This window comes from Vidua macroura, chromosome 4, assembly GCF_024509145.1.
Source record: "Vidua macroura isolate BioBank_ID:100142 chromosome 4, ASM2450914v1, whole genome shotgun sequence".
Classification (NCBI taxonomy): Eukaryota; Metazoa; Chordata; class Aves; order Passeriformes; family Viduidae; genus Vidua; species Vidua macroura.
Window position 1 is genome coordinate 66,829,011 of NC_071574.1, and position 72,089 is coordinate 66,901,099.

The following is a 72,089-nucleotide window of genomic DNA, read 5'->3' on the forward strand; positions in this document are numbered from 1 at the left end:
AAAGCTCTGTTACAGAAAGGTATTTTTATTTGCTGAACTTAATGTTTCTAAGTCCTTAAGCCACTTTGCATTTCAAAAATCTATTTATTCACCTTGTATCTTTTAAACTTCAGCTGTTTCCAAGACTTGGAGAACACCTTGTTTTGTTAGATTAGGATCCTTTCAGCTGATTCACCAAGGTGCTGTAATGCACCAGATATCAAATGAGGGACCTGTCTTTTAGCTAGATTGAATCCATTTAGATGGATTGTGATGCAGTAGAGAAGGCTATGGCTTTTTGGCCAAAGCATCAGTTTGATCCTTTCAGAGTGAGGGGAAGTTTGCCAGAAATTCAAAAAAAATCTGCCATAGGGCCTCTTTTATTCTCATTAATTAACCACTAAGAGATAATAATAGCCTTACAATGTGATAGTGAATTAACTCCTAGAAATATTATTTCAAGTCATCACTTTTCAGCAACTCAGAGCTGTCTAGGAACCACAGATACATTGTTTAAAAACTAATTCTTTAAATATGAAATCAAATTTTTTGCCATACACACTGCTCAGAGGCAGCATTAACAAACACCACAGGTAATTACTAAGCAGTTACATTCCATCAAGACAACGCAGAAAGGCAATGCAAGGAATTTAATAGCAAGCACTATTAAAATTTAATTAAACTTATCCTTGTTTACACTCTTGGTATTTTTACAACAGCCTGTAACCCCTATGCTGAGGTTTCTGAAATTTGTGACTGTCTCAGATTCCATGCTGTAAACAGGGCTAAGTAGCCCTCATGTCACACCTCCAGTATGGCACCTTAACCCCACCCAGATACCATAAGGAGCTGGGGCACAGCATAAACTCTGAATGGGGGATTTTGTATTCTCTACCAGCCCCTTGCAATGGTATTTTTTACCTGGAAAAGGAGGGGATTTGCCATCCCAACACACCAGGAAAAGGAAGTGCTTCAGTTGCAATGGAAGCTGCATTCTCTGATGGTTGCCAGGACCTGGGCTCGTAAGTCAGGAGCTGGGCAAGCACCAAGGCATTTTGGGTTATAAGATCATTCATGCTGAATTAACTGCATGCTTCCAGAACCTCAAAGGTATATGAACATCAGCCTCTCATATCTAGAACAAAAATATTCAAGGTTTTGATATTTATGTGCTTTTGAAGAGTATGTCCTTTACCTGGTATAAAAATGACCTTCCCACTGTGAAACAAAAGCAGAGCTTAAGTGTTTAAGCTCATCTTACCAGCTGTTGTAAAACTAAACTCACATGTGTGTACTAGAATGGTGAATATCTGCAAGATGAGAATTTTTTTTTTTTTTTGCAAACAATATTTGAAAGCAGATTGTTCAAAGGCACACCTAAGACAATGTGCAAAGGCAACTATCACTTCTGCTGCCAACCCTGGAGATAACAGAAAGCATTAAGCACATAATGCCTCAAGAGTGCTGCACTAGGAGTGTTTAGCCCATCTCACACGTCTCCTTGCAGCCTTTTTCATACTCTTGGCTCTGTGGTTCAGCTCAGTTGTATCCAGTGATGAGTGATAATCAGAAGCCCTCCTCCTGCCATTCTCCAGGACGATACGGAAATTAATTCTTGTACACTGTGCATTGCATACACCAAAGGAAGTTGACCCTATCAATTTACATACACTATAGGGGCCTGCTATCACACTGCAGCCAGCAAACAGCTTCTCTTATCTAGGAAAGACCCTCATTTGTTATTTCTTGCTGAATACACCCACTCCCATTATTTCTGTAATTCTTTGCAATAATAGACCTTACCCTAATGAAACCTGCATTATGAGAAGGTTATAGTCCTGACCCAAAGACGATTAGCTCTGTGCTCCATTATTGCTACATATGTAATTGTATAATTGATTTTAAAATTTACTTTTGTGTCCCCAAACCATAAAGGGAGCAGCCCATTAAGGGGGAGAAATATAATTAATATATCTATTAAAGAGGGGAAGGATATTATTGCAATTTTAGGATTATGCAGTAAATGTCCACATAAAACTAAGGAAGAAACACAAAAGTTGAGATTCTCATCATACTTCACTTGAGGTAACATGTGCAAAGGATGTGAGTTTTCAGTGCACAACAAACTCAGGCTCAGACACAGCTCTGAAAGATGGGCCTGGTAAGCTGAGACCTAATTTTATACACAACTCCATGAAGCCAAGGGTAGAGTATTATGCAGGCCTGGGCCTTTATTAGTCTAATGTCATGCTAATGAAACCATGAAAATCTTTGTTTCCACATTATTTACTTCTATGCATATGCTTTACAATGCATCAAATACATGAAGGTTATTCCTCTCAGTCAATAAGACACATGCTAGATAATTGACAACTTGTGTTTAAATAACAAAATCTAAATAAATAAAAACATACACAATGAGCACCATATATTTTTAACTCAAGATTATTTTTCCCTCGTTTGCACCTAGCCTTTAATGTCTAATTAACTGACAGTTTCCTGTCATCTAAAGGATTTGAGGCACACAGATCCCTGCATTGTCTCAGCTGTTAAGGTGGGGACATTCTCTTTTCAGACCAAGCTTTGTGCTGCCCTAAGAACTCTGCATGTGTGAGCCCACCATGAAATGTGGGCTTTCACCACTCAGCAGTCCTGTTGTCACTTGCACCAGAGTGGCACCCAAGACTAGACTGGAACCACTCAAGCCAGGGCAGTTTTTGCCCTCAGAGCTCACACTGCAGCAGAAAAGAGGAACTTCTCAGTGGGGAGGTGGGAGACAAGAGACCTGGTGGTGAAGCTGGCCAGGGCTGCTTCTCTATTACTCCCCAAGGAGCTACACAGGGGAAATTCAGCTGGCTTGGACACAGCTGGCCTAGACACATTCCTTGTGGACTCACCTGGTGCCACAAATGTCATTTTGATGGCCTTCATCGTAGTTTCTTGCACTCATCCTGTAGCAACAGCCTAGCACCTCACGCCTGAACTGCTGCAGCAGAACCAAGCCCTCAGTAAAGGCTCATTTTCTTCAGTCAAAATGCAGCCATAAGTCCCACATGCTCTCCTGATGCTGCTCCAGATGGCTGCAGGTGCCTCTTGGGTCTGGTACCAGAGCTGACAGCCACCAGCAGCTTCTCCAAGGATGCCTGAAACAGCCCGAATCTTTGGGGATGGCTGGGTTGTGTGCCAAGCAACTTCCTGAAGAAACCAGTGACCTTCTGCCAAGAAGGCTGATGACTCTGAGGGTGATACCTATCACACCATGGCTTGGTGTCGAAGGCAGGCACTGTGTCTACACTACAAAGTATGCCCTGGAGTCTAGGACCATCCCAAAAATGCTCTGTGCTCTACACCTACAAAAGAAAACTTACAGCTCCTAAATCAGTGGAATCATTGCCAGTAACTTCTGCCTCACCTGGGTCTGGCTGAAAGATATGTTCAGAAGTCAGAGCTTTTCTCCATTGTTAGACAAGTTCATATTCCCACTCAGAAATACTCATCAGAGAACCATTTTACATGGAAATGCCACTATTGGATTTGTGAGATACGTTAAGAAGAAGGCAGTTGTGCAATTTGCACACAAAGTGGTTGGAATTGATCTAAAACAAACCTTTAACTTTCAAACTGGTTTAAGTGGGGAAAGGACCATTGGATAATTACATCATTTAACACATTGATTGTCTACAAGTCAATTCTAATGATTTCAGAAATAGAGGGTATTGTGCTTTCCTCATTTTTAAGGAAAGATTTTTGCTCTGTGCAGAGGAGTAAATGGTGAATTTTTTAGAAGAGACAATGTAGAAGAGCTGCAGAAAACAAAAGTTTCATTATGCCAAACAAGGCTTATTTCACAAAAGGTAAAAAAAAATCAATGGGACACAATTAAACTAGGTGCATCTCCCCTTACAGTACAACAAAGTATAAGAAATCTAAATGATTTGTGTGTATTCAGAATACAGAATTAAAGAGGTAGTTTATATCATTAGTCTGACCACATCTATTTTACTTTGAAGTTTTGCATCCTCTCTGTTATGTTTGGTCATTGTCACTTGATCATTAATTAAGTGTTGCCACAGTCAAAACCCTAATATTAAATTTTCTTTTTTTTTTTCTCCTAGTTACTTGTACAATACTCTATCAATCAGAACACAAAATACACAATCATGTAAAAGGACACTGATGTTTAGTATTGATGTAAGACTTCAGACCATTGGAGGGCAAAGTCTTCCTTTTATTCAGAAGACAGGCCAAGTGGGATTCTTTGAACACACAGTGGAAAACTGAATTTTAGCCTCAGATCTCAAGACACTTAGAACCTACTGTAAGAAAAGTTGCATTCATTTAACTGAAGGAAGGCTCTTAAATCAATTTAGTCACACCACTGCAAGTCCACGTGGACAATATTAAATCAATTTGAACCCGGCTTATTTCAATTGGGCTTAATTCAGAAAGGAATCTATTTAAACTGAAGCAGTATATGCAGGGTTTAAGAGTTTGTGTAAGAGTTTGCACAAAGGCATTTGCAATAGTTTAAGTAAATCAGCTTAGGAAGTAACTTCGGGTTCTGTCACATTTAGAACACTTCAACAACACAGAAACACTGTAGCTCTGAACTTCCACTTTAAGGATACTAGAGAAATTTTCCTTCTTAATGGTACAGTAGTTTGGCAGAATGGTAGTTTCATTCCTGGTAAAAAATTGTTGTTAAGCCTTAATTCAGGTTTTTGTCACAAAATTGGGGATGGGGGGGTTATCTCTACATCATTACATCATACATCAAGAATAAGATTATGTAAAGTGGTTATTGAGTCATGCAGCCTCCTCATTCTGCCAAAGCACAGCTGCGAGTGGTTAACAGAGGTTAGTTGGGATTCTCACAGTATTTCTTGGATAAAATAGCATCTTACTGTGGGATGTGCCCATGGGGAGGACAGTGTGGGAATGCCATGGGAAACTACAATCGTTTAGCATAAGGCATTTCCCCAGAGTCCTCTGCCCCTCAATGCAAATGAGCACATGCCCATCACCTGTCCATTTGTGGTTGTCATCTCCCCAAGTTCTGGAAAGTTCCCCATTCTCGTTGTTTCTAATGGTTCCCTCTGTAAACCACTCCTTCCCTTTCCCCTCATTGGCCCAGTTTATGTTACCCCATCCCTTACACCCACTTCCCATTGGATCATTTGTACCCTAGTTACTCCTTCCCTCTCCAGTTATATCCTCTGGCCCCTCCTTCCCTGGGGCTCTCGGAGTCTGCCTCCCCTGAGTGTGGTTGTCTCCCTGCTCCTATTTCTGCCTCCCTACTCCTTCGATCAATCCTGAATAAACCCGCTCGGATTCCAGCAGCTCAAGGGTCCTTCCATCTTCCTGGTGGGGACTTTAATGACGCTATCCAGGCACCCATTGACAGCCAACTGAGGGTCACCCTGTGGCACTCGGTCCAGGGTAGCCTATATCTTACTGTAAGAAGAGCAGCAATGACATCAGTGAAATTCTTAGCATAGAAGGTACTTCTAGGAATCAATAGGAATGTGAGATGCTGGGTTGTTTTTCTATTAAAATGGTATAAGTTTTTGCAGCACAAATATGTCCCAGTTCATTAGGGGGAACAATTACTCTCCAGCACCTGTCTCCTGTGGAGCTGTACATATTCAGACAAGCAGTCAGCTACCACCACCGAGACAGCAGAGCTTCTTTGAACCAAGGCAGGTTTTGTCAGAGTATAGTTAGATGTTCCTTTAGGTACTGGAAGAAAAAAAGTCACCATTTACTTTCAGAACTTGTGCCTGGCATGTTTAAATCTTTCTTTCAAAAATAATTATGCTTCTATCAAAAATCCAGCTTTCTTGGTAGGAAATGAATTGAGACTACCTGTTTCTAATTTGGCAGTAGGATCTGACCTTGTTGAAACAATCAAAAAAATTTCAGATAAACAGAAAATAGGAGTTGTTGCTTCACATCATAAGACCTTATCTCTCTCTTTGTCCATCTTTTTGCTCTATGTATATAACTCAGAGGTTTGAATTGCTCTAACAGAGGAGGTCTTTGTGCTGTTGGCATAAAGATGAACTTCTCTGTTGCTCACATTGCCAATCCATTTGCTTCAAGCAAAAATAAGACTGAGTTCACTTTCCTAAAAAAATCTGTGGTAAGGCCATGATGTGGCAGAGTAGAAAACAGAGAATGTGTGACAGACAGCAAGAATCCTAAGTTAAGGATCTTCTGCTTAAAGAGTATATAAATCCTCCTTTTGTGATATTCTTTGCCATGGACAACAGTGTTTCTGTCTCATGTAGCTGGAAAAGCTTTACTTTATTTGTAGGTTCAGTGCTGTTTTCAAAGGAGCGCTTTCAGAGGAGCACATCAGATGCTGAGGGAGCATCCTCACCCATGAAGAGGCTTGAATAGGGGGAATGACACTCTGCACTCAGCAGTTGCTTGCAACAAGGGTCAAAGGCTTCACTCAGAGGCACCAACTAATTCCTATGCTTCAAAAACCATCCCTCAAACTGTACAGAAAATATGACAGTGGAGCATTTTTTCAGCTGGAGCTCAGGATCTCAGACAAGGTTATTGAGAGACGCTTAGCAGAAAGTTTCCTATCCCAATATGTGGAAGTTCTTGGCAAAAAACCCACCATGACACCATAAATTTAAGACCCGCAAGACATTCCAACAAAAGGATTTTGGTACTGCTGCCTGTTGTTTTTGCTGACTGACTGTAAAGCCTTTTCCAGGGCCTCAGCAGCAGCAAACTTGAGTGTCGTTAGGACTGTGCAACTGCTAATAAATTGCCTGGCACCAACCTTCAGTATTTTCTTGCCTCAACCATCTGCAAACCCTTGCAAGTCTGGCTTTGCTCTGCCAGTACTGGAAATGCATCCACCTGCAATTTAGCCCATTTTTTAAAACGAGGAGAAGACCCCTACCCACATCATCTCCATCCAATTTTCATTCCAACCTGGACAACCTGACAGCAATGTGGTAGGAATTTGTGCACTGATGCTACAGCCATTCTCTCTATCAATACTGAAATGTCAGTAGGAAACATGTTTGCAGAGGTGACAACATTATCTGGGTACTGACAGATTCTGCCTTGTGGATGTGGCCAATGAAACAAACCAACAGCAGGGAGAAGGAGTAAGCTGTAAGCAGCACAAGAAAGTGGCAAATACTACAGAAAAAGGTATTATCCCTTTTGTCCCAAATAACAAATGGAGACAGCAGAAATTCTACATTCTTCATCTTATCAATGTGGAAAAACACAGACAGTCACAGCTATTACACATAGTATTATAGGAAGGCAAGAAGACATATATTTCTTCTGAAACTCATCAGATAACTTCAGTAAATCACTTGTCAAAATATTTTTGAAAAGTGAAGTTTTGTGGAACTGGTTTTTTTTGCTTATGTTAAAGCAAAAGAATAGAAAAATACATTAAATAAACTGAGATGCTTAATCATGGAGACAAAACTGAAGAAGATTATTCTGCCTTAAAAATAGAGCTGCAACTTGGAAGTGCATTTTTAGAAGTGATTTTATTACAAATTGTTCTATCAAGAAATATAATGAAAATTATGATGAAGCATATACATTAGTCAGTGATCAAAATGGTTATAGAGAGTCTGTAAAGGTGAGCAATTTAGCAAGAGTTGAATTGTCTTACAGAGAAAAGTTGTGATGAAACCATTCTCCTACCATTGCTTGGCCATCAATCACTTAGAGCAGCCACTGTGTGGTGGGAGAACCTTCTGCTTCAGGCCATCTGAGAGCCCAGACCCTTAAAGTGGATAGTTTAGAATGTTCTAACTGTACTGGTTTGGTGGTCCCAGAGATTTCTCTTTGCCCATGGAAGAGCATGGATAACTGTACCAGGCCTGCCATGGATCATTGGTCTCTGTTCTCAGGGTGCAGGGAATGTTTCAAACTTTTTGTTCTCTTTTGCTTTGTGAAACCCATTCAGGTGAGCAGGTCCTAATAGCCAGATCCTACAAAATGTGCTAAGCACCCATGATCCAAAATACAGATCTCCAGAAACTCTGGAAAGGCATCCAACATGGGGCTTTTGGGGGAATCCCAAAATCTTGCAAAATCTGCAAAATCAGAAACTAGGGCAGGCAAAATTCAAACCCATGAGGATGCAGAGAAAACAATACAATTTAATGAAAGTGAAATAGGTAAAATTTAGAGGAAGGCCAGATAAACAGGGTGCTGAAAAATGTCTTAAGAACAATTAGATACTACATCCTTTTTATCATCTGACAACTAGCACCTCTTTGGTCTACAATTGTATCCACTCTTTGGTCAAAAAATCTCCAACAACAAATGCAGTTACTGAAAAGCAAAAAAACCCCACCCAAACCCAGAAGTCTCCCCTTTCTTCAGCCCAACCCTCTGCAGGCTACATGTCACATCTGGCTCCTCTGGTCTGAACTGGCATTGGGCTTTTCTTCTCCCCAAATATTTGCATGAAATGTAGGATACCTGTACCTGGAACATCGCTGTGCAGCATGTGAAACTACCTTGAAATAAAATGGCATCTGTGTTTCACCTTGCAAGAGAAAGAGCTTTATTCTAAGCCAAGTCCATCTATTTGTGCAGCCACTCGGACATCTCTAACAGCACCAGTACTTGAAATACATGGAGACAAACCCTATTTTGTTTTGTTGTTGCATGGACTAAAAAAACCCCAAATTCCTAAAAGGCATTACTACTATCAGGAAAATTTACATTAAGAGCCATTGATAACATTTAACAAACACCTTTTAGACAAACTCTCTAAGTAATGTATCTCTCCAGTTTGTATTTGCAGGCAACCTGAATGCCTTTTCCTACCTGAGCAAGTTCTGGGGGTGCACTTGCAAAATTAAACTGTTGTAGATGTTTGTACTTGCTACATTAAACAGGTTTGGATAAGGAAGAGCAGCAAAGACTGCTTGAATTTCAGCTCTACTAGTTCAGCTGGGTAGGCTGAAGAATTATCACTTTATGCCCAGAACACTTCTCCAATAAATGCAGTTCAGATTAGATGCTTTCATGCACTTGAATTATTTAGTCCTATTTTTGCAAATCAAGTCCTAAAATCTTAGAAATGCAAAATTTATTAGATAGGTTAAAAACAAACCAAAACAAAGAAACACCACACAAGGATCTATTTCTTACATCAAGCTTAGAAACACATTTGCTACTTCTCTCTGGTGAGCACCCTAGGCACAGCAAACCTATGCATTGACACCATCAATTATTGACACCAATGAGCACTTGCTCACCTGAGCAGTCACAACAGGGGGAAGGAAGGCCATCATATTGTTCCTCCAGGCACTGTCCCTTGGTGCTCAAAGGTGTCACATCTCCCAGCCCCTCATGTTGCTTGCTTCAGTTTGACATGCACTGGTGTAGGATAATGTATTTCTCACAAAAGGATTTGGTGAGAGCCTGATTGAATCAAACACATTCCACTCAAAGCTCAGAGTCACTGTAAAAAAAGAACCAATGGCAAGGATCTATAATTATTTAGTTTTACATTTGCAATCTGTATTCCTGCTATTTTTGCTCTCCAGCTCTTGGAAAGCAGTGGTGCCATTCAGGGGTGATTCCCCACACCCTCTCCTTCCCCCCCCCCCCCCCAGGGCTTGCATATGCTTGACACTACTTGGAAAACTGACTAACAGGGTGTTCACTTTTACCAGGCCATTAATTGATAACACTTAATTAATCTGCCGTGTGAGAGATCAAATGCAGATTGTGTCCCACAACCAGCAACATATATTGACTTTGTTATTCCAATTATGTGTCTGACCAGAACAGCCCTTTGGTATAAGACTTAACCTTTGAATCACCCTCAGCACAGAACTAGATCAGCTGCTGGGGATCTGACCTGAAAAAGACCTTGACACTGCCAGAGCTCTCTATGTGCTTGAAAATGTTCCACCTTGTGCTTGTCATAGCCGTGTTCCTGTTGTCATTTGCAATTACATTTACATGTTGGACACAATTCTCCGATAAGCAGCTGATAATTAGCAGGAAGCTCTGATTACAATTTGCTGCTTCACATTGGCACACATTTTTGTTTATTTTGCTGTGTGGCATTGGATTTTTTTTTTCTTTAAAGAATGCCCAGAAAAGAGCAATTAGTTTCAGCAGCAATTGGGTAAATGCAGCAGACAAAGAGAGCAAATTGCCTTTAGCAGACAATTTATAAATCAGCTGTAGATTTCCAACTCAGTTAGATTTCCAACTCAGTTTTTATTTTTGTTTCTGTGGGTTATCTTCCACTAAATTAATGGGCAACATCATCAGAGGCAGTTTTGGTGTCATTTACTATAACAAAACATAATTAAAAATATATTAATCAGATTTCCTGTGGCTTTCTACAAGAACAGTGAATAGCAGCAGCATGTCGAGGAGTAGCAATTGACCTTCTCTATCCACTAATTTTGTGACTTAAAATCCATGTTTCTTCTCCCATAGAAGTCAGTATAAAATCTAGAGCAGACATTTCCAAAACTGCGTAGCAAATCTTAGTTAACATCCACCTGCCATGAACATTACATACCATTTTGTCAGACATGGATCTGACCAGGATACGGATGGCTATTTTATGGTGCAATTTTCTGTAATGTAGTTTTTCTCCAGTAACACCCTTTCCAACCAGAGGTAGAAGTTAGCGTGCAAATGTGACAATGAATTGCACAAAGATGAATTCTTCAGAAAAGAACCCAAAGGACAGTAATACTTTTTTTAAGAAAAAAGATCATAATATTATTATCATCATTAGAGCATAGAACTTAGCAATATTACTTGCTGGCATAGGAGGGGGAAAGAAAGGGGGAAAGGTAGGTCAGAGGCAGCTATAAATAACAAAAACCACAGAGAATGAGACCATCTCAGGTCCTCCATCTTGTCTATTATTACAAACTAGTGTGAAATAAAACTGCTCATGGTTCTGACTGCACTGATGCAAAACCACTGAGGTAGCTCTAAACTCAGATAAGTCTGAAAATTTTAACAGAAAGACTTATGAATTTGAAGTTGCTTTAAGAAGGCAGAGTATCAATCTGTTGTATTAGCAAATAAAAATATGGTGAGTCCAATACCTACACTGTAATTTGAATCGAGGTTTATTTTTAATAAACACCAGGAGGGGTAGCTGGTCCAAAAGATTAATGAATGGGGCTCTTATCTAGGTTGGTGCATTTTAAACAGGGTTCAATAAATTACTAATTTCTCTGCAATGCCCCTACATAAGAAACAACTATCAAACTGTTTAATTGTCCTGATTAAATGTCACAGGGTTCTAATAATGAAAATCACCAAAGGTAGAAGCTAACAATAACTCACATGTACAGTGATGGCCTTGGAAACATTTTGTTTACAAAGTACTAACCAAGACAACTACTTTTCTCACTCTTTCCATAAAATTCAGTGGAATCTTGAACTTTTACCTGACTGGGTAACTTGGCAAGCAGCAGAGCTGTGCAGAAGAAATGCCTACAGAAGGTACTGCCTGAAATTACCAGTATGGTATCCAAAAGCCTTATAAATCCACTGCAGGATGAACCCCCTGAGAAACACTCCTAATATTGGGGTGAATCTTGAACCCTCAGCCTTCTAGTTGAGGTACAGAACTGCTACCAAATGAACCAAAGGCAAATGAGAAACGTTCAAAGATAAATGAATATACGCCAAGGCTTATGTGTGCTATCAAGCAATAAATACACTAGGAGTAGGAAGTGCAAAAAGTAATTAAGGTTAAGAAAGAGGCATATGCAAGCTATAAAACATTAGATAGAGAGGAGGACTAGAAAGATTGCAGAAGGAAGTTAAGAGAGTGTAAAGAGAAAAATTAATACAAGAGGCATAGACAGAAGGGGAGATTGCATGAGAGGTTAAAACAAATAAGAAGATAATTTTCAACTCTGTAAGGCTCAGAAGTAAGAAGTTGGGAAAGTGTCTCTAGGAGATGGTAGAGAAATTTTATTCTGAAAAGCAGACACTGTGCTAAAGCAGATCAAATTAAAGTATATCTAGCTTCACATTTGGACTTTCCATGTGGATTCTTGTGGTATTAACACACAAATCTTAGATAAAATTGTGCAGCTTCCACAAATAGCTGCAAATTGACCAACCTACATATACCTTATGCTATATTATGATATTATTGGTTGTCCTTTGTAAGGACAAATGACAAACTCCATTTGGTGTGAAACCACATTTAGTGGGGTAGCTTAAAGTGTTTGGAAGGATGTCAAGAGACAAGGTTCAAGAGAAAAAGTCCTGCGCGGAATGGCAAAAGCAAAAGTATCTTTTCTTTCTGGCAGTAATGGGAAAGGGGTGGTGGTGTGAAAGTTAATTCCCCTGTAAATTGCATTTCCCTCCCCACCATGTGGGATTTTAATTCTTAGTATTTCCTATGTAAATATTTTTTTTGAGTATTTACATTGAACAGTGTTAAAGCACATCACTTACCAAAGTTTGAAAAATACAGCTAACAGGGCACATACTTGTACCTGCACAGTGGTGGAGATGGCAGCACTACCTGTTCAGCTGGGGCCTGGTTGATGAATCCAAGGGAAAGGTTGGAAAAGGCTGCAAATGGCTTCCTCCTGCTTCTCATTACATCTGACCACTTAAAAAAGAAAGTGACTGTAAATTCTAATACAGCCTAGTCACCTTTGGCACTAGGCTGAGGAAATGAGACTTCACTGAGACAGAAGACCCCCACAAAAAAGTGTGAAAAATTGAAATGACAAGGTTGTGTTGATAGCTTGTTGAATAAATGAAGGGAATGAATTGAAATTTACATTTATATAGCACCATTCATCTACACTGTATCACTCAGGACTGAGGAGTTGGTGGAAGGCTTACTTTGCCAGCACAGCTGCACTGGGGAATGAAGTAGAAATGGCCCAAACATAATTTTCCCAGAACTAGACCTACAAAAGCAGTGGAGAAGGGTGAAGAACCTGTGTAAAACTTAAAAGGGGTGGCAGCCAGGGAACAAAAGGTAGAGAACTTCGTGCATGGAAGGTTAGGAGGTGAGAAAGGTACTGTATATTATTTTTAAGTTTAGATCATGATTGCAGGAATGAAACAAAGAAAAAAAAATCTAACCCGTTCATCTGTTCCAATCCAGGAACACCACCATTTCTCACACTAAGAAAGTGAAACCCTGCAGATATGGGGATTCAATAACTCAGCTGTTGCATTGTTACCAGTCCTTACAGTTAGAAAGTTCTTTCTAAAGTAAATCTTAAATTTTCTTCAGTTCATTTAAGTCTATTACTTCCAAATCAATTCTTGCTGAGCATGAGGTTCAACAGAAGAAATCGATCATGGTGCTCTTGATAACAGCTTTTTATATACTGAATAGTGGAATCATGTTCCTGTTGATCCATGGTACAGCTAAAGTGTGGCTCAGCACTTATCTCTGACCCTCATTTTTCCTACATATAATGTTACTATTAAAATACCAGAATACAGCACTCTTTCAGACTCTAAACTTAAACATTTTCCACATATGTTTGATTCATGTAGGTAATTGTCTGTTGGATGTTTGGGAGACAGGCTAGCAATTACTACTGTACACTCCTGATCTCTTGTGCACAAGGAGAATTTGCCAAAATGACATTTATATACCTGTGGACCTCACAAGTTATTTACCTAGTTCATCCTCCGGGGTCCTAGAGGGGAGCTCACCTCCAAGCTATTCTTTCATCCATCTTTGATGGCAAATCCCAGGTCATCTCATGCTGATGCTGCCACAAATCTCCTTTCTTTGAGCATTTGCCTACTAAAAATTAAATGCCTTAAAAGCAGCAAAAGAACATCTACAAGGCAAGAAAAGGTGACTGTTGCACTGCTACCACTTGCTGGTGCAATAGAGTTGGTTGAATTCCTGCATCATTCAGTGGTCAATAAAGTCATTCTTCCAAATGCAGCAGAACACAGAGAACATAGAGCTTGTTGCATTTTTCAAATAGGAAATTCTGAATTTTAGGGCTAATTGGGAAATAGCTTGACCAGTATGTCTGATATGTACATGCAGCAAAACGTTCTCCTTTCCTTGCACCAAAAGTCATACAAGTCAGCCCCAAAATAATAAGATTTTAAAACGGTCCACAATGCTGCAAAAATAAGTTGTGGGGTTTTTTGTGGTGACATTTTTAACTGACCAAATACAGGTTAAAAAAGCAAGTTGCATAACTTACACAAGATATATCATCCCATATCTGCTACATGCTGAAGGCCCAATCCCACATGAACTGGACATGCAGACATGCACATTTTCAAAGCACTTTCTCCCACATTTCCTTCTCCCATACTCTCCTCTCACCTACCACAGTGATTTCCTGACACCTATTCCCTGACCATCCTTATCCTTCAGCTCCTACCCTTTGGCTTTCAGGGTTGATATGCAGGCCCCCTTTCAGCCTCCAACCTACAAAACAGCTCAGGCTACTGTCCCACTTCCCCACTGAGCACTCATGTCCAGAGGGTTTTGTGAGTTGGAACATTTCTGACATATCTGTTTTCTTGGTGGTGGTGATGGGCATCCTGTGCCTCCTGATTTCAGCTCTGCCCCTGCATCAGAGCAAGCAAAGGCAGCCAGGGCTGCTCCTGAGAGCATTCCAGGCTGCAGCCCACGAACAGCCTGGTGAGGAACTGTGCAATGCAAAAAAGCACCAGTGCTGGTACCATTAAACCCCTTTCTTGTGGTTCCTTTTACCCAGATGAAAACACTACTAATTCACAGGTACTAGTTAATTCACCATTCTTAACAGTCTTAGAATACATAAAGATTCATTTTACCATTATAATGTTCTTAATAGAGATATTTTGCACAAGAATGGCAGGTCCTTGTTCCTCAGCATTAACTTCTATGTGTAATAATGTAGAGAAGACAGTTTTGCTTAAGTGATTAATACTTTGCTTCAGGTGATAAATTTCCACTTTTAAAGAATTAAATTCCTAAAGATAAAGATTTTAAGACTTAAATTACTAAAAGTTCACATTTTATTTTATTGTAAAAATAAACTCAGAAAAGACCTGTGACTTCCCACCTGGCCTCAGACCTGACGTGCCTTACAGGTGGGTTCTGCTGAGGCCTCTGGCAAAGATACTTCTATGTGATACCAAGGAATACACTCAGTTTTGCTGAAAAGAAAAGGAGACAGCAAACCTTCCTTTCTCCTGAACTTTCCTTAACTTTGCAAGTGCTTTCAATTACCTCACAGTGAAATGGGGCCAGGTTTGCAGGCAGAGATAAATATTGAAGATTACAATAGCTCAGAAAGTAATAATACAAATAAGGATCTTTGCTGAAGCAGGATTTAAATAAGTAACAATGTTACTGTTGCTCTGGACGTGAAACCAGAGATGGGAGAAAAATGTTAAATTGAACTTCAAGAGTAGGTCAAATGTTTTCCATCTTGAGAGCAGACTCATGGCCTGAGATACAAACTGTTGGGGTAACATACTCATATTGAGAAAACATATCCAGAAGAGGAAAATCCGTGTGTATAGAAATCAAATTTTGGAAACTATAGTGCAACATTAAGCAGAAAGAGTCAACAGACAAAGAGCAGAGGGTTAAAGGACTAAAGAATATGAAGAATTGTGTTGAGCATACATAGTCCATACTCACAGAATAATTAAGGTTGGAAAAGATATTTAAGATCCTCAGGTTCAACCATTAACCCACTGCCAAGGACACCACTAAACCATGTCCCTAAACACAACAGATATATATCTTTTAAATACTTCCAGGAATAGTGACTCCACTACTTCCCTGGATGCATATTACTTCAGGACATACTGGAAAGAAGAGGCAAAAGAAGAAACTTGAGTGGATGTCAAGGGAGGGAGGTTTGAAAAGTGAGCAAGCTGTCTTAAACTCACCATTAGAAATTTAAAAGGATGCCACCTTGGAATGAGGACAGAATCAAGAGGAATATAGCACTTATTAGTGATGCCAGAACCTCTCCAGAGGTACAACTGGCTGGAAAAGAAGATTTATTTCCTCACATCAGAAATGGGGAAGTTATTTGCTGCTTTGAGGAGGAGCAGTGAATAGAAACCAAGTAGAAAGCTGGCAAGACATTTGAGTGGGAGTAAAACTGAGACTTGGAGATAGAATACTGGTTATTCAGGGACAGACAGACTTTCCTCTTGGCCTAGTTCCCTGGGATAATGTCATTCTGAGCAAATGTAAGCAAGGTAGCTTTGGGAAATTTGAGGTGGCTGATGAGAAAGGAATATTTTGTACCAACCACCAGTACCAAGAATCCCCGCAGATAAGTGGGTGAGATCTTATAAAAAGCCTTAGATAGCCAGGTACTGAGAAAGAGGCAGAAATAAAAAGTCTGAGGATTAATAGTGTCAAGGAAAAAACAGACACAAATCCAAAAGTAGATCGTTGGAGTAGGAAGAAAGAGGGCTACAGTGCTAGGCTGGGGGAAAGTTCTAGGCCTAGGCATGGACAGCTTGTTAGACAAAGCTCTCAGGCATCTCATGAAAATTATAACATCTGTATGTTCATCTGGCATTAAACTGAGCTTCCAGTTGTTCTTCTACCATCATTTCTTCTGGGGACATCTGAAAGTGTCCTGGACCTACCTGGTTTGTGCTCAGAAGTGAGAGCACAGATGCTGCACCAGATGTAGAAGACTGAAATTTATTCATTAAGAGCAAAGGAGAGTTTGAGCTGTAGACAAGGAACTAAATGGTGTTGAAGGTTCAGCAGGGGAGATAGAAAAGTCATTAAATACAGAAAATGTAAATTAGGAATGTGGGGATGTTTTATAGAGAGAACGGAGCAAGGAAATTGGAGGCCTGGGGGAAGCACAGATAAGCTGAATAAACAAAATATAAGGAGCTATTGTGGTAGTCATGCGCCTGCACAAAAGAAAAATGCTCTTCCAAAAAATAGATTCCCTATTAAGTGATTTTGCTTGATTTTTTCATGCCACTCATGAGTTATCAATCTCCCCACCCATAAAGACAAATGTTGTATCGGCCCTAACCCATCAGCTATTCTCAATTTATCACCATTTAATATATATTAAAATGCTCTTACCTCTGATTGCAAAAACAAGCAAAATAAGGCAACATAAATCAAAAAGAAAGGGAAAGAGAGACGAGGAGGCTGAAGAGGGAGAAGGGAGATCTGCTGCTCAAAAGAATGGATTTTTTTTGCTCTTGATCTTTGCATCCAAGCTCTCAAGGCCTCTCCACCACAAAAATACTCCAATGGTCTCACACTGTAAATCACATCAGTAGTTTATTAATCCCCTCACAACACAGAAACAAATGCTCAGTCCTGGAAGGAGAGTGGGGAAGCTGCAGAGTAGTAAGAAACTCAGCAACCCTACGACTCTCTCTCTCTCTGATCCCATTATAAACTAACACAATATTTTTCTCCAATTTTCAGTCGGTATTGCAGCTCGCAGCAGAAAAGATACTGAAAGCAGCAGGAGCCAGGCAGAGGTGTCAGACTTCAGAGCGGACACTGCCTTGGGACCTGGGGGGGCCAGTAAATCAGTGCACGCTTGTCAACAGCTCCAAGCTGCAGGAATTACTCGAGCGAAAATAACAAATGGCTGTCATTGTGGAGCCAAAAACCTGTGATTATAATTATCACATCCCCAGTGACCTTGCATAAACTTTAATCCCTCTCCAATGGAGCATTTAAATAGCCTGCATCTACTGGCAGGGGACCGTGTCCCCTTAGTTGAAAATACAGAGAGTAGGAAAGAAACGAGCCACAAAGAAAGCACCAAGCCCCTCTGTGTCTTACAGCTTGTATTAAAGAGTTGTACAAGAAAAGCCCTGTCACTGTCATTTTAATTGATATTACATAGTCATCCTGAATTCAAAATGCCACGGTGGTGTCCAAACTCAGCTAATCCCAGCACCAAGCATTTTAATCAGATGAAAAGGTCAAATAACACCAAGTTTTCATCACTGCATTCAGTGGGCTGAGAAAGTGGGTATACAAGGTGTGTGGATGGTTTGTTGAGCTAAGGAATCTTCAGGGAGGAAACCTCCTTCCACCTTGGAGAGGTTAGTTCACCCTTGAAGGTCCCACCATGATCAGGACTTGAATTAATTTTTCAGGTTTAATAAAGATCTTTTTCCACTGCTAAAATCAGGCATTTTAGCTGTTTGGGTATTTTCATAGTACCCTTACAGCCAGGACTGGATGTCCTTAATTAGAGAATTGAGGACAGTTATCTACTAGTGCCTTGTTCTACTTCTCTAGGTTGTAAATGTACTTCCATCCAATACAGACAGGTGTTGCAGAAAACACTAAAAGCTCTAAATCTGGGGGAAAGGAAAATTTTGATTGAAAAGGATTTCCTTGTCCTCATGTTTCTGATCCTGAAAGGATCCTTTTAGGAAAAAAATATCTTTTCATGCTGTTCTATGAGTCTTCCAAAGCACATTGAAAGCATAGTAGGTACAGGAATTTGATGAGATTGCTTTGAAATGGTAAGAACCAAGTTGTTCCATGACAGTCCGATAACTATTTCACCAGTATTGTTACACTTGCAAGCCAGGTGATCTTCCACAGAAAAAAGGACCTCCTGGAGTCAGCAGATGCTCCTACATACAGGCAAAGAGCAAATGTGGGTTTAAAATATGAGACTTTTATACCTTCTATACAGGTGTTAACAATGTTTGCACCACGGTATCGCATAAGAGCGATTTTTTCTTCAATATTGCTGCACGAAGACAAAATGAACTTATTACTGGAAAAGAGCTTTGCTAATTGCACAGTATTTCATTAGGTTTCAGAGAGAGTACAACAGTACATTCAAATTAGCAGTAATTCTAACAAATTCAAAACTTTTAAAACAGAGAAATCAGAGGAACATTAAGTCTTAAGGGAAAGCTATTTACTGAGATAAGGCAAAATTTAAGCATTTCTATATTAGTGTGTAGACTGGTGTATGTAATCCCCACCTGCACTTCTCCATGTTAAATAAATTAAGTAAAAGTCATCTACAACAAGAGGTATAGTTCCTAAAACCAGGAAACTGTACTGTCTAGAAAAGCAGAAATACTTGAAATAGATTAGTTCAGGCCCACACTAAGTTTTAACTATAAATGTTGGAATTAGACATAAAAATAACTCAGAAGTAGCCTTTATACAGTTAAAGGGCTACAGTGGTTCACAAAGGTGCTTAGTTATTTAAGGTGGTTTTCCAAGTCAATAAAACCCCAGTATATATTTCAAAGGGAGAATTCTTCCAAGCAGCTGCATTAACCTAAACCCCACATCCTGGCAAGCCTCTAGCAAGCTTTCTACAACAGTGGCAGCCCCACTCGACAGGACATTTGAAAACACAGCTACAGCTAAAACAAACCTCCTTTCTGCTCTGTGTCAGAATTAGAATGTTCTTTGGACCAGAGAGACAGGGAGAGAGAGAAAGAGAACCAGACCCTCGCAGATCTTTGCATGCCTGTGACACTCTGGAAATAAGAGGTGGCATAGGAGAGACAGATCTTTTCAGCCACTGGCACAGAACAGGAACTGGATTGAATCCAGGTGCCCTCAGAGGCTGTGACACCAAGGCCACTCCACAGCCACCACACAGCAACAAATTCCACCAGCTTCATTCATTTGAAATAAAAATTCTCCATTTGCATCACTGCAGCATAAATAAATACATTAAATATAATGTAACAATAGCTTGCCACATTTATTCTCCAGTCAGGAATCAAACATTATCTCTCCTTTCCTGATTACCAACATGATGCAAATGCCTGAATCTAGAGCTGTATATTCTATGTGTTTCATGCATGAAGATATGGTAAAATCCCTCTATTTTATCCCACATATTGGTGATGAGCTGTCACCAGTTATCTCTCCGTTTTGTTTCTCTTATGACACAAAATCCAATCCAATCCCACTCATCCAACATTTCTTCCATTTCATCTTGGAGAATGGGCAGTTTCAGAATTTTTTTCTTTTTCTTCATGCCAATAACTGTAAAAAACTGAGAGTAACTATCATCAGTGTTAGGTTAATGGTTGGACTGGATTATATTAGAGGTCTTTTCCAAGCTTAATGATTTTGTGATCATTGTAAGACCACCTTTTAGTTGCTTGTCTCAAACTTGCATGTATATTGCTTTGTGAATTCATCTCTAAGAAAAAAAACTGCAGACAAAAGCAGCACTTTCCATGTGTTAATACTTGAAAAGACACTAAATGTGGCACGAAATCATACATAAATACCTGATATCATTGGCAATTAGCCAATATTTACTATGAAGTTAGTACCGTGGGAGAGGCTGTTAACCTGTTTGTTATCCCTTTCTTCACTATTATGGGAAAAATCACAGGCATTTGCCACTACGTATTTTATATTGTGATCCTGTTCTGGGTATGTGTTCATCAAAATTGAAATTTTTTTGAAATAGCTACTGCTGAACTCTGAAATTCCTTTGAAAGTATAGAAATTAAATGGTTATGAGAAGAGAATTATGCTCTATGAATGAGTATTTCATTTATTCTGATCTCAGTGGTCTGGACCTTTTACATAAGCCCTTTGCAGTCCTGTGTCCCTGACATCCCAGAAGGTGTGCAATAAAAAACCAAAGCAATGATGTTTGTGTGATACAGTGGGACCAGGTGACCGTACAAATGGGCCATTTTTGAGGAGTTTCAATTTCAGCACCGAGCAAGTTGAACAAACAGCTCATAAAGCTGCTTTCACATTATGGGGCAAATTGCTCATCTCTGAATCACAGTTGCTCTTGGCTTCCCGTTCAGAACTCTTTCCACGAGTCCCACTGGCATTAATGGCAGCTCCACAAGCAGAACAAATAGACAATCATTTCATACTGAGAGGAGAATTTCCCCCACATGGTGTGTGTCCATCACACAAACTCACCTTGCACAGAGGGAGGCAAACAACCCCTGTGAGCCTCCCCATCCCTACCTCTCCATCCCCTCCTCTCTGCTCTGCTGCCTGTGGCCACCAGCACCAGTCAGGCAATCTGACATTTTTAACAGCTTTTATCTTTTCATAACCCTGGCTCCCAGCTGTTTCACGTTTCCCTGCACTTTTCTGCAGCAATGCTGGGTTCACTCAAAAGACAACCCTAGCGTACTGAAATGCCAAAAGCAATCTCCAGCCCTGTAATATTTTGGCCTCCTAAAGACCCCATCCTGAGGAGAGGGTTACTCTGAGAATGCAGTGAGACCCAGATGAATAGAGATGTCACTACCCTTGGTGAGATCCTGTGCACTTGAGCTAGACAAGGAACTTCACCATGCCTCAGCACAAGGCAAAACCAAGCAGGAAAAAGAAGGCAGAAATAGGCTGCCTTGTCCCGGGTGAAATCACACCCAGGGCTTCTGATCACCATGAAAATGTGGATGTTGGGCATTGCATAAGGATCTTGGCACTGTAGTTTCTTTTTTCCCAGCTTTTTGGGGAAAAATTTACTGACTGGGATTATCTATTTTTCCAAATTTAATTTTTTTCCTTTCTAAGCCATACAGACCATCAGACTGGTACTGGATAGAGTTTAAACACCCATAAGCTTTGAGCACTCAACACTTTTTTTCCACAAGAAAAATATTCAAAGTATTTGTTTCATATCTTGCCTTTTTACTCCTTTCTCTTTCATTTAGCCCATTCTTCAAGACACATGTACTGGTATGGAGTTCAGACTGGGCTCTAAGAGAGAAACATCTCTATTTAGAGAGTGGTATTTCTTTGCCATGACTTCAAAAGTGTTACTGAATCCTAAACCTTTCACAGCTTACCCTGGGATCTTCATCTCAAGAAGCATTTCTCCTGAAACTGTTGCTTTGGTTTTTTGTTTTTAACAACAGCCAACTTGCTTTTTCTGAAAAAAATGATGAATTTATCAGAAAATCTTTATCTAGAATCAGCTCCAGCCAGCACTGCCAGCTTTAGTCCCAGGTTTCCAAATATTCCTCCACAGTGTAGCTTCCTTCCTAAGCTGACCTCCCAGAGTCATACAAATACAGCAAAAACAAGAGCCTGTGTATTTAAAGGATCATTCTGATGGGTACAGTTATGTCCAAAACTTGCAATACAAAACCTATAGGTTGAGAAGTCAGTTAAGAGACACGGAATTTGCATGTACTGCTTTTTGATTTAAATTTTTGAGTGTCGCCCTCAATTTCACTGTCCTTTGAGGTAGAAATGTAGTTCATCTTTCTTCTGGTAGGAAGCTGAAAGCACTCTGTTTTCATTCCTGATTCATTTCAGCTCTTTTCTGTGTGGGTAAGGTTCATGTGGTTTGATGTCTGATAATGAAGATTTGGCACAGCTTTAAATGTAAGTAATTAGGGAATCCATTGACCATAACAAACAATGGACCAAAAAAAAAAAAAAAAACTGTTGTAGAGAAGGTACTTCCCAGTTGCCCATTATAGCAGTTTTTGCCTGTAACTATAATTCACAAATTTAATTCACTCAAAAAAACAAATACCTTTTTTTTTTTTGCTTAAATATCCTAAATCAAGCATTAAATTACAGCTCTTTCAGGAATGAACCTCATCATTAGCTTTCTTATGTGAAAGAGAAAAAAAGTAACTCTTGAAGATCTGCATTTAAGGGGCAAGTGGAAGACATCAACACAATAAAATCCCCTGGTACACTTCCACATATCACATGCCTCTGTGCTTATATATACATATATACACATATGCTTTCATGGATGCATATTTCTATATTTTATATGTTTACACACACAAACATACAGTCATCCTAAGAAAAATAAACCTCCAATGATAATGTGATCCCCACTAGCCCAGCACTTCAATTATAAAGCAATCCTAGCACAAATCCAGAAAATGTCACTGTCACATGCTTCCTTTGTATGCTGTTGAAAATACCTCCAAACTTTGGAAATTAATCACACAGCAATGCCAATCTTTTAAGCCAGGCATCTATGAACCAACCTCTTCCCTACTGAATGAATTACATTGAAATCATATAATTGCAGGCTGCCATTCAGTCACCCTTAACAATAGGAGACTTTGAAAATTGGAAATTTTTTTCCCATCTGACTCCCAACTTGCAAGCATGAAGCATACAGCAAAAGCTTGGTGCCTTTTAAATTACCTAAAATCTACATCCTTCAGACAAATGAACAGGGAAAAAAAAAAGAAAAAGGGTGCAATTTAAGGGCAAATCATTTTGTGTTAATCCTTGGGAACTCAAAGCATGAAGATAAAAGAAGAAAAAATGCAGGTTTCACTTTGCTCATTATGGGACATTGACTTTCACCTAATAGTATGCAATTAAAATTTCTTCATGAGATTTCCTTATTGAAATAAGAAAGATAGTGCCGTGCTGAATGTGGTGATAGATCTGGTATAAACGTGCTTCCTGGACAAACTGATTTATCATGTCTCATTCCAGCAGTACTTTCTTGCTTGCTCATTTCTCATCTTATTACTGTGAAGTTGTAATTAAAGAGGATCCTCCCACGGAGAAGAGCTCTCCTTCAGGACAAGCTAAATTATAAATGCACTGTTCTTTCCCTGAGACCAATTTAAAGGGGCAGTCTGCTGTGGGAAAGATGCACATCTAATTCTTGGGGCTCCTGGCTCTGTGATTTTATGCAGGTCTCTTTCTGTTAGATACAGAATAAATTTGGTTTGCAAACTGGGTTTCCTGGGCAAATATACCTCTGCAATTGACTATTTCAATTTAAATACAAAGACAATTCAATTAAAATGGTATTGAACCACTGCGCCTGATTTACTTTGTAGATACTTCATGTATGATCACTGGTATAATACAGCGAAATATTTCAGAGGGCACTGAAAAACTATTTGAGAAATAAAGAGCCTGTAAAAATTCTTCCTATTCTTCAGGAAAAACAGAACAACATAGCAACGTCTGACCGCAATCAACTCTGACCATTATGAGATTAATTTAATTATGAGATTAATTTTAACTACCATTAAAAAACACAAGCAGTAGGCATGAGATCAATTGGACAACCTGATATCCTTCCTCTACCAAATTCTCAGCCCTTCAAACACACAGACTCACACCAATAAAATTAAAAACTAAAATAGAAAACATGAATTGTAGTTCTATATTTGAGCTCATATCCTCATTGCAACAAAGTATTTGTATTGCAAGCAATAGCAAAAATCCAGTTTTCTTCAAGGGAAGAGATTCCGAGGAAGGACACCCAGTGGTGCTGTTACTGAAGAAGGTTCTTGTGCCTTTGTATCTGAACACCTAAACCTACATATAGTAATACAGGGTGCCTCCATTAGACTCATCCCCTCATTTTTTTGTTCCCAATGTCTCTACTTTATAGTAATGTGAATTCCAGGAGTAAGAATTCTTCATATCACTTCACAGCAGCTCTTGAAGTAACTTCTGATGCTTCCCTGAGGACTCTGGACAGAATTAGTGGTTGAGCTTAATAAAATGGGGCAAGGAGAGAGGAATGCACTGAAAAATAGGGGTGAGCTCTCTGAGCTTGAAATGCTCGTCCAAGAATGAGAATCCTCCCTTAGTTATGGAATATATATGTACCTTAATATTAAGCATTACTGTCATGGTATCCTGCCTTTAATGTCAAAGTGGGATCTAAAAGAATTCAGATCACTTGATAATGAAAATCCATCTGATACTCAAAAGGCTCACACAACAATGAAATAGCCTTTTACACTGATACATCCTATGGCTTTATATTTCTCCTCGAGTCCATTAATTTAATTGCATCTCTGGATTTAATTTTAAAATATTTTATTGTAATCATAGGAGACAGCAATAATTTATTCATGTGCTCAGTAGCACTATGACACAGTAAGGGCAGCATTATATTTGCAGACATATAATTTCAGAGCTAATTTCATGAAAGTATAGGTGAACTTGATCCTTAAATTAAAACCATTGTCCTTTGCTAGAGAATTAAGACAGGCAATTCATCCTGTATCATATCTACAATATTTTAAATGTGATGCAAAGACCTGTGTAAAAGTGAGGTGTTTGCAGCAGCTGATATGACTGTGAGGATCTAGATCCCATGAGGAAGAAAAATGAAAGGACAGTGTTGTGCTTACAGACAGTGACATATTATAACTGAGTATTTTTAAGTCCTTTTCAAAATATAAAAGCTCAATTTTTATATGTAAAAATGCTAAGCAAAAATTATCTGAATTCATCTTCAAAAACCAATACGTGCTGTATCAGTAAATATTATTTCCTTGGTTTCTGTTTCTCCTTTACATGTTTTCTATCCTATTTTGCCAACAGAACAGAAATTGCGGAAAGCAAAAAAGGAAGGCAAAGAACACAGCACCCCAAAATCCCACCACTGCTTGCTCCATCACAATTTTTGCTGATAATTCTGTGTGCTCTATTAGTACTGCAGATTGTCTGTGCTATTGAGCTGCAAATTTTCATATTCAAAAGTCCATTTCCAATTTCATGGAACACACAAGGTCACATCAACATGTTGTGATTCACAGTGTGTGTTTCTGTGGGTGGCTGCAAGTCCTAAAGAAGGGGTAACATCAGACTGGTGGCCTGTCACTAGTGGGGTTCCACAGGGCTCCATCCCTGTCCCTCTGCACTTCAACATCTTCATAAATGAGCTGGACACAAGACTGGAAGGGACACTGAGCAAGTTCACAGATTATAAAAATCTGGGAGGAGCTGTGGACTCCCTCGAAGGCAGGGAGGCCCTGCAGAGAGACCTCAACAAGTGTGAGGGCTGGGCAATCACCAACCATGTGAGGTACAACTGGGGAAAGTGCCGGATTCTGTACCTGGGATGGAGCAACCCTGGATGTACGGACAGACTGGGGAATGAGGGCTGGAGAGCAGTGCCAGGGAAAGGGACCTGGGGCTCCTGGTCAGTGCAAAGTTGAACCTGAGCCAGCAGTGCCCTGGCAGCCAGGAGGGACATCCCTGTCCTGGGGGCAGCAGGCCCAGCATGGCCAGCCCGGCAAGGGAGGGATTGTCCCGCTCTGCTCGGGGCTGGGGCGGCCTCACCTCGAGTGCTGGGGCAGCTTTGGGTGCCACAATAGAAGAAAAACATTAAACTGTTAGAGAGTGCCCAAAGGAGGCCACAAGGATGGTGAAGGACCTTGAGGGGAAGCCGTGTGAGGAGAGGCTGAGGGCACTTGGTCTGTTCAGCCTGGAGGAGACTGAGGGGAGACCTCAGTGCAGTTACAAATTCCTCGTGAGGGGAAGAGGAGGGACAGACACTGATCTCTGCTCTGTGGTGACAGAGACAGGACCCAGGGAATGGCCTGAAGCTGTGTCAGGGGAGGTTTGTGTTGGGTATCAGAAAAAGGTTCTTCCCCCAGAGGGTGGCTGGGCACTGAACAGGCTCCCCAGGGCAGTGGGCACAGCACCAGCCTGGCAGAGCTCAGGCAGTGTTTGGACAATGCTCTCGGGCACAGGGTGTGGACGATGTTGTTCAGGGCCAGGAGAGATGGACTTGATGATACTTTTGGGTCCTTTGAAACTCAGCAGATTCTGTGATTCTGAAATCCACTTCAAAAGTCCTTTTCTATAAAATTTCTAACACATTTAGATATCACATAAAAAGTGAGGTCTATAAACAGTCACAAAGCAGTCAGACAAAAGAAACTTAACCATTGACTCAATGTCACTTTTAGTCAAGTAAACATTCACAAGAAAATCTTTTTTAAGGCATATTCCCTCCTCTGATATAAACCTCAGTTCTGCTTGAAATTATACAAAGTATTGGTTGTAAAGAGCTTTTTTCTTGTTAGATGTCTTAACACAGAGAAAATAAAGTTCAATAAAGTGACTTAAAACCTCAAATACTCTCACTCTGCTTTCCAAAATGTCTAGGATCATAATAGATCTACATATCTGAATTTATAGAGAATTTCTTGTACAAAAATTCTCTGAAGCTTCATATTGTATGCCAAGCTTTTGACAAGGAAGAATTTGTTTTATGGATTAATTATTACTTATTAACTTACAGCATGGCAGATACAGCTGCTGTGGGCAGCACCTAATCAGAGCCAAGCAGACAAGGAGTTGTGCTCTCACCAGCTTATGGAGTAAAGGGACAACCAGAGAAACTACAAGACCAAGCAGAAGATAAGTAAAGCCAGAAGTACCCATTAGCTCTCAGTCACAGGACAGGTGGGGATTCAGACATTGAACATGAAGAATTACAATCTGGATGCAGAGAATAAATAAAAGAGCATCCCCAACTAGCAGATTCCTCTCAGTCCCTACTCCCTTTTCTTCCTACCAGTTACTTCTGCTGGCTGACAAATCATCTCCTCGACACAATAAATTTGTTATGGAACATTATCTCAGGCTGAGGAAGGTCAGGATGTGCTAAAGGTCATGTATGTATTAACCCACTACATGAGAGTCCCCAGCCCTAGTTTAGAACATAGTCTTAAATTATAAACTATTGAACTGGCTATAAACAGATCCCTCATAAAGAGCCTCATTTACCTGACACAGCCTCAAGATCTGCCTGAACACCTTCATCCAGCCTGTGTCCTGTCACTCCAAGGTATTATTAAAGGCAAAATCCATGTTGTTAAACACTGGGCTTGTGGAGTTAAAGTTCCAAAAACAAGAGAAATGAGGACAGTCTGATTCCAGCACCTGCTAAATTTGGGTGCAGAGCACACGCTGGATCAGGGTCTGGTCTGAGAGAACCCAGTGCAGACCACGGCTACAGGAGTCTGCACTTGATTCCAAGATTACATCAGCACCTACAGAAGTTGAATGTATATTTTATATTTTATGTTTTCTGCCAGAAACATGGTCATGGAGTTTTGATGCTGATTCATCACTTCTTGATCTAGGGGAAGAAAAGGAGGAAGGAAAGAGGGGTCATCTTATTAACATCTCTATATACTACCATTTACTTGCAATTTCCAACTAACTGCGAGATTTGGGACAGGAGATCAGGAATCAAAGGCCAGTAAAAGGATCTGGATGCAAACAGCATTTTTGACTCACTTTCCTTGACAGAAAGCCATTCTCTGGCAATTGTGGGAAAGGGAAATGTTGGCTTAGTGCAAAGAGCAAACACAGAAATCTTTTAAAGACACAGATATCTTGCATCTCTGCCTTCAGTGAGCTGTTTCTCCTTTTTATTCTCATTTTCACTCTCCGTCTGTCTTCATTAGTCTGCTGGCACTCTGCTAGGATTAGTGAGCTAGTTTCCATGGTTTCTTATTTTCACTTTCTATCTTTCTTTGCTTAACTCATTAAATTGCTCATTACTTCACTGCACTTTACAGGAGACATATTTATTGTATTAGTTACACAATGGCCAGATTAGTAAGTGATAGGCAGTTTGCTATTTGAAAGAACATATTCTAATAGCAGAAAGGAAATTCAGGAGACACAGATATTATCTACTAGTTGTAACATAACTGGGATAGCTAGTAACTGCTAAATGTTTACCCTTTATCACTAGAAATATGCTACATGATTATAAAAAACTGGTGCAGCACCCACACTGTTCTTGGTCCCCAGCAAAGGGAAGCCACAAGCACAGCTCTCAGGACCAACAACATCTTTACTTTCTCCTCTTTCCCTTCCATGACAAATTGCATGATAAAGATGCCCAGACAATGGCTTTTCCCAAGTTTGGGAGGAGCATACACGAGTCTCCCTCTGACTGCTGGGGAGGAGAGTAGCAGGGACAACAGGGAGGAACCAAGGCATCACAGGCATCATCCTGGACAAAGGAAGCCCTCCAGCATGAAAACTGAGCTCAAGCTCAAGAGTTATGGCACCATTCCTCAGATTTCCACCATACTTGTGCCAATTGTGTTACAAGGAAATTAATTCTGAGTAATTTCTGGTACTTATGTCCTGGTAAAATTCTTGAATAAAATGACTTTTCACTTCAGTGGGAGCACAGTGGGGCTGGCTGGGATCACTCACTCAGGCCTGTATTCAAAGCAGTTTTCAGTCCCAATTTGGTTTCCTGTGGTCAGCCTCTAGATTTTTTATTTGTTTGGTTTTCTGATTGTGCCAACTTCAACACCCACTTTTCTGCCAATTCACCTTCACTGTCTATTCTTCATTTTTATAATAAACACCACCTCCTCATCCTCTCCATTGAAGTACAGTCCATTTCCCTCTCTGCTGAAGTCACCAAGGGTGCAGAACAAGACACTCTACCTTGCACCTTTCACTTACTCATTTGATCTTTCCACAGTTAAATCTAACCTAGTTGATTCAATTATGCTGAAGTTTCTCAGATGCTGAATGTAATCATCCATGCTCTGTCTCTTTAGTTTGACAGGCCTCCAAGACAGAATTCCTTTCAGCTGAATTAAGATCTTTCCTGCAGTTAGTGAATAGTATATACAGGGGTTCATGCCACTCATTCATCTTCTCTGGGAGTTCATTTATCACTTGAAGGTAATCTACTGTGGAGAATTTTGATCAAGAGGATGCCTGAATTTTTTTTTCTTTCTTTAGTTGGTGGTTTAAAGAAAGTCCATTAGTTTTTAAAAGATTACCTTGGTCCCTTGGCCAAACATTGTAGACATAAAGGGCTCATCATGGGATTTATGAAATGTAGCTTTCGTTTTTATCATTTTTATATGGAAATGAGATTTCCTTTTTCTCCAGTAAACCCTGTGAATGCTTTTATTTTTTAGGATCTGAACAGGAGCAATTCCCTTTCACCATTCTTTAATGGTAGCCTTCTGCTGCCTGCTTTACCATTTCATTTCATACATTCTGGCATAGGAAGCATTGATGTTTGCTAAGTTTGTCAGTAGGACTTTTCTACAGTAAACTTTATCATGAATTCTTACTGATAACAGTTTTTGCTCTTCAAAGTATATCAAATCTGTCCAAGATTGCTGTTCTATCATTGCCCTTGATAGGGAATAAGATCATCTTTTGTCATCAAGAAGAACTTGTTTTCTGATATTTTTATATCCTGTAAAGCCTTCAAAAACTGTCCCAGGTTTAAGAATCCTGTATCTTTGAATATTTTGTAGTTCTTCAATTTAATTAATTCTCTTTTAAAATATTCTTGATGCAATACAGTGAAACAAAAAATATATATCTCCTCCAACTTCAAAAAAGAAATATATAAGGGAACAGCAGAATAACTCATATAAGTGAGACAGATATGAAAAAGACATTATTAAGGTTGGAAAGCACCAAGAGTGACCCATTTATTTCTCAGTGCTGTTTGTAAAACACATGCACTGCAATTCTCTATATGTATGTTGTTTCTTAAAAGATAAATGCTTCAGTAACCCCTGCTGCATAAAAATCCCACTGTTAAGCCTAAATAAGAAGCTGACTATCCCCGAATCACGAGCCCACTGGAAAAGGGAAGACAGAAGAACAGGGTTTGATGATAAAGGGAAGAGGAATGTGCTATTTGCAGGCAGAGCTGGTGATGGAGAACCCCTAGTGCTCATCAGGCAAAGCCCTGCTCCAAGAAATGGTGCTGGGAGTTTTGCAAGGTGGAACTGGTTGTTACAGTTTCTGATATGATGAACATGGATTTTTTTTATCATTGTGACTGGAATTACTGTCATTGTCAGAGCTCCTTAGCAAAACCAAAAACTGCAAAAGTTCATTTTCCTTTTTAACACCTACATCTAAAAAATTCTTTTGCATTTCAGTAAGTTTTCTTCCAATAATTTATGAACAATGTAAAATACATGGGTAACCAAGGGAATACTTTTCCCTCTTACAAAAAAAAATAGACAAAAGTCAAATATTTCTACTGTTTCTGCGTTAAATATTAAGGCTTTTTAAATGCAAAATTACTTTCTCTAGAAACCTGGAAAATAGAATGCCAGAAATACTTTTTAAATTGTTTCATATTTCTTAAATTGTAATAAAACTTGATATTTAATTATAGAAAAATAAAATAATCTAGTTTTAAAACTCTACTCTGCTTACTTTGTCTTTCATCTGTATGTCTTTGGCACCTGAAGGTACCAAATTTCATTCTCTCTAGAGCATGACCACTGGTCAGTCCTTACATTAGTTCTGTTAAATCAGGGAGACCATGTTTCCCCTTTGAAACTATAATACCACCAGAGCCTGGCCTAAGCTGGAATCTGGCAGAATACACCTCCTCCCAGGAGGAGTAGTGTCTGGGGGTGTTCAACCTGAAAACAGCTTATGTGTTCACTCAGAAATTGTTTCCCAAGGTGGGGGAATACTGACATATGTACTCTGCCTAGAAATTAAAACATTGAAAATATCAAAACTCTATCACATTCAATCAAAAAAAAAAAAAAAAAAAAAAAAACCAAAAAAAAAAAACAAAAAAAAAAACCACAACAACAAAAAGCAAATTTCGGCCAGCTCCCATTAATGCTTTTTGAATTACACTACTACAAGCAGAAAGCACAGCTCTGTGGCTCTTCTGTTACTACCTTTGAAGAGCAGACATATCTCAGCCAATAACATTTTCATATTTTTATGAAGGTGACAACTAAAAAAATTGTGCCACATTTTAGCACATTATCCACACATGTGCTTAAGAATCTAACACTTCAAGTACAGCACTTCCTTGACATCCATCACCAGGTGGTGGCACCAGGCTTGACATGCAGTGAACTGACCCACCAGAGACATCTGACCCCACCCCATCACACTGATGCACTGCAAATTATTCACACCTGAAATCTGCTGTCCCACCACGGCATCTTGCTCACCACACCACTTCTGCATTCAGTCCTATTTAGAGTGTCCTGTTTCCTACTCAGTCCTGTTTCAGTGAAAGCTCAGCCCTGAACACCCTGACCCTCTTGCCCCCACTTCATCAGAGCACTGACCTGTGAGGACACGAGTGGCCCTGCAAGCCTTGGGGTCCAGCACTGGCTCAAATGTGTTGCTGGATTGGAGCCAGTGTGTTTAGCATGTGACACAATCAACTTCCGGAGACTTTTAGACTCATGTGTTGGAGAGCATTTTTATTCTGTGACTGCTCTTATTTGTTTTGACAAAGATACTGTGCTAATAAAGTTATCAGAGCTTTGCTTTTACTCATTAATGAAAGCATTCATTAGCACATTGTGTCTATAGATTACTGTGTGAAAATGCAGCCATTATAAAATTAGGGATTCTATGCCACTATTGTTGTTATTATTTGAAAATCTCTGATGGAACTGGTACAAAGTGCAGAAATTCCATCCCTCTTTCATCAGTACCTGAACCTGTAAAGTGAAAAAGTGTGCAAAAAAGGCCTAATAACTCACCATATTCCCCGACCCTGCTGCTATTACAACATAACTGCACACCTTGTTGTATATTATTACTTAAATAAGGCATTGATACTAATGTCCTAACCTTTTTAACCTAAAGGATATTTTGTTTGTTGCATTGCAATGCTTTAAATTGCGTACAATTACCCCTGCTTTCTTAGAAAGACTAAATAATGAATAAGCAGGAGCAATTAGAATAAGAACAGAAACATTAAGCATTAAGTAAAAGCAAAAGCATTGGCTTGCAAGGGACTTGTTTGTTGCCTGTAGAATACAAGATTATTGTATTCTTTGTTTAACACCCAGGCAGCAGAATGCAGGACCTGCTGGTACTTTTTATGGCAATCTGCAGTGATATATCAGATGAGGCTCTATAAATACTAGTAAAAAACTATAATTGCACTCCAGAGCAAATAAACTTCTTCCAAGCACCGTAATCTGAATGCATCATACCCAAGTGAGTGCAGGAAGGGCTCAATGAATCAAGCTGTCCTAGACTCTAAGTGAAAAGGTGTAATCTGCTTAAAAGAAGCACCAAGGGAACAGAAATACTATCAGTTTCAATGACAATAGTTATCTGGTTTATTTAGCAGTCCCTCTCTCTTCCTCAGCTCCCTGCATCCAAGATGCTCTACAACCTTCTGCTGTCTTCTTGTCCAGGCTTCCACACGGCCTGAAACACACCAGAAACAAGGGGCTCTGTCCAGACACACCAATTTGGGAGTTTGGCCTGGCTAATTATTCTGCTGGTAGTGTAGGAAAGGATTGGAATTCAGTTGTACTTATCAGGTACATGAGATAAACCAATGCAACCAGGAGGAATTCAGTCTCCCAAACCTTTTCTGCACAGGCAAGTACCTCATCACATGTGGTACCATGCAGACATGTGTGGCCTGAAGAGGTGATGTGATTTACTCAGTGAGAAAGAATGGGCATTCAATTCCAGTCTCAAATGAGGAACAAGAGCTATATGGTAAATCTGGATGCAAAGAGATTTTGACTTCATTCCTGAGATAATTCTATCTGATAAAACTCCTGCAGTTTTCAATGAAATAAAGACAGAACAATAGGAAAAAAAAAAAAAAGCATTCTCAGATTTTGATTACTTATTTAAACCACAATGAAAAAAGAAAGTGGTTAAAATAAGCTATACACAGTTTTCTTCCTTTTTGAGAAATATTTCTACAGTTCTATTTCTTGATAGTCGATTCATTTATACAGTTATAATCAAAACCTACTTCATTTACAATACCTGTTTGATATCTAATCTATTCAATACACTAGCAAGTTATAGATGTGCTGTTACATATCTGTAAGATAAAATGTTAGTCACCTAAAACATCTAACATATAAAAAAATACAAAAGCATAATGATGTTATCTTGTTAGTACTATATATATGCAAACATTCTGTAGACATTTCAGCCAGGAATAATAAGAGATTCTCAGAAGATAGGAGCAAGAAACCAGCGGGCTTTAGCCCAAACTACAGACCAGACTAAACTCCTATGGAGGAGTTCAATCAAATTTACACCACTCCAAAATATTACTTCCAACACTTTTTAAAATCACACCAACACAAATAATACACAACTATTACGACAGGATTACTGTTACTCATTGCAAGAAAAATGTAATTTACTGCAGTTCTTGTTTAGTCATGGTTTTCCTGGAATTATCTGCTCATGTTAAGATTGATTTGGCTAGTCTATATCAGTCAGACAGCAAAAGCAAAACTTCTGCCACAGAATGTATTAACCCAATAATGAACAGAGAACTTTTTACTGTAACACTTGAAGGAAAAATCCTGGCAGCATACTAAATATTTAATATTTAATATTGTAGCTCACAAAAATGTGTGAGCAAACCAGAAAGATTTTAAAGGTACCAAAAATAATCTAGGATGGTTGAAGGCAGAGAAATTGTTAATAATAGCAAGATATTCTTTAACAATTTGGTTGAATGAGGCTGTGAGCAACCTGGTCTAGGGGAAGGTGTCCCTGACCTTGGCAGTGGGGAGTTGGAACGAGATCGTCTTTAAGTCCCTTCCAGCCTAAATCATTCTAGGATTCTACTGAGCAGCTCAACAGCCTTAGACTGTGTCCTGTGGAGCTTTCTCTGCACTCATGTTCAAGCCAGTGCTGGTACCTCAGGGCTGGTGTTTGGCACATTCAGCCCAGCAGAAAACCCTCACTCTTTCCGCTCCTTTGGCTCCTTCCTCTTGCACAGCCCATAAAATCAGCAGGACAAAAGCATGGAGATGTCCAACCCCTTCTCTGCCTTCAGGAAGGGAGAGTTTGTGCTAGGGACATTTGCAGAGATTCAGATAGCACTTGGTCCATCTGACCTAATGGTATCAGTGTCTTTCCATTAATTACATGGAAGTGGCATCATTTGTTAAGCTGGTGTGAACGTATGACACCGGCCTATCGAGTCCCCTTAAAAATACATATGAGTAGGCAGAGATAAAGGGGAAAAGAGAAAGAGAAATCTTGCGAGCGAAGAAGAGAGGCACTATTAAACACTTTGTACTTATCTTGCTAAGGAAGAGCTTTGTTCCAGGGGGGAAAAACTCTCTCTTTGAAGCTATCCAAACAGTAAACAGCCCATTTTTTAAACAGTGGCGTATCTACAGCAAAACGTACATCAGAGAACTGGCATGAAGAAAGCATTTTTTCTTAGAGATAAAACAGCAGAAAGGGTCTCTTGCACTGGTGATAATTTGGATCTTCCATTTTACTTGGATTTTCAGAGCAAATCCAGAAAAAGTCTAATAATCCCTTAAATATATATATATATTAAGAAGTGTTAAATGTGCTGATTCATTGCTTCTTGCAACATGTTCCTCTCCAGAGAGAAATAAAAAAGGTTTCAAAGCCTTCTCATCATATTTGTGCTCTCTGTTTTAATGGACATCAGGGCTCTTATGCATTACCATTGTCTGTCTGTTACCACAGATGTTTTGGTGCTATAGTCCAAAATGAGGATAGTTTCTACAGCCCAGCTGCACACAAATGCTTGAGCTGCCAGCCATGCAACCACATGTTGAGCTGTCAAGTGGCACAAGGGATAAGGAGAGATTCCTTCCTTAAAGATTCTAAAGAATTATACCCTAAAGGTCATAACTAAGTTTCTTAGTGAACTTTTTCTCTCTATGAGGAGCTCTCCTGCACTACTTAATTGCCCTTCAGTCTTGCCCACAAGGCAAGAGATGGGTTCCAGGCCTGCTTTCGTTTCTGGGGATTCAAGCCCCAGTGCTGCCTTTGTTCTTGGAGAGAGGCAAAGGCAAATACAAGACTCAAGGAGGCAGAGGATGGAGAGCAACGGGGAACACGACTGCAGTTCCATATTGAACGTCTCCTGAAAGACAAGGAGCCCAGCTCAGCTCTTTCTTATGCAGACCTGCAAGATCTAATTTTCCTTTTCAAAACTTAAAAATGCCTTCTAGCCTTTAGCTGGGTGAAAATAGTTCTGCTGACAAGAATTCATCATTTGGGAGGGCGTTAAAAAACAATCTGTATTACAGAGTGATGCCATCCCAGACGTTCAAGCTTCTGCAGAGCAGGAAGCTGCCATATTAAATTATTTTTTCTAGTTTTGTAAATTAAATTGAGAGATCAACATTACAGCCTTGGCAAGCAATGGAAGTGAAAATAGACACTGTAAAAAACATCATGATTTCTCCTTCTCATGCAGCAACCACCCACTGATAAAAGATGCATGTGTTTCTCTCCTTCACAGGCTCACTAGTAAATAATCATCAATTTACACATTCTAGCACAATACCTCTGCCTACAAATTGCCTCTTCAAAGTCTTCCTTTTCCCCTGGAAGCACCACTTCTAAGTGTGTTGAAATTACATCTTATTCTTTTCTTTGAAAGATCTCTCACTGCACAGCCAAATAAAGAGAGATCATTTGCATAATTCTTCTTTTTAAATTACTTCAGGTTGATACACGTTCTTTAGTGAATTGTTATTCAGCAGGACATGGTCAGATGCAGATAAAGTGCTATAGAAGGTGGAAGTTAACATCCTCAAATCTGATCAAATAACATTCCAGTTTTAAACTGATACTGTAATTCACAAGGGATTACAAAGCTCTAGCTTGATTCAGCTGTTGAAACAGACTTTATATCAGAGCATCCTTTCGTTCAACAAAAGATTCTGCTCTGAGCCAATCTCAGACTTGTAGCAAGCACAGATTATCATTCCAGCAGACCCTCAGAGCCAAATAGATTATTTCCCTGAGTGGGCCTGATCTCTGACTATATGCTGACTATAAAATAATTGTATTTAAGATAAAATTATTGTATGATTGGATATATATTACAAGTATAAAAGCAATAATAATTAAATAGTTGCTTTATAAGGCTATTTTCAGCTTCTTTGATTGCATCAAACTTTTTAATAACTTCATAACTCAAAATGTTCTCATTTCCTTTTAAAAGTCTACAGATGTTGTTTTCATTGTTGATATTAAGAGAAAACTTCCATAGAGTTTTCAAGAACCTTCACAAGACTTGTACAAAGGCTTGATTCTGTCTATCAAAAAATGTGAAGGCATCCAAAAGCCCACATTGCAGAGGCCACATCTAGAAAAAACATTTACCATTTGTGCTCATATGAATATCAAACCTTAAATATCACAGTCTGAAAACAAGCATGGTCTTAATATCATTGTTTACCTCTTACCAAAATTCTCAGGGCAAGCACACAAGAATAATCTATCAAGGGAAGTTGCACAGGGACCGTTGCTTGGTATTGCAAAAACAATTTTGGAGTAGGTGCAGTTCAGAGCAATCTTTCACTGTTAATAAAACAGCTGAGGCTACCAAAACAGTCTTATCTCTGGTCTAGTAGCACTTGGACCAAATGAAAAAAAATCTCCAGGATTCATTTCCCTCAAATCCAAATGCATTCACACACACACACATTCATTTCCCGGAAAAGGATACGGTAAGGACTGATGGACCAGTGCAATGTCATATATTTGCAGAATAAAACATGCAATCTGAGTGTTCTGTCAGGAATTTTTGAACAGTTTTGAGATTTTCAGATGTTTGTCCCTCTTCTCTCTTAACCTCTGTCTTCTGGTCTCAGCCTGAAATGGAGTCAAAGCACAACAGGCAGCTTTGCCCTGGTGTCATTAGAGAATGAGCAGCAAGAGCAGGTGTATGTAAATTAGGATGATTCTGCTGGGGTGAAAGGGATATTTCTTCACAGTCAGCATTAGGGGGTCTTGATGCAGTTCTTATGTGAAGAGCAGAATCACAAATATAAGGGTTTGGCCATGGTGCCTTGGTTTGTTCCCACAGGACCTAGGCAACTTCCCTTCAAATTTTGGATAAACTCACGGCAATTGAACTCCCAGAATCAGGTAGGAGGAGGTACATTGTGGTCAATAATGCAGGGCTTTTCCTTTGAAAACATTTGAAACTTCTGTCTGAACTGATACAACCCACAATAAAAATCACATATTTTTCACATAGTTCCAAAATAACTCAGCAGCTGGACCCACAGTGTCTTTGGGCTGTCCTTCCCTCTCCTAAGAAAATCACCATCACTTTTCAGCTAGCAAACATCTCCTGGGAAAAACTTGACTCTGGGTCCATCACGCAGTGTTATACCTGCCCACTTGTACTGTTTTTCCTTTTCTCTTCTTCTCCTTTATAATTCTATTTACCCACTAAGAAGCACACTTGTCACAATCCAGGCTCACTGAAAAGTCTCAGTGAGTCAAGGATGTTGCATGGCAGTATCAAGAGTAATAATTAACACTATGAAAACAAAACTTAACTGCTACTTCCCTCTTAGGAGACTTAACAAATAACATTAATCTAGAGCATAACTAAGTACATTTTAACACAGTTCTTTACAATAGGGGTTCAATTACCCACAGCTGATTTTTTTCACTGTAGTCATAGATTTAATACCATACTAATGAGTCAGTGAAGAACAAACTGATGGGTAGTTTCATTCAGACTAGAGATGTTAAAAATATTTTCAATTAAACATTCTTTCTTCTGAGATATATTTTTGTCAGAATGTAAATTTGCAGTTAAGTATTGATTTCAAGAATTTATCAAGAAAAATGTTTCACAAATCAGGATGGATTCTCCAAGCACCTCAGGGAAGAAACAAGACAAAACTCAGTTTTTGAGCAAACTCAAAACTCTGCTCTTTTGAGTGCAGATCTGGTATTTTAACAGAGCTCTGTTTTAGAAAATAAGTTTGAAGAACTGTGATTTCTTTCAGCACAAACTAGAAAATACTCCAAAACTTCTGTGGAAATTGAGTTCTTTGATCAGCTCTAACACTGACTCCCTACTTTAAATATCTGGGAAATAAATACTGTCATTGACAATGAATTTTGGCAGGTTATTTTACCATTCCCTGGACATCTGATGGGGGAAAAAAAAAAGCAGCAAATATTAAGGGATATCTAGTTGAATGTTTAAATTGTATTCATTGCATCTGTTAAATGGACTATGCTATTTATAGACAAATGTTGATTTACTTTTGTGTGTTCATCAATAGTTTCGATCTTGTATTGATAACCTAGTTTCAGCTATATTGCTCCTCTATTAGAATGAAATACTGCTAAGTTTAATAGTTCTTTTGCAACTTGAGAAAGTTTCAGGCAATTCAAGGAAAAGTTGACTTAGACAACACAGAAAATGGGAAAATAATAGTGCCAAGAAAAAGCTAGAAGATAAAACAAACTCTAAGAAGCACTGGGAAATTAAAAACCAATGTGCATGATGAGATCAAAATATATATTTAGAAGAAAGTTACAGATAAACTTTTTAAAATAGATGTAACTTTGGTCCAAGGTCTGAAAGCTGTCAACTGCCAAGTTCTAAGTAAAATTCATACTTTCTATCAAAAAATATTTTTAAAAACAGCCCAAGTATGATTGTTCATCTCAGTATGGCTGTGTAGAGGCTCAGAAGTTCTCTAAAGTTTCTATTTCCAGTAGAACTTTCAATCTCTCAATAAATATGGACTCCAGATTCTGGGTTGAGGCACCTATACAATTTCTTTAATTATCCAGGATCTTACAGTGATCTCAGAAAGCTCAACATTAAACATTACTGACTCTGCTACTGACAAAAATGCTTTTGCCTTTTTGAGTCTAGTCAAGCATCAAGAAACATTCTTCTAGAAATAAGACAAATAAGGAATCAGAAGACAGCTGTGGTGTTATGCAGACAATTCCAGTTTAGCATTTTTTGCTGGGCAGTTACTAGAAATAATCCCCTGCAGTTAAGGGCCTGACCCAACATGAACAGTGCTCAGAAGTTTTCAGTGATTCCTGTATTCTCTGGCCCAGAAAAGCTAATTGCTACAGAGGAACTCTTTCTCATGTGAGTTCTCCATGCCTGGAAATCTGCACCTGGCCCCAGGGATGTGCAGTGTCACTTCTGCCTCCTCCTCAAGCTCCAGGTGTTTCAGAGCACAGGGCAGAGAGGGCTCAAAGCTTTTGTTATTACGCAGTTCTTTCTTACAGACAGCTGTGGGGAGAGAGAGATAAACCACCAACTGGACAGCAAGCCATCCTCCTATGAAATCAGCCTGAAACACCCCTGGACATTGGGAAGATTCAAATAAGAATCTGTTTTACCCCAGCATGAGACTCAGTGATGTAGGTGGATTTGTTCCCCTATTTATAGCTTCATTTTATGCCAAGTTAAAGACAGATCTCACCTACAGTTTATGCACAGTTTCTTTCTTCTTCTTTCTAGAACTAGTGTTTACATAATATAAAAATTGTTAAATCATAACAAAACACCAAAACCACACAGTTTCTGAGTAAACCAGAGTCTTGGGATCATTTTCCTCCTACTGCTTTTTTCCAGTAAGTCACTGGCCACTGCTGAGACTCAAGCAATTCCTAAATGGCACTAGAGGGACATTTCTGAAACCTTCTCTTAGCAGAATCTTTAAGCATATTCATTTTTTAAAAGCTACTTCATCAAGATCCCCTCTCCCTGAGACTGAGGCTTCAAAAACTCAAATATGATGAAGAAAATAAATGAAAGGGTGCAGAGTGTGGGGGAGTTCCTTGTAAAAAAAAAATTTTTAAAGGAAAAAAAAGGGAATTTGAAGGCTGCAGTGTAGGGAAAGTGTTGTTTATAGCAAACTGTGATATGCAAAGAAAATTGGCCAGGTGAAAGCATATGATTGTGTTACAGCAAACGCCAGCTAAATTAATATCTGGCACCAAATAAATCTCTTAATAAAATTACTGCACTCTCGTACCCTACACACTCTGCATATGTAATAAAACTCTTTAAAATGAATAGCTGATAAGAAAATGAACCTGTTCGGGGAATGAATAAACACACTTTTGCATATACACACAGAAACAGCAAATGGTGAAACATACTCATAGTGATTATCAGACTGTTAAAATAATAACCCTGTGAAACAAATAAATCTGCCCCACAGCAAATTATGTCTCTGCTGTACTTACGGTGAAACCTTCTACAAACACCTGATAAAGGAATAAACCTTTTAAAGGAATAAATTGACTGTACAGTAAGGTTATCCGCAGATTTACACTGGACTGCAGTGATAAACCTTCTTTTTCATTAGTCCAATAGATCATAGGATATACAGTACTTACAAATGTTTCAGCATTAAATATAAGCTGGAATGCTCTGCTGTATGTATGCATTTGAGGCCAGGGGGTCAATAAATAGACTGAATGTTGCTTCACAAAATATCTGTCAGAGTGCATTAGCAGAATACCTGATGGAGAGATGAGCTGGCTGTAAAACATCCCCTGCACAACCAAACCTCCAGCCCACAGACACTAACAGGCAGCCTGGGGCTCATCAGGGCTAAAAATCCCATGAGTTATTTAAGTGCTTAACACCATGCACACAGAATTTTTAAAAATAAATAAATTTTAATATACATTTCTGCTGGTGGGTTTTAACATTTCTAGATATGTCTGGCCCAAGAAATGGGTAGACTCAATGCCAGAGACCTGTCCCAGGCTCTGAAAAATCAAAGTGCAAGAGATGCTGTGAGCAAAGGCTACAGTAGAGCTACAGGACCTCTCCCTGGCCATGGCTCCCAACATGTCCTTGCATTGCTCCTACGCAGAAAGGGGAATGAGTTAGGATTAGGCCCCAGCTCCATCCTGGGGGACAAGAGCTGTTTCTTAATCATAATCTCTAACAAAACGCAGAAAAGAACATTTCCCTCAAGAAAATAAATTACAAAATCATCACTATTGGATAAGCTGTTATCAAATGAGTCCTACATTAAGTATGGACAGCTTTGAGGGTCAGAGATTCATCACTCCACTCCCCACTAGGCAACCAAAAGGAAGACAGGAACAATCCTTGCTCATGGAATTACAGAATGGTTTAGGTTGGAAGGGACCTCCAAAGGCCATTTGGTTCCAAGCCCCTTGCCATGGGCAGGGAAGCCTTCCACTAAACCAGGTTGCTCAAAATCTGGTCCAGTCTGACCTTGAACCCTTCCAGGTGTGGAGCATTCCATCCCAGTTAACCCTCCCAGTTACTGGCAGACACTTTTAGTGGCAACATTTGAGACTCAAATGCTCAGGGCAACAAGGCCACACGGGGCTCTGCATGGGAAGCACAGAGCATCCTCTGCCCCAGTCCTGCCACTGCCCCTCCTGATGCAGCCAAGTGTTCCTCAACCTACTGGTGTCAACCACATGACTAGGTTTAATAAATTCTTAAAAACACGCACAAAAAAAAAAGTAAAAATCACACTTGTTTAAATTCCTAGGGAGCAGAGGCAAATCAGTCCCCAGCCTCCTGGATCAGTCTGTTGACTCAGCTCAAGCCCTGAGCTGAAAGAAGGTGAAGAAAAGGAATAAGAAAGAGTGAGAAAACTTCTAGGTTCTTGCCACTCTTCCAGAAAAGGGGAGGGACAAGCAACTAATGTGGAGAACAACTAAGATGAAATGTGATGTTGAAATGAATAAGTAAGTTCATTATATTCTACAACATGATAAGACTTTGCAGGCCTGATTACAACATTAAGGGACGGTGCTGCAATATTATAAATTACAGGGTGAAGCACTCCTGTTTCTGTCTCTATATTTCTAAGGTGGGAGAAGTTAATTATTTTTATAGGTCTAGATATTGCAAGGATGAGGATATCAGAATATCTTGTCATCAACTCTAAAGACAGTGGTGAAGAAGAGGAGGAGGGGAAGGGGGAACCACCCCATTTAAAGAAAATTATTATAAAAATACTAAAAATGATATATAGATTTTTTGACCTACATCCATCATTTTTACATGCCTAGGTACTTCCTGCCTTGTCTCCATAAACCATCAGTCTGTTATTTTTCATGAGGCTGAGAGTAAATGGCCAAAACTTGAGATTTGGAAAAAAAAAATATATATATATATAAAAATAAAATAAACATGAGCGAAAAGGTTAATGGGAATTTGTATGATTTTATTATTATTAAGGAACACAGGGAGAAGAACAGCATTTCTAGCACTCTAAGTGGCCTGTGGTACAATCAGTAACCCTGAAGTATATTCAGCAATCTTCTTTTTTTTTTTTTTTCAATTGCCCACCGCAGCCTATATTACAAATACATAAATCATAATGTTTCAACAAAAGCAAAATTTAATTTTCTCCTTTCAGCTGTTATCTGGGCCGGGTGGTATATGGCAGGCTGCGGCCAAGTCATTTATTACACTTGCTGAATGGATAATGGCAGGGAGAGTCTATTATACCCAGCTTTGTTAGGGCTCTGAATGTGCTACTGAAACCTGTGGCAGTCTAAATCTCTTTACATCTGTAATAGATACACAGCACTCTATTATTTCATGCCAGAGCAAAATTAAATAGTTGCGGGGAGGGGGAAGGGGAGGAAGCAGGGCTGGGGGGAGCAGAGGGGCTCTGGGGATGGCGCAGGGCGCTTTGCTGAAAGCGTGTGAAAGGCTCTGGGACTCGTGCTCATCTCACAGACACATTTTTGGTTTGCTTTTCCAGAAGCCAGTCTTAAATGGGCACTGCCCCTGTGCTCATGCAGGGAGAGGCACCTCCTCCAAAGGGGTATTTTGCAGGATAATGACAACCCTCTCATACCCAGCCATGGTGCGGCCCAAAAAATCTTCTCTTGTGCCCATGTTCCTTCCTCCCTGGGGGTATCCATTTGTCCTTGGCATTCAGTGTGTGGGCAGCACCTGCTTCACCAGCTTTACCCTGGCACCCTGTGCACCAAAGGAGTGTGGAGGGAGCTTGCACTGAAGCTGGTGGCCGCAGCAGTGCTCCCAGGCTCGGGCTGCAGAAGGGACTCCTTCCTTTCACCGTGTGCCAACACTGGCTCAGGAAAGCACTGCCATCCCCTTTTCCTCCCCCTCCCACTAGAAATTACCAAGAGGCAGCAGGCAACCTCACATCTCCATTGGTAGCTCCCTCACTTGTGGCTTGTCTGGCAGCCTGTCCCCAGCCCAGGAGACCTGCAACAGCACCCAGTGCCCTGAGATAATGCTTATCAGAAAAAAAAAAATATTTTTCTGCTAATTCTGAAAATAAGGAACCCTAGATTTCTAGACAAATTATTATGAAAAATTGAGTTTTGTCCTTGGAGGGTTGGTTTGTTTGTTGCAAATTTTATGGGCAAATGCATCAGCAGACATGGTTTATGTGCTAACCAAGGTTCACACAACCTCCTCTGGTCACAAATTTGTGTTTGGTTTAAGTACAAGCCCAGCCTGTAAAGCAGTCCCCAGGCAGAGGTACAGGTATCAGCACACTGGCTTCCCACCAGCACAAACACACAGGCAGGAGGCTGCAGGAGCTCTCCAGCTCAGTAACCTCTCACATGGGATTTGCCTGGCTGCCCAGCTCAGGAGGAGTAGGTTACAAAGAGGAAGGGCTGATTCTTCAGAGCAGGAAGGTGTTTGCTTGGACCTGCTGTCCTCTTGACAACAGAAACCATTAGCCAATGGAAGGCAGAAGGCAAAGCCTTCTGTGACAGTGTCTGTGCCTTTCCAGGGTGTTTGTGGCAACAACACTTTCTTACACTATTCCTGTTCTGTCCAGGACCATGCTCTACATATGCACTTAGTGGAGACAGGATTGCATCCTTCCCACAGTGCCTCCAACCAACAGCTGCAAAAAGAGGGACAAAGCATCCCACTGGGGCTCCAGCAGCCCCCACAACACCAGCTGAGTGGGACTTTGGGAAATGCAGTCCCTGTGTTGTATTTGAGGTATAGAATCTTATTATCATACAATGGTTTGGGCTGCCCTGGAGAACATCAGCTGTCCAAGAAGACTTTGCACATATGGAGAAGGTGACACATGACTGACTGGATTAATGCATGTGGTTGCATTTCCCTCTGGTGGCTGAGATCAGTGGCTATGGAAATCTCTGGCAGAGTTCTCTCCAAAATCTTCTTTAGTTCACATGGAGCAGATCCATGTCACAAGTGTGGTAACTGTACACATGAAGTGGTTTTCATTACATGGGTGTATCTCCTAGACAACACCTGAGCCCAAGGGTGCAAAACATAGGCCTCTAAACAAAAATCACAAAAATCAGCTTGTTAAGAACCATTTCCTAGGAAATACTCCTAGGAAGCAGCAAAAGAGAGGGGTGCCTTGAAGCAAACAAAACTGGCTGGACCTCTGCTGCCCTGCACAGCATCCATGGGTTAACACAGCAGTGCCCTTTGCAGTGCTGTGCCCAAGGGACCCAAAGACAACCAAATCAGAGACAGAAAAACTAAAGTTAGCCCAGACAATCTTATTATTCCCACCAATAAAAAATTGAGTTTATCTTTTAGCTCCCCTTAACTCTATTATCAAGCAAGAATTCTCTTGCTGCTTTGCTTGTAATAACATTGTCCTCCTCTCAGATAAAAAGAGACTTACCCTATCCTCCTACCTGCCAAATCTTCTACCCTTCTCAAGCAAAAGGATTAAAACTGCTTCTGGGTGAGGCTGCAGTTGCTCTGTGCCTGCTTGCTTTTTAAAAAGCCATCTTATCTATGCTCAGAGAAGTAGAGGCTGTTCCCTCACTGTGTCGCTCTGTTATCGCGAGCGGGCTCTTTCACCATCCCGCTTCCGAAGCAGATTGATTCAATCTGCAGATAGCAGTGTCCCACTCCCTGCAGCCCCACAAGTCCAAATGTTCCAGCAGAACATTTTGTCTTTTATCATTATAAGGGCTCACACAGGGGAGGGGGTTGTTCAATGCTTTTCTCTTGAAACAGAGCTGAGGAAGGGCTGATAGTTCCTTGATTTTCAGGGGAAATCCATTGACTGCTAGGCAATTTGTTTCCATGCTCTGAATTGTAGGATGGTTTGTGCTGGAAGGGACCTTAAAGACCATCCAATTATAGACCTCATGCCATGGGCAGGGACACCTTCCATTAGATCAGGTTGCTCAAACCTGGCCTGGAACATCGCCAGTGATGGGGCAGACACAGCTTCTCTGGGCAACCTGTTCCACTGTCTCACCACCCTCACAGTAAAGGATTTCTTCCCAATATTTAGTTGACACCTACATTCTATCTGATTAAAGACAGAATCTTGTGCTATCAATCCATGCCCTTATCAAAAACCCCTCTCCAGCTCTTTTGTGACCCCTTTAGGTCCCACAGACTGCACTGGTGAGCAAGGAGGTGAAAGGAGGCATGTTTGATTCATGGATTTCTAACTCCCTTTTTATAACCACTGCAAATCTCCAGTACTGATGACTGCCTGTGCCCATGTTCCCATGATTAGAAAGCAAACATTTTGGATCCTGCACAAACCTCACTATAAGCAAAGACCAGGAATGCCTTAGCTTCCAGATAAAATCATGTCTTTATCCCTCCCCACTGCAAAGTTGTACTGAAATATATGACAGAGTGGCACTGATGCTCTCCCAAAGTATCAGAGCCCAGCCCAGAGTTGAAAAGACCTTTTAGACAGATTTTCTGCGTCTTTTGAATTTTTCAAGGGCAAGTATGCAAGCAGTTTCAATGAGAAATGTATGACATTGGCTATACATATTACATCAGCCTGAAATGGAGGATTAGTTCTAACCTGGATTTAATATTTGAAAAAGTCCGTTTGCATCAGATAGTTTGAGAATTTCACCAATTTTGTGCTTCTTATTCATAAAAGAATTGAAGGATAAGTAGCACCACAGGGCATGAAAACAAACTGTTCTTGTTGATAAGCTTATGGAGGCCAAGTGCCTCAACAAGTCAACCCACACATTCATGGCATTGCATATATTCCCAAGACTGTTTGGCACTTCCTCAGGGTTTTGCGAATTTGATGGTGACAGAAAGGTAAAAAAGCTGGGATCTGAACATCTGCCCTCCTAAAAATAAAATCAGGGGTAAACTCCTGCTTCAGTATTCTGAATTTTTATTTTTTATTTTATGAGTCCTACTGCTTCACAAAAGGGTGCAACCAGGCAGAGGAGGACAATTTGACACAGCATCAAAAATATTTCCCTTTGCAAATTTTTCTTTTAAGACAATCTGGTATTAACCCTCTTGTCATCTTTTAAGTGTTCAGTGTTCTCTGAACCTTCCTAAATTGCTGCCAATGATATTCAATAGAAATGAACATCAAAGAAAAACTGTCCCTTGTTGGACTTTCTCTGCTATGATAACTTTCTTTTCACTGAACACCACCTCATTCTCATCTCTCATGGCCTCATTCTCATATTTCTTACTCAGAACAAAAATTTCCCAGCTATTTCACCCATTTTCCTGGCACTTAGTGTTTTCTCCTCCAGATCCTCATATAATAAAAGTGTACCAGATTCCAAATACTGTCCATGAATTTTTTTTTAACTTCTTACTCCACTTAAAATCTTTGTTAAGGATAACCAGAACTCAACAGTATATACAACTATCATATCTATGCCCATGTTATACACAAAACTGAAAAAGCAGCTGATGCATCTGTTGACAGCTAAAGACTGAGAAAGAATGGGTCACTTTTGTTGATTGGTTTTCCACATCACTTTTACCCTTCCAGAGAAAAGTCCTGGTATTATGAGAAGCCATCACTGAAACAGATGTGGTAGCCCAGTTTCTGGACTAGTTGAGGACCCAGATTCTCACAGAATAAAGATATTTGAGCAAGGCTCCAGAAATTCAGCGTGAACATGATGCAAACAGTCAGGGCTGGGGCATCTCTGTAAGCAGATCTCCTCCTAAAGGGCCAGGTCATCTCTACCAGCTTGCAGGGATTTTATCTCTGCTACCTACTGTGTCATACAAAATTGTGATGGGCACATTTATAGTTGTGAGATTCCCCAAAGGAATCTAAAGGTGGTTGTCCTCAAGTTCATTTGAAAGTCTATGGACTTTATGTTTTTTAAACATGTATTTAAAAGAAATATGAGCATACTGATAACAAAAAAACAGACATGAATTTTTGAATATCAAAGATAAACACAAACATAAAAACTTCTAAAAGAAATGCTGCTGATGTTAACCATGGTTGGAGTAGGGATCTAGTGATCAGAGCCACTTGCCTCTTCTGTTGGCAAGGCTTATGTAGGTCCCACAGGAGCTTCCATTTAAATAGGGGAGGGATTTTGTCTCTGAACAACAAGGCTAGTGTCAGATGTAGCTGACACACCAGGCATAAAGGTCATAATTTCATGAGGCTTGGATGTTTTTTTAATTTCAACCAATTAAATTAAACCCTCAGTCTGAGGCCCATAGTGCATGGTCCCTGAAATGACCATTTACCATGTACATCAGAAACTCAAGAGGTTTCCTTTTCTGTGTTATTTCCTCAGCCCAGTGACTAGATGAAACGAAATCACTGAAGCGTGAGCACTATAACAATATAAAATAAAATCAGAGATGAAGGTTTCCAAGGGATATTTTTTTTAATGCTGTTACACTGCTTAATTTCAAAGCTACATGCTCAAACCCATGTTTTCTGTTGAGTCCCGTTAGACTGTAAGAAAAGAATTTTCTATGTAGATTTGTAATTATTTCTTTATAGGCAATATAACAGTATTTGCAGTACCTGGGATTAAATGAAGGGCTGCCTTCTCAGCTATAGCTAAAGAATCACATTTACACTTTTTGCAGTATAAATAAAATGGCTGAATAAGAAATGTGCAATATTCTGATTCACAGGAAGTTTGGGATCCAAGTTCCCCCTCCTCCCCAACATGCCAAGGAATTTAAAAGTCACATAGAGTTTCAGGACTCCAATAGTAAAGCTTAAAGACACCTCTCCAATTGCTCTGTCAGCTGCAGACCCTGGTTTCACAAACACATGTCTACAAGGAGACATTTCCATTTTTGCAGCTTTCCCATGAGGATCTACCCACTTATTACCAATGGCAAATATTAATGCAAAGTTATTGACCCAAATCACAAGATATTTGTATTGCAGCTCTTCCATGCATTTGAACACCAAAAACCTCCTGACTCATGGGCAAGGCCAATTTCTTACCAGAAAGAGCAGGAAGGAAAATAAAGCAAGTAATTCCTTGAATCAACATTTTCTTCTATACAAGTTTACCATATTTCCGACAATACTGAAATTGTAACCCTCTAAAATAGCAGCATAGAAAGGCCACAGCCAAGAAAACCACTACATGCCAAGTGCTTTTGGCTTCACACAAGGAGAGATGCATAATACTTGGACACAGAAGACCTTCAACAGCCCACCATGGCTCAGTAGATAAGAATCCAGATAATATTCCTGTCTCTCTTGCAAGGTTAGTGCATGGCCCTGAACAGGTCGTTCTCACTTATCATTAGTCCTGTTTTTCAAGCAGAGAAGCTGGTATGATAACTTTTTTTTTAATTCAAAGACATAAAAGAGATATTTGTATTAGTACTGCTAATGTTAATGCTGAAGGAACAACAGGTTTCCCAAAAAAGAATCTACAGTAAATAGATATCAGCCAGTGGCACTTACAGATGTTTCCCTAATCTTAGATACTCCCTGCCTCAGAAATCATTCAAAAGAACAACTGTACAGAATATATCCAGACAGATTCCAAGCTGGCATTTCATTCCAATGTCTACACATTTTCAAGATAAATATCATCCTTATTAGCCTATCAAGAAATTCTAAAACACAGAGAGGTCTGAGATATGAAAATTACTGCTAATAAGAAATTTCTGTGTCTTCTGAGAGAAAATCTTATTAATTGATCATGTTATTATTTTTCCCTCAGTTTCTGTCCTGAGGTAAACCCTACAAGTCTCTGTGCAATTGGGCACTAGGAGCTGCATAAACATACAGTAAATCACAGGTTCTCACCTCTCCCTGAACAGAGGGAGATTTCCGTTTCAATTTAGCAGTCACAGATGAGTTTTGCTTCAGATAAGAAGCAATCCTTCCTGTTGAGAACAGTGCAAACATGGAAGTAGAAATCTGTGAAAAATTACAATCAACAATCTGCAGTTAAAAAAAAAAAAGTTGTTTCAATAAATTATATGTTGATCCCATTTCAACAGTAGACAGCAGAATTTGGAATTATAGTAAGGAGTTCCTATTGGGCCTTAAATATAGAGAGATAACCAGGGAGTAAACATCTATTTTCTCACTTTCATATCTTCAGTCCCACTTTAATTTCCCCTTCCCAAAGTATTCATATTACAGGAAAGAGGATTACAGGGGAAAAAAAAATGCTGGAAATAGCAGGTAATGAAATAGAAACACTTTCACCTCTGGGTCATCAATTAAAATCCAGTCCCAAGTGGTAGTGACTAAACATCATTACCCTCTGATAGCTGTTCAATTGCATATTTGAAATGGAGTTTCAGCTCTCCAAGCATTGCAAAAGCCCCTGCTGGGGCTCACACAAGCTGACCAATGCTCTGGTGGTTTTAGAAAAGTCCCTAGAGAGCTGAGATCATGTGCAGACAGAGATTGCATTGGGGATTGGTTGGTTGGTCTTTGCTCCTCTCTACATGAAGTCTGATTAAGTATCTTGCTGTGTCCTGTTCTTCCCAGCCAATGTGTTCAGTCCTGGGCCTTGGCCTCCCTCAGGAGCACTGGAGAAGAGAAGGCTTTGGGATCACCTAATTGCAGTCTTCCAGAACCTGAAGGGAGCCTACAAGAAAGATGGAGAGAGAATATTTACAAGAGCATGGAACGACAGGACAAGGGGATGGCTGTAAGCTGGCAGAGGGCAGGTTTAGGTTAGGTATTGGGAAGAAATTCTTTACTGTGAGGGTGCTGAGGCACTGGCATGGGCTGTCCTGAGAAGTAGTGGATGTCCCAACCCTGACAGTGTTCAAGGACAGGCTGGAAGGGGCTTTTACCAGCCTGATCCAGTGGAAGGAGTCCCTGCCCATGGCAGGGGGGTTAGAACTGGATGATCTTTAGAGTTTCTTTTAACACAAGCCATTCTGATTCTACAACTGGAGTAACTGGGCTAACTGCAGAGTGCATACTTCAGATGCTGGTAAGAGAATTTCTCTTTCTTGCTCCTCTGGTGCATCTTGGAGAGAAAAGGAGATTTTGGAACTCAAATTACTTTAACCTTCTCCATGGGTCCTCACTTCTGCACAAAAGGCATCTATATATCTGGTAAAGCCTTAAATCACCTCAAAATAGGGTTCACCCTGCAAAGGACTCAAGACAGTGTTGTGGTAATGGCGAGTGCTGTTGGTCTCATTGTACTCATCTGCAGGTGAAGATGAGCTGCTGGTGCCAAATAGGTACAGACCCTCATTTCCACATGTGGGACAGCGGGGAGATGTGATTTTGCAGAACATCTGCAGCACTTTCACTTGCTGCATTTCAGGTGTTTGCTGCCACTACTCCAGCTCAGCCACTCCATGATGGCTCCTCAACCACCAAAAAGCTTGCAAGATTGGGATAATTGTTAAACCTAATTTCATAAATCCATGTCAAGAACAGCTGAAAAACAGACTTCTAGAAATACTCCTGTAGCTAAAGTTCTTTGTGCAGGCCATCAGTGTGTGCACAGCCAGAGGGGAGGGCTGGGAGAGAGTCTAACTTACACCAGTGTAGATTCCCTCCAGATTCCCATCTCTAACTGGCCTGACCTTTTCTAAAAGGGTTACATCACACAGAGACCTCAGCTATTACCCCCTGAATGCTATTTTCTGTGCTCTAGAAACCTCACTGAAATAATCCAGTGACAAACCTTATTGTGAAAGCCACCCATGAGCAGGACAGGGCCACTTAGGAGTTTCTGTCCAGAGTGAACAGGGAAGTCACCACTCTCCAGCCTATATTATTTCTTTTCTTAGATTCACAATCTGGGAAGGAGCCAGAGATTCTAAACAAAGATAAGGTGTAAAGAAGTGGACACGACATTAAAGAAATAAAATCTATATCAGGGCAATAATGGTCATAAAGCAATAAAGTGGATGCATAATAGTTCCTGGACTTTTAATTTGTGACTAATTTGTTGCACAATGAGGTTGCAATTTTCTAATTGTGATTGCCATTTTAATTTTACTCATGGCTGTGCAACTAACAATGTATAGTCTAGTAATTAAAATTAATTGTACCTTCACCTGCATATTTCTATTAGGCTGTTAAATTTAGTCAGTAGGCTCAATGATTTTGTTCTCTGAGAGATGCTGAATTCATTTCAGTGAGCCCAATTATGTTACACTCTGTAATTTCTGTATGAAAAACAAGCATTTTACTTTAATATGAGGAGTTGCTACAATCCCATTTTTAAAATTGCATATTCAACACCAGAATACAGGCTGACAGGAGATACATGTAAGGGGCTTTTTCTTTTAAAAAATAACCTGCTTGTGAGGTATCTTTTACAAAACCAGCAATTACAGCCTCTAGAAATAAATCCAGTAAAACGCAACTAGATAGTCATCATTCAATTAATTTCATGAACAATTAACAGATGTCTCCCTAACCACACACACATGGTTTAAATTCAATCAGAATTTTATGACAAGCTGCAGGTTGCATATTTGAAGCCACAGTAACACAGTGACAGAATAAACTGTTTCAACACAGAGGCAAAACTATGAAAACCTGTGTTGTCACACAGGACCCATTATAGTCATGTCCCAAGTGTCCAGAATCCATAGCACTTCAAATCCTGTCATGAATTTTTTTCCAGAAAAGGGTATTGCTCATTTTCACACCACAATCATAGCTCCTGGCAAATGCAGGACTATCAAAATATGCTGTAGTGAGTTCATCATCAGTGGTGATATTTCTCAAATTGACTTGTAGCCTTGTCCAGATCACAGCAGTAGCAGTCAGTCCAATGCAATTCCTCTTAAACCCCTCAGTGTTGTACAGATTTACCCTTGGGGCCCCAAAAGAGGCATTTGACTCCTCTTCCTTGAAGAGTCTCAAATGTCTCAAAATAAAACAAAAAACTAAATAGTGCCACGTAGGTCTATGCAGGTTAATTTAACCCTTTTATTATGGCTGGGATATTCTGACTGTCAAGCAACTTGATGTCAATGTGCTTTAAGATGTTCTAATTAAACCTCTGCTTGTCCATCATATCAGGTTCAAGATGTTGAAGTCTGCTTTCACATGGTGTGAACTTCAGGGTCAAAGCTCTAAGAAAGTAGAAGAGAGACAAGGAGAAATAAATCTGGTATAATCTCAATATTAGCACCCAGAAACCAAGATGGAGCAGTTACATTGAAACCAGAAGATCTGCACCAGCCGGAGAAAAAACTTCAAAATTGTCACTAAGTTGTAAAACTTCCTTCCTATATGGAGAGAATCTGTGGTGGACATAGATACCTGACTTCTCTGATAATGAACACCTCTATGTAAAAGCAAAACCACTTGACATGCTGGCCCTTTCGGTCTTTTACAAGTCAATAGCTGAATAAAAATCTCCATTTGTCAAGTTAAAGCACAAAGAATGTTTACTGAAAAGTTGTCAGTGGACCTTTACTCCATCAGAATATGACAAAGAAAAGCAAAGTGAGATCATGTCAACATTCAATATAGATTTTGCATTACTATTAATAACATGCAACAAGTATAGTCACATGATCTTAATAAATGGTAAATAAATGCAACGGAATTTGCATTACCAAGAATTACATGGAGAGATTTTTTTAAAAAATAATAATAATTCACTACTGTGAAGTTAAACTGGAAATAATCAGAATCAAGAAGAAGAATATCTATAAAAATTAATACAGACAAATATTATTATATAAATTAAACCAATTTAAAGTCAGAAAACTCCTAACTCAAAATCCAGGGTTAAATTGAGTACCCCTCTTGCACTCCTTTCCTGGAAAATGCACCAAGATATAACAAAATAACATCCCTTTAACCTCTTTTACCCTGCCTGGTCAGTGCACATCTTCACTATCTCCCTACTTACCCACCCAGCAGCTGCACAACCCTCCCACCCTTGTATCCCTCACTATAACCAAAGGAGAAAGCCCATGGTCACGGGGAAGACGCTTTGCAGTGAACAGGGCTGTGCTGCACTGGTTGTGCCATTTTCTTCTCTGCTCCTGCTTTTAAACTGGAGCTGATGGCACTGTCTTGGCAGCACTGAGCATATAAAATCACTGCTAAATCACATGCAATTCTCTCTCTTCTAAGGCATTGCTCCTTCATCCCTCTGGCACAAAAACAGTTTACTGTGAACTGAATTGCAGCTAATCCCTTTGAAATTATTTTTACCATATACCCTTTATTACTATTTTCCCATATAAACCATTGTTAAATAACAACAGGACCTTCTCATAACACTCAAAATAATTGGCTATTTTGGATGATATTATCAAGACTGTTTAATGTGACTTGGGTGAGTGACTGTTATTCATGCAATTCACCATTAGCCCCTTGACCTGGATCATTGCTGGAGCAAGTTTTATGAGCTTAATTGCATTCCCCCCCCCCTTCCTGTGTAAATTAGTCTGCACAAATAAGATTTCCTAGTTGTTGTGCATCATCTTCTTCACAGTTACCTTCTTTCCAGACATGTTCACAGTTAGGAAAGTCTATTAAAAACCAGAAAAAACTCCAGTTGTATTTGGTAAACTGCATGAAGCTGAAAAATAAACCAGTCAAAGTGTACAAGCTATTGTCATTTTATTAATTAACAGAAGGGCTTTTGTTGATTACGATTACATGTGACCAGACAAGGAAAAAATTCATGAGAGATGATGGAGACAGAGACTAAGAGCTACCACAGCATTGGAAATTACAAAGCTTACTGTGGGGGTCTATATTTGTTATAAGATGGGATGTTATCTTCAATCTAAAAGCGACCTTGATAAAGTATCTTTTGACACTTTTACTGCTCCTTTAAATGAAATATTCCCTATATCTTCAAGAATCAGCTTGAGTGGAATTGACTCGGTAGCTCAGCTTTACAAAGACAGGGGAAACATTTTCTAATTTAAAAGAAATTTGAGAAAATAGTTCTATTCCCCTCTCTATTATCTCACCATTCTGGAGCTTAGGTTTCCGAAACATCAACATGCACAGTTTGCTTTACAATCCTTCTGCAGAAATTAGCTGACACCCATCAATGTAGATAACAGAAAGCTGTGGCATTAACACTTGAGAGTGCATTAATCTTTCCCAAATTAAAATCTGCACCACAGCATTTAAGATTGAGGCCACCATGGTTCAGTGCTGTTTGACCGCCAATTTTGATAAAAGTGTTTTAAGAGAGGTGAGACTGAGATAAATTGCCCATGGTTACACAACAGCAGCGAGGGTAAGTGCTCAGTCTATTGGCTGCCATCACAGTGGGGTGTCACGGGTGTTTGCGTGTTTACATAAAGCACAAAACAGAAGGAAAAGAAATACATTACACTATATTGCTTGGAGGTGATATCAATATTATATTTCATTGTTGGGAGACAAATATACTTTCACATTGGAGTATCTCAAGATAAAGGCACCTTTGGTGGTAAAACAAATGAATATTTTTCCCAGTTCCCAAGCCAGTCACTTTCTCTTGAGTTTAAATGCAATCTTCCTGCGCTGAGTGGGTGAGTTAATCTTCAGAGATAACACCCACATGTAGTTTTCAATCCAGGTCTGTCTGAAATGAGTTTTCCAGTCAACACACAGTGAGCAACTCTTTTACCACGTGGTGCAGTTTACACTGGCCTGAGTCCTGCTGACCTCAAAAGTGATGCTCAAAATGGACCTGGGCTTAAAATTCAGTCCAAGTGTCCCAGATGAATCACTGCTAATATACAGAATATGCCTCTTCCCTGCTTACTCTGTTCCAAAGGTTTTGAAATTCCTATTCTTGTGTTTTCAGAAAGACCTCCTCCTAATAAAATATTCAGAGACCTCTGAAATAAAGCCGCTGTCATCCCAGTGTTTTGAAACTATTATTTCACTGCCAGACAGAAGAATGTGGGAACTCTGTAGGACTTTCAGTCAAAATTCATTGAGTTCCTGGGGTTTTTCAGATGACCTCAAAGTCCCACGATTTCACCAAAATTGTATTCAGTCTGAAATATCTCTGTAACAATATGAATTATTAACAGAATTGAGAACATGTTTCATTTCTTGACTCCCCCCAAAAGCTGTACCCTAAGACTTGATTCTTGTTCTGCAATAACTAGGATTTTCACTTAGCTTGCTTGTTTTCTTTCCCTGTTTTAATGTGGTATAGTGAGGACAAAGCATTAGAAATTAAAAGGAGATGAAACACTGATTCGTGTTACTCACCTAGCAATGAAATACACATAAAATACAACCAGTCTGCTATTTGAGTTCTCTGCAAAATTTAGAAAGCAATTAAAGCAAATTAAAGCAAAGAATTTAATTTCTTTGTTCCATAGTTGTCACTTATGCAGAAGAGCAATCACTGCCAAGAGGTTATCCCAGAGAAATTGGAACCAGACTCCATGGATGGTCTTTGCTAAGGGCTGGGAGCTGATGTCCATGGTGGAGGAGCTGTGAAGCAAAACACCAGGGACCGAGTCCCTCATGCCAGCTCATTCCTGACTTGCCACAGCCAAATCATTTCACTGTCTCAGCATCAGGCCCTCCCACCTATGACAATACAATCATAATCCTACTTGCCGAATCTATGAGGGTTATGAAAAGGAAAAATCTAGGAAGCATTTTGAGATCATAGAATACTTAAGGTTGGAAAAGACCTCTAAGATCACTGAGTGGAACTGCTAACCTGGCACCACAAAACCGTGTCCCCAGGAGCCATATCCAAATGCCTTTTGAACACTTCCAGGGAAAACCACTGTGAAATCATCACACTATAAACCGTGTGAAATAAGCTTTTCTAGGAGAAACTCAAGATCAATTGAACCACCAAGAGTTAAAGACCATCTCACCAGAGCTTTTGCCTTGGAAATAGTTTGCTTTCAACTTGCATCCTGTGCCAGTTTGCATTCTGAACCTCCAAATTCTGGATTCAAGTTCTCTTTACCATTTTTTGCTTTATTCAAGCATATGTGAGCAAACCACATTCCATTTACTTTATTCAAGCATATGTGAGCAAACAAACCAAATGAGAGTATGCTTATGTATAAAAGCACTTAAAAGGTAAGTAATCAAGTTGAGATAATGCATTCATGCCATGAATGATGTGATGGAGTTCATCAGTTGGCTCTACTACAACAAGTAGTGTAAATACAATTAAAATGTTATAAAATATGACTCAGCCCCTAAAGTTCACAGTGGCATATGTAATCAGAGAAAAAGAGGTGGAAAAAACCAAAACCAAGTGGAATTGAAAGTGTGAGACCTTATATTCTAGGTGCCCCAAGGTTTAAATCTTGGATTACTAGGAAGACAAGGAAAATTTTGGGATGAAAGCAATGTCTAGAAATTCCTCTCTTCTGGGTCACAGAAACATGTTTTGTCAAAGCAAGGGACACAGGCAACAAACCCTTCTCCAGAATTAGTGAAGGGCAGCAGAACAAAATCCTTGAGCAAAGTCCAGGAGCTACAAACTTGTACAAAATTCACCACCTGCTCCAGAAGCCAATAGTACTTCCTGGCCCTATTTGAAAAATCACTGCCTGATGTTTTAGGAAGCAAAATCAAAAGGAGAGGCTGCATTGCACATAACTTCAAGCTTAGTCAATGACATGAGAGCAAATTGATCCTTTGGTGATGGAGTTGGTCATTTCATATAAAACATTACTAGACATTACTGTAGTGATAAGGGGAAAGAGTGAAGGGAAAAAATGGAAAAATATTAAAAATAAAGTAAAACAGAGGAAATAAAAGAAAAAATATTAATATTTATCTTTTAGTTATAACATAGCCAGACATGTTACATCCAAGGACAGCTTAGGCTCTTCTGTATTTCTTGGGACTCTTTTTCACTTGAAAACCAAACTAAATTTAACTGAAAGGAATGTATATTGCTTTCTGTCTCCAGGGATCTTATGAGAGCTCACAAGGGCTGCTAGGGCCAAATGGTGATACATAACTCCTAGAAATAGTTTGGTTCAATTTGGAGACTTGATTCACAATAAGAAAGCACTGAGTAAAGCAGATGCTGATTAGACTGGCCAATGTGATATCAATTATTATATTTTTGATTTGAAACCTTCCTGCTGATCTGACTAATCTGTGATATTAGAGGCTTGAATAATTAGACAAACTAAATTGAACATTAAGCTGAACTGTCCCTCTGAAGAAGTGGAGGATAATCCAGAGGACACCAATATTAGCCTTAGATGCAGAGAGACAGTAGGACAATCCACCAAATCAGACAGGCAGAAATGGAAATCTGGCTGATACAACTATTCATTGGAATGGACTGTGGTAATAAGAATAATTGCTAACAGCTGTAATTGTAATTTATTATTTCATTAGAAGTCCCAGCACATTAAATATTGTATTTCTGAGATTCCTTATCAGCAAAGGGAGCTCTGGCTGGAGTCTGACATGGAGTGTGAGACTCAGAAGATGCAATTTGCATCTCCAGATGGATTCCCAAGGGGAAACCATACCCATTGTGCCAGTCACTCCAGCAATATCTTAACTGGGTGGGACTGGACATACTGGAGAAGACACACTGAAATAACAAAGAATCACGACTGCTTATGTGTTCAAATAAGAAACTACAGTTCTGAAAAAGCAACTGGGGCTGTAGCCTGAGCAGTACCTCTGTGCACCCTATAATAAAGCACACGAAGAAGTGCTGCTGCTCATACAGCTGCATACCAGCCAGGAATCTGGAGTGACCAGAGATACTGTAAATTGTCTTCACGTTATTTAATTGTAATTCATTAAATATAAATGCATAACTTAAAGTCAAATAAACACTCACAATCCCCCGTTGTATGGAAGCACACAGATCCCTTTGAGCAGCCAGGGATCCTGCATGAACATCTGAGGCTGAATTTGAAGCTCATCCAGGTTACAAATAATGGTATTCACTGCAGCTGTACAAAAGTGACCTGCATGTTCCTGATGCATAGAGGGTTGGGATGCAGTTGTTAAATCCAAGAAGCAGCTAGGCTTTAAAGATTTGCAATTGCTCCAAAAGCACTGATAAAGAACAGTTGATTTCTCTCATTATGTAAAATGTGGATGCTCTTGTCTTGGCCAAAGAGGTGAGAGCATAAGATTTCCTGCTACTTACAGGTCGTTTGGTTGAAAAACGTTGTCCTTTTGCAGTTTGGTCTATTGGCAATTAGATAACAAATACAGGACATGTAGATGGAGTCAAAAACATTGCCGTGTTTTACAGCCTGCTTGTACAATAACTCTCTAGCTGGCAATGCAAAATGAAAAAAAAAAATCCGAAATAAAAACGACACAGCAAAACTGTAAAGTAGCAAAACTCTGCTCATTTCAACAGAGCTGCGTGTTTTTATCGAGGATTCTGTCCCTTACTGGTGAATTTTGAAGCTTCTATAATTAACTAAGAAAACTCATTAGAGGTGCCTTCTGTATGCAAGGTTTGTTTCCCATGCAAATTTTATGTCCCTTCCAAATCAGGTTCCATGTGAATGTGAAATTCATGCCAGAAACACAAGACTTTTTGGAGATGCATGTAGAGAGGGAGCTGTGCAGAACACAAATGGGGTATTGGGATATCCAATTGAAAATACCAAACAAAGATGTCTGAAATAATTCTTTTGTGATTGTAGATTTGATCAAACACACAAAGAAATTAAATATGGTATTTGTTAAACCGAAGGTCATAGAAGGTCATAGACTCATAAAATCATTTAGGTTGGAAAACACCTCTAGGACCATTGAGTCCAACCATTAACCCAGCATTGCCAAGACCACCACTAAACCATGTCCCCAAGAACCATATCCACACCTCTTAAATCCCTCCAGGGTAACTCCACCACTTCTCTGAGCAGCCTCTTCCAGTGGTTGATCACCCTTTAGATGAATAAATTTTTCTTAATATCCAATGTTAATCTCCCATAGCACATCTTGAGGCCATTTCCTCTCATTCTATCACTTAATTTTTGAGAGAAGAGACCTTCCCCCACCTGGCTACAATGGTCCTTTAAGTGCTTGTAGAGAGCAGTGATCCAAGCTTTTAGGTCAACAATTTCCATTTTTTAAATTATCACCTTGGGTAGTAGGATTTTTTAAAGAAACTAGTTTGAGATAAGATTACCTTTCCCACTGGTGCCTACAATGAACTTTCATTATTATTAGCAAGAAAAATGACCGGATTTCAAGATGCAGGACTTGAAAAGCTCAGGAGCCAGAGACACTTTCTTTGCACCACTAAAACCAAGACACTTCTGGAGAACAGTGTTTCTTCCCATTTGCATATAAGCACATATTTACATCACACTGAGAGTGACTGCTACCCATGAAATGAGTGGCACAGCATAACAACAACCACAATAATGACAATCTTTTCGTTCCATCACCTGCACCATGTCCCACTAATATGTGTTTCTGGAATTCAAGCAAACATCCCAGGATCTGTCAATCTTAATATCCATCTCTGCACTCTTCTTCCCTGCACTGGCTCAGAACTGTAACAGGTATCTATGTCTTGCCAAATGCAGAATTTGAATTTGAAATTAAAATTAATGCTTCGTATTAACATAAAGCATTTTTGTTTCTGCATGTAGTTAAAAATGGCTTAATTCAACGTTTGAATGTGGACATTGAGTTCTCTTAGTCAAATCCCAGGCTCTGCAGTCTCCTTTAAACCCTGATGGGCAGCGCCCACGAGGTGTGTCATGTGTTTGGGTTTGACAGCGAAAGGAGCACACGTGCAGCTGTACCAGGACAAACCCAGTGCATCTCACACTGCTTTACATGCCTGCTGCCACTGCAAGTCAAGTGCAACCATCCTGTGTTCCATAAGAATTGCAACAAGATTTTGCAAATCAATTAAAACCCACATTGTCTCCTGTCTGTACACAAAGAGCACAGAAATGCCATGTCATTTTTCTTTTTCTAACAATTCAGCCCTTCAAGTTCCATTTTTGTCACCCTTTACCTCAATGTCCATTGTGGCTGTCAAGCTAGGAAGCAGCAGTGACAGCCACATCTTGAAGAGCCATCTTCCCCTCTCAAATAATCTAGTTTGCAATGGGTATCTTTACCTACTATTCTTCTATTTTCCATCTCATGAGCCGCCATGAAATTGGCATTTAAAACTAATTGTACGGTAAAATCCCGCGGATTCCAGAAGCTGTGTCTGAGATTTGTGGCAAGGCAGTGGGACCAGATTCCCCCCTGTATTAGTTTTTCTGTCTGCTACATAACTGTGAATGAGTGCTAAAGGGGATTATTAGGCCCCAGTGGTGAGATAGAGAGCATATAACTAATCTGCATTGCTTATCTCAAGCAGACAGTGGTCTGTCAGGACCTGTCTACATGCCCTCCATGCTTGTCCCCTGCCTTTATTGTCTTGCCACTGCTGTTGCTGCTGGTGGCTCTCCTGTGCTCTTATAAACAACCAATTACTGCCCCAAACAGATGTCTGTGGCTATGATCAAATAATTCAGTTGGAGTGAAGAGGCCTTAAACAGGTCAATTCCATTCAGTTAGACATGGTATCTGAGCGAAGGCGAAAGGAGGCACTGCAGGGTGACCTGAACTTGTGAGTTATTGAGAGCAGGTAAAGTTAGGACAGCAGATAATGAATCAGCTTTTGCCAGTTAACGCTGTAAAAATACATAAAATGAAAGCTGAAGAATTATTTAAAGTCCCTTTTGCCACCGAAAACTGAATGGGTTTTTTAACAGAAAAGTGAATTTCTTTACAAAGTACAACATTTTCATACTATGCATTTGATTTAATATAAGACACATTCCTCCCTGAAATGAGCCATTAGTTTATAAAGCTAAAAATTTATATATAGAAACAGAAGAGCAGTGAGTAAGCTTGGTAGGAAATTTTTAATTAATTCTGGTACTGATGAACCATAATCTCCACAAAGAAAATTTGATACATGTGCTTTTGACAAAGTATGATTTCCATTAAAATATTGTGCAAACTTCAGGGTTTATAGCTTGCCCGTTCAATAAATTTGTATTTAGCTTTTGTCTTCTTCAGTCTGCAGAGGAAACAATGCGTATCAGGCAGATGCTCAGGCACCAGAACAATTAATGTAGCTTTCAAAAAGAAAAAACAAAAAGAGACCAGCTTTAAATCTTTTGTGCCTGTGCACCCACCAACCACCCTACACACGATCATAAAAATACACGGTTTTTTGATGGGTAGTTATGTTAAGCTGTAACCATAACCAAAAGCCATGACCAAGGGGGTGAACAAGAGAATCCTTTTATTGTCCCCTCCTGATTCAATAGATTTACAGCAAGATTTTCCATTCTGCCCTGCTGTCATACAGCCACCCAAGCATAATGTCCTGATCACTATAAATTCATTGGGGATTGGGCCCAGAGAAAAAAGCAAATTCCCTTGCAAGACCAAATCAATACTATTAATTTTATGTCTAACAAAGATATATAAATATTCATATGCCCAGGTAAGGCTTAGCCAGGAAAAGAGGGTTGCAAGCACTAGAGAAATCTGAGACAGTTTCACTCAGTTTCCCAGAAATTTCTCAAAAAACTTCTCAGACACCTCCACAACCAGGAGAGAGTCTTTTCCCAAAAGAACTTATGATCTCTGGGCATGGTTTTAGCACAGAGCCCCATGCAGAAGGCAGAGAGAAGCTGGCTCACACATGAAGGAGCACTAGGAGGGATCATGCAGAGAAGCAACATCTCTGGACCTTCAACAGCCCTTTTATCTCAAAGCAGCAATGAGTTGCACAGACTTTTCATACTCGTTAGAAAAATAAATCCTGTAGCAAGGGCAGGGGTTTTGGAAAACCAGAAGATGAAGAAGCAGCAGCTGTAGGTGCCCCTTCATGGGAATTGAAGACAAAACCAGAGGTAAACAAGAAGTGGTGGGCAAATCCAGAATATATGAAATGAAAGAGACTGGCATTTTGTATGCAGATGGAATAGGCAGAGAGACAGATGTAAAAATAGGAAAAGGGGAGATAAGAGAAGGACTGAGAAGAGGACAAAAGGCAAACAGGTGTTTGGGGCTGGTGAAACAACACTAGAGAAACATTACCAAGGCTGATATCCACACTGAAGGCTGAGTTAGAGACACTAAAGCAATTCTTTAATGTTTATTACCAAGAAAGATCTTAAAATAGGTTTAAAACTTAATCTTGTGATGGAATACAGTTTACTGTGGGGAGCTAAGTGACAGATGAAAGGAAAAACTTTCCCTGAAGCCATGGTCCAATTTCCAGTTAATTCCTTGTTAATCTCAGTGTAGTCTGGACCACAGACCTTAGTTCTGGTAAGGGAGACCGTACCTGGAAACTTCACAACATATATGATCCCAGGGCAAATGTCATAATAAGAAATTGGAGTGAACACCTGGTCCTTCAGCTCATTTTATGCTGTTTGCTACTAGAGCAATTCAGCATTTCTCAGCTGCCTGACAAAGTTTGTCTAGCAAAGCATTCTCAGATATACCTGTACAAACAGCTGGTACCCCAGATCACATTCACAATTTTCACAGAATAAACACATGATATTTACATACAGTTTTACAGATTGTTAACACACCCTGCAATTTGTACTTGCTTATCTCTACTCCATACATTTAAGACTTAATCTTTCATTAAAAATCAGTTTCTCCCAAACCACGAATTGTAGGTACTTCTCCATCAGCTAATTCTGATTTCTCATTAGGGGACACCTTATTCACAGTATCTGCAGACCAAAATAGTGTCTTCCTCCATCCTTCCTTCCTCCACGTTATCACATTGAAAATAAACTTAATTATTAAAATAAGCTTATTATTAAAATAAGCTTATTATTCTTCTTAGACACAGACTTCCTATATTGATAGTTTTTGAGGTGTGGTTTGATGGCAGAAATAGAATATGTCACAAAATAGAACAGAACAGAAATAGCATAAACTATAGTTAGATCATAGAAAATCTCAGGAAGTATATTCCTAGTCCACTTTCTTGCCGGAAAAACTGAAAGTCCAAAACATGCAGTCTTCAAGCCTGGGATGCAATTAAAGACCTAAAATGAAATCTTGAAAACCATCTTAGGTGTTTTGTTATTAGCTGTTCATCATCTTTCTAAATCCATCTGTGCTACTTCCCACCCTCATGATCAGCATTGGCTCCTAACAGTCTAAACTACTAAATTCAGGCTAAACAGTTAAATTCAGCTAATCTAGTTGAGTTGAAGTATTTCATTTTGAAGAACTATTTAAACAGTAACCTAATACATTGGCAAAAAGAGAAAATATTTGAGTAAAATGTTTTAACCTGTTTTGTAAAAGCAGTCCACTAGGAAAGGTCCTGTACCTGCAGTGTTTTCTTACATCCTGGGGCAATGCTGCAGCTCTCAGCTCAGAAATGTGCCCTCTGCAGCCTTCCAGACAAATCTACACCATCTTTGGATATTTAAGGAAGCACCATCAGCAGAACAACCTTTTTAAACAAGGGACTGACCTGGAACACCTGTCCAGTGCTGTGCTGCATTAACCTTACCAGCTGAAACCTCTCTGCTTGAAACACTTAGGAACTCTATTAGTCACAAGGGTAGTCAGTGAAACACAGTGGCCCAGAGGATGACTCAAATGGCTAAAACCACGTGACATTCTCTGAAGTTAAGAAAAGCTTCAGCTGAAGGAGAACAAGAACCAGGAAATCCTTTGCTAGTGCCTTGATTGAAAAGAGAATAAAAAAATCCTGCAAGTGTGAATTCAGTTGCTGAGCTGGTGCACAAACATTGAGTCAAATTCTGCTTTGTCTTTCACACAGAAGACTGCAAATGGTGCAACATGGCTTAACCTTGGGCTCTCTTTAAAGCCCATCTGCAGAATCCTCTACAGGCACAAGGCTCCCTCAGATCACAGCTAAATTACAGCTGCATTTCAATGACTTGCAGCTCCATTATTTTTTCCTTACCAATAGCAATGTGCATGCACGCATTGCCAGGCCATGGTGTTGGAAAGATCAGCTCTGCCTTCAACAGCTGTTTGCATCTTTGCTCGTGTCCATGTCAAAACTGGCTTTTATACAACGAGCCCCTGCATAAAACCACCTGCTGGATGGAGACTCTTGGGTCACTCAAGTACAGTTTTACAAGATCAATGTCAACAAGAATATGGGCCAGAGTATTTCTTTACAACACAGGTGAGACTTAAGATACTGTTCACAGAAGGCACTGTAACTTGACTGTTTGGGTACTTACTGTCAAAAGTATCAAGAGTTCATTAAAAAGTAATTAAGCAAGAGAATACCTATGAGGAAATACTAAATTCTCATGAGGGAACACAGGCCAAGTCACAGAGCAGAGACCAACTCAGGTGTAGGCTCCAAGAAAATAAAACTAGCAAATAGCATAGGCAGAACAAACTGATTTCTGTTTCTTTCAAGACCACCATAAACCTGGCTTGGCATTAGTCCAGAATAGGTGGGAAGAGATGCCAGGCAAGTAATGCTTGCTGATCCCTGGAGGGTTTCCAGTTTAGCACACAAGTAGGTGTATTCTCAACCCAGATACTCTTAGAAGCAATCACTGTACCACTGGTTGTGCAGAATAACTAATTAAGCTTAGCTTCAGCCCAAAGGAGGTAAAAACCATTCAACATGCATTTAGCAGTGATAAAAATCAATCTGTAAAAGAACAGATGTGGCCTCTGGTTTGGTTGGGATATTTCTAAAATATTAAACAATCCTTCCTGTAATATAAATAACAGGAGCATAATTGAATTAATATTGACGAATAGTAATTGCTCCTTGTTCCTCAAGTCTGCCTTTTATTAGTGGGAGGAGTGGTGGAGGTTATTGTCTCTCAAAAAAAAAAAAAAGATTCCCGAGGCCCGGAGGCACCTTTTCTGCCTTATTATTATTGTAATAATGAGGGCAACTGATTTGATCTCTCCTTACACAATACTGCAGCACAGCGATGGCTAAATAAACAGCCAAAGTCCTTTTGTCCCTGTGGGCTGTTTCTAGGTAATTAAAATCAATAGGATCTTTCTCAGAGGATCTCTTTAACCTCATAGAGCTACACTGTTCTGAGCAGCCAATGTAAAACAAACAAATGAACTCACAGTCCTTGTTGATGGGGAAAATAAAATACAAGCAACACATTATTTTATTAGGAAAATATTGGTTTTGGAGAAGGGTCATGGAAGAGGCTGTATTTAAACCTTTATGTTTTTTTATTTCTTTCTCCTTTCTCACCCCCTCCCCTCCCCCCCCACCCCCCCAATTTCTTAAAAAAAAATACTCTGGCAGCATCCTGTATTCCCAGAGGTCATGTGAGCTAAAACAGTCCATTGATCTTCCTTCTTACAGAAGGGGAATAGGCAACAGAGGGAAAATAAACATTACCCACTTGAGGCTTGTGACGACTCAACTTCTCTGCACAAGGTGCTGTGCATTTAAGGTTCAAGAGCGGAATAAGTCAAGGTCCCCAGGATTTCACTGATGCTGGTACATGCAGCTGGATGTAATTATGGACAAGGACAGTGCAGTGCAGGCTATGGGGGCTGGGCTCCCTGGCTACACACCAATCCCATGGTAGATATCACTGACACAGCTCCCAGGGACTTGTGGTGATGACCAGCAAGACAAGTGCAACAGTCAGGAAGAAAAGGATTTACACCCCACCATGGAAGGTTTTTGAATCCTGAGCTGTCTTGGAAGACACAGGGTTGCTGAATGCAACTTAACACTTACTTGGGACAAATCTGCTCAGGGATCTCTTGTCCAGGTACACAACAGGTGATCTGAGCTTTGGCCTGACACACTGGCAGCCTCTCCTTGTGCTGTCCTTTGTTACCTGGGAAAGAGACAAACTTCCACCTGGCTGCCCCCTCCTGCCAGGAAATTTTAGAGAGCATTAAGGTCTACACTGAGCTTCCTTTCCTCCAGGCCAAGTGTCCCCAGCTCCTATAGCTGCTCCTCATCAGACTTGTGCTCCAGAGCCTTCCCTAGCTCTGTCATCCTTCTCTGGACATGCTCCAGCACCTCAATGTGTCTTGTAGTGAGGGGCCAAAGATGCTCAGGAGTGGGTGGGGAGAGTGAGTCTTGAGCTGAGAACACCCTAAAAAAACAGGTGTTACTACAGGTACACAGCAATGTAGTAAATGCTACAAGAACACTGAAGCATGAAGCTGTTCTCACTGGAATCTCTGCTGCAGGATCCAGTCTGACCTGCTGACAGCTGTTGTACATGATACAGCCATGTGCAAGGAAATAGGAAAGCTTCCAGTGCCTTTCAGGACACAAGGAAAGGAAAATCCCTCTGTGCCTGGGTGTTTGGCATTCTGATTGTTGAGGCTTTGACCACCACAAGGCTCTGGCTGGCAACAAGGAAAACCTGAGGCATGCCACCATTATGTTACATGTGCCACCCAGGCAGGCCAGGACCTGCCAGTTAGGGTTAACTGATGTTCCATACATAAAATCCACTTCCAATTGCTCATAAATCCAGCAACCTTTAATCTTGTAAACTGGAAGGTTTTTGTTCTCAGGTTTGTGCCTCTGGAAAATGTAACCTCTGGAATGTTTCAGAAAAGTGGGGCAGCTCTTTTCAAAGGAAAAAAAAAGTTGAAAATAAAAGACATAGGCATGAAACAATTATATATTGGGGAATCTTTCCTCTGAACAGCAGTAACACCTTTATGTGCTGGGCAGCAACTTGCTATTTGCAGGTGAGGTGGTGAAAAGAAGCCATAACCATGGAGATCTTCAAGCTGAGAGCTGTGAAAAAAAAATCATCTGTGCTCACTTGCTCAGTATAGGCTTCCTTAGATTATACTGACTCTTGAACAAATAATAACACTTATAAAAGAAAGAGATCCTGTACACAACGAGGCAAACTGCAGACAGGCTTGGGAGAGATCCTGAAACCAGGTGGGACCAAGGCAGCAGCACAGGAAGGAGCAGAGAGGCAACAGATCCAACGGGGGTGAGGCAAGTCTGAATTCTCTGTGCCAACAGCAGAGGCAGCCTCTGCAGGAGGGCAGCTCCCAGGTCTCACCTCCTGTGAGATGCTCAGCAGGGAGGCAGGGGTATATTTTTTTTATTCCAAATACAGTAAAACATCAGTAATCACCCTTGAAATGCCCACATTGAACTGCAGAAAATCCTCAGCTCTCTCTTGCTCTCCAAAAGCAGGGTCAGGTACAGCTGCACCATTCCTGATGGATGGTTATCTGACTCTAAATACCTCAAATATCAGAGACCCCAATACTTCCCTACACATCATATTCCAGCATTTCACCATCCTGACCCATAAAATGTTTTCCTAATTTGCAACACTGAATGCAATTTGAGCCCACAACAGAAGAAGATAATTTCCTCATCTCCTGCAACAAGACCTAATATGCAATATTTGAAGACTATATTAGCACTATTTAACCCAAATGAAAAAATCAAATATTCTTTTAGCATTTGAACATCTAAGGGTTTGTGGTAATTTTATTACTGTGCTTGTATTCTCTCTCTAGTTGGTCCATCTCTTCCTTGGACCAAAGTGCCCAGCTTGGAGTCCATATTCCTGTGAGGCATTTGGATGTATGTGATAAATTGCTTATCCCCGTTGGCAAAAGGCTTTGAAAGGCTGCTCTTCTTGTCCAATTTGTGCATTTCTGACCATCTTCTCCCCCCAGGAAGGTGAGGATAGCCTTTCATAAGACACATCAACACTTAATTCATAAGGATTGCAGAGATGTGTTTACTCCCTTGAATTTCTACAAATTTTATCCTATTACAGGATTAAGATTTAAAAATTTGGTCTCAAGTGAAAGGGATAAGCAACTTTGGTTTTTAACAGCTTATTCAAAAAAGCATCTTTCCTCTGGTTTCCATAATCTTTATTCCTACTGCTGTGGGCTATATTACAGTTTAGTAAAATTTTTGCTGTACTGTTCACACTGCTAAAGCTCCTGTGAATTGAATAATTTGTGAACATAATATTGAATTCTTCACCTTTCATCTACACATGCATGGAAAGGAAGCATTTTTACATATTTCAAAACAAAACAATCAGATACAAAGGAAATTATGTAAAAGCTGATTAAAGATAATGGAACTCTTGTTAATAAAATTGCATCTCACTTACCTCCATGCATGTTATAGACAATTATAGGTTAAGTGTGCAGAAAGCTGGTGCTTCTGGTTTCAGTTCAGGGAAACTCTCTTATCGCTATAATTTGCCTGAGAGAGGAGATGAGCTGAGTTCCAGCTCCTTTTCCATATAAAGGAATTAATTGATTGTGTTTATACTGCGCTGTGCTCAGTAGATGATATCGATTCTCTGGTTTGTGGTTCTCAGTTTGAAGACATCAAACTCAGATGAATGCAAACAGCTGGGGGCTGGGTATGAAAAACCACCCAGGGGTTTCAGCCAAGTAGTTTAGGGTTTGGGGGGATTTTTTGTTTTGGCATAGCAGTGGGTTTTTTAAAAATATTACCAAATTAACTACTTGGAGCTAAAATAATATGGATAAACTTTGCTCTAGGTAATAGCTCTCTCAGGTGGACCATGCTACTGTTTCCTCTCAACCCAAATTCATTTACTAAAAGACAAGGGGAATATAATTTCTCAAACTGATCTCAGATTGTGGCACTGCACAGAGGGCAAGATGAGTTTGGGAGTCATAGCCCTTTTTGTAAACTATGAGTTTCTGGAGTAGTGTGGCTATTTAATTCTCTGAGGCTTTCATTTCATCTAGGGACCCTCATACCTGAAATCTGTCCATCAGGCAGCTGCTATTGCTGATCTTGGTCTATCTCTGTGGGTCTATTTGAATTATCTGAACTGGAGAAGAGTGTCAGTGTTAAGTGTGAGTAGCAGCTTTGTATTATCTAATCTGCAATTACAGCAATTGCACCTCTTAAGATATTAATCAGTTGACTGCATATTTTAAATAAGCAAATTATTTCTCGAGCTCTGTGGTAGCCATGAAGAATCCTTTGCAAGGGTGATGGAATAATCCACTGAGAAACTCAAAACCAGTGATCACTCCCAAATAACCTATCATGCTGCAAGCTCTACAATGACCATAAAAAAACCCATGCACAAACAGCCCCCAAGGCTGTAACACCCCATCCAGCACAGCAGCCAGTCTGAAAAGTGGCAAACAATTTACTTTCTCCCATCTGGGACATTCACGCATCATTCACTCTGGCTCCACCCTGCTCTGCCACTCATGGAGTTATCTGGCCATTTCTAACTCATGAGAATAATTTATCTACCTTTGTACCTATAGCTATTCAGGTTCATGCTGGTTATTCTACATCTCATGCGTGGAGCTCCTACACAGGGCTGGCAGTATCAGACCATCAGAAGAGACAAGACCAAAATAAAAATAAAATAAAAATGTGTGCTCTAAACCCAAAATTAATCCACAGAGAACAAGGCAGATTTAAAGTTTTACTGAGTCAGAACTCTCTATGATTTTGAACCTGCAGCAGCATTTTACACCCACTGCTAAATAGTGCAGCTAGCCATGTGAAGTGGGGGTTTCAACTTTGGAAGAGTTACTTCTGATTTGCAGCAGTGCAAGTGAGGACTGAATCCACTAAGCAGAGTTACTCTGCACTGAGCCATCTCCATATTTACTTACCTCTGTAAGTTGATACATCTTCAAGGACAGCATTCGTTTCATGGATACACAAACTCACATGGATATTACAGAGTGAATATCCTCTGTTCCCTGTTCAACCCTGTCTCTCTGTATTTAAACAATATTTCTTCTTCTAAATTACCACTGAGTTGGCAACACTTTGATTTTCAACCTGAATTTGTACAGGACAAGAAATTTCATCCAATAGAGCCTCTCTCCTTAAGCTGCCTTTCACAACCTCTCATGGCTTTTCAGACTTAATTTTCTGTAGATTGCTTGCCCACTCGAGAGGAGAAACTGGAATGCTCACAGCCTGCAGAGCTGGTGCCTGCAAAAAGATGTCAGGATCATTCACTGCAGCCCCTGGATGGAAGCTTAACTGCTAGTGGCTGCTTTTAGCACGTCAATGTGAATTACTTGACTGGCAAAACTAAGCAGCAATTAAACACCTCACCACTAAGCGGAAATGAGAAATTTACTGTTTGGTCTTCAGATAAGCTAGAGCCTCCTGTGAGCTACTGTTATCAAACCCCAGGGAGGACTAGTTAGAGTCAGAACAGTCTCAGTCTGTGGCCAAAAGGGGAAATATTTCTAGTGATAAAAATTGATTTCTTTTTCATTCTCCCCTTGTGTGCTGATAGCAGAGGCCATGAGAAGGAAAGGGCGTTGACATTGCACCTGGAAACAACTGTGTTGTACTGCTCAGGTTAGTCAAGGACACAGTGGATGGGAACAGGACAGGCAAAGCCCTCTCCATGTCAACAGTCACCTTAATAGGGGACAAAGAAAGAAATGAAAGTCCACATGTACACACACAGGAGGCAACAAGAGAGAAACAGCCCTCCTCAGCAGTATCAACAATCCAAGTCTGAGATTTCCTGTTGGTCCTTTTCTACTTGTCTGTCAATGTCTAGAATCTCAGTGAAGACACTAATATATTACAGAAAGTGCCAACAACCACTTGAAATTACCTCACTTTTTCTTTTCCCCTTCCTGAGTTTTTTCTCTCACTGCTTTTGATCCATATTTTTCTCATCTCTAAACAACTACAAGCAGGCTACAGGCAGGGGAAAGGAGAAGGAACACCCAGGGGAAAACTGGTATCTACTTGTACACTATTCCATGGTCCCCACCATAGGGATGTGGTTCTCTTTCATTGACCTTGATCTTTAACTGACTGATATCAGAAGTGTAGCTTTCTGGTGTGTCCTCTCTATAAAGACCATTGAAACATTTTTAGATCAATTTTTCTGTGGGCTACTGTTGATAAACTGTGCCTATCCTCCAATCCACTCACAAAAGAACAGTTTTTAATATTCAGTGTGATGAACTCTGATCATAGGGCTGTTTCCTTCCATGGTGATCCCATAAATCCCTCTCCTCAGGCAAGGTCACTTAGGCAGATACTGTTTGGTCTAGTAAGGGTTAAAACAAATGTGATTTATGTGATGCTTTCTGCTCCTGGATGGTTCACATCTAGCCAGTCCACCAGCACCTACATGACATCTGGACAAGCAGCAGCTACTGGAAGATGCTGAAATCACACAGCTGTAGCAGAGTAACAGGTGAAGTCTTGTGTGTTGAGAATGCAATTTGTGATGTTTCTCCACCTGCCACTCACGTACACACACTTTATCTGTACTTCATGGGATTTCAAAGGCTGTCTGTCAGACAAGAAAATTAATTAGTCAATAGGTATTCCTCACAGTCACTTGTGATGAATTTAAGGCTTTGGAGAGCATCAGCTTTAACAGCAGTGCCTGTTTTTCTCAAAGTCTTGGTGATAATTGCTCTATGTTTTATTTAACTAGTGATGAGATGAGGCTGAAGTCTATGTTTCATTTTGCCACTCTTCTTCTTTGATGCGAGACTCTGGT